Consider the following 72,089-nt stretch of genomic DNA (forward strand, 5'->3'; position numbering starts at 1 on the left):
TATCTGCTAGTTTCCTATTCCCAATGGTGTTCCCAATTTGTTGTTGTTGTTGTTGTAGTTATTTAATTTTGATTTGTATCTCACTTTCTCCCACTAATGCCATTTGTACATATTTGATGCAAAGATATTGAAATTTAATGAAAAAATAGGAAACGGTGCAAAAGTACCCAGTTTGATTTGTATGTAGCAAATATGAAAATGAAACAGGGATTTCTTTCTTCTTCTTGTTTGCCAAAACAGTGGGCTTATCAAATTTGGGCATATCCCCAACAGCCTAAAAAAACTCATACATTGTCATTTGATTGTTTTATGTGTAAAGTATTATGGGGATATAGCTCCAAATATTTTCTAAGAACTTTATCAACCAGAACTGTTTAACCTTGTTGCTTCACAGGGAAGAACTGTTGGTGTCATGTCAATCCATAAATTCATTCATTTATTTTTCGCATTTATATCCCACCCTCCCCGCCAAAATAAAGATAACTAGAGGCTTAATCAACATGTACAATTTTGCCCATGAAGAAGTGAAACTAATTGCTAGAAAAAGCAGGAAGAAAGTTACATAGGAAAATAAAACTGTGATAGTACTGCCCTCTGTTGTCCACACTGTATGCAGAATATTTGAACTGAACTAGGTTTTAAAAAAAATCAGAAAACTTAAAATAGCTTGAAATGTACATTGCTTTCACTTTCCTTATTCATTACCTTTCTGTGCTTTCTTGTAAGTGCTGCTCATTGGACTGGGGTTCTGAATCCAGGTGAGAAAGATCCTGGAGATTTTGGAGGTAGAGCCTGGGAATAGGAGGGTTTGAGGAGGGAGGGAACTTAGTGGGTAACTTGCCATAGAACTCACCCTCCAAAGCTGGCATTTTCACCAAGGGGATTGATCTCTGTAATTCCAAGAGATCTCCAGGCCTTACCCTATTTGTGCTTGCTTCATTTAGCTGTCAAAAAAATTAGATGTAAAGAAGACTGTGACACACAAAGTTTTAAAAAGCAATTAAGGCATGTTAGGCAACTTACTCCTAACTTGAGCACAAAAAAAGTATGACTTAACACATTAGCCTTTTTTAGATTATAAATGCACACAGAATTAACACATATAGACAGGGCAATGATATGTCACACAATAGCCTTGCTTTGATTGCTTTGTAGCCAATCTTCCAAGAGCTTACAAGGCTCTTAAAAGACTGGTTATATCAAGGGTGTGTGGCCTAATATGCAAAGGAGCTCCTGCTAGAATTCCACCCCTGAAAAACTGATATGATACACATATGATCATGGGCCTACAATATAAGCTAACTCTAAAATCTTTTTACAAATACCTTCTCTAGTCATTGAATACAGTTGTGACAGTCCCTGAAGGGGCTTGCTTGAAAAACATAAGCTAATAATTTCTGGGGCAGTGAACCAATCATATTACCCATGATGAAGATTGCAAGACAACCCTATTGGGGGAAGCTGGGTACTTACTGCAGGGGGTGCTGATCCTTACCACTGCCCAATATTGTCACTTTTGGCGTGACCTGGAAAAGCCAGCATCACATTAAGGCAATGCTCTAGAATTCACCCAAAACTCTATGGAGTTTCTTGGAGAGTGCTAGAATGTCACCCTGATGTGATGCTAGTGCTTTTGGGTCATGCCAATAGTGACATAATTATGCAACAATGAACATGGCTGCCACACCACCCCAGTTTTGCTGACCTGCTTCTGCCTGAGAACCAGATGAGCATCGGTGGGCATTGACAAAAATTATCAGGAATTTGTTTAATTCAAATGACTAGGGATCCTGGCGGTTTTTTTGCCATCATCAGGGCATGGAGCAGGCATAACTGGGGTGTGTGGGAGGGAGATATTTGTAAATTTCCTGCATTGTGCAGGTGGTTGGACTAGATGACTCTGGAGGTCTCTTCCAACTCTTATGATTCTGTGATTAGTGGGTACTTGATAAGCCTTTTCATCATCTAGAAGGACGCAGCACATAGCTGGAGGTCTGTGCTTGGCTTGGTGGATCCCAAATTGTTCAGGGCCTACTTTAAAGACTACCTCCTGGTATGGTAAAGCACTCAAGTTTGTTTTGAAGATCCTGTGTATTTCTGGGTGTTTTAAGTACTTTATGAGTTGCCACTGATGAATGTGTTGGTAGCGCCTGTGTCAAGACTAACAGCTACTAACACAAACTTGTCTGCTGGCTTTATTGTATGGTGTAAAGCAGATATTTGTTCTTTTAATATATTTTATACTGCTTTTCCTTAAAATCTCTAAACTGTTTCTAAATACAAAAATTCCATATGCAATAAATGATGGAAATATTGTGCCAATAACAGGAGCACCAGTATAAAAACACCACACATCCAAGTGCAAAAGGAAAACACCAAAGCTGATGTGTTCTTTTTAGTTCCTTTGGACAGTCATCTAGGTAATTCTGGCCTCTATGAAATTGTTGATAATTTCAAATAGCCAGCTGAAGAAGACTTGAAGAGAAAGCCATCTGAGAATTTTATATTATAAACATTTGATATAATAGTCCTATCTAAATCAGATGGAATTAGATAATACATTCTAAGCTGCAAATCTTATAATGCTTTCAAAAGACTGGATTTCTGAACAGGGAAATAAACAGAGCTATGCTGTACCCTGCTGGATAAGAGAAAGATCTTTCAGGTTTCTGGCACAATGGTAATCCTCAAAGTAGTGAAGACTTTGTCTCAAATGAAGCAATATAGTCTTTTAAGTACAGGAAACCCAATTTTCCAGTGGGGTTTGATCATCAAGTTCCAGCAGAGTTACACCAAGGATTTGCCTGATCTGGTAGTTCATCATACCAAACAGCTCCTTAAATATTTCCTGTATTAGAAAATTACCCTCTCCCACAGAACCACAGTGTCAATCCAGATTGTCACATGAGGCTGCTTTCCCAATATGTTTGGGAAGGCCTAGTCAAGAGGAGTGACTGGAAAACACCAGCCTATTTCATACACAATGTAAGTAACAATTTTATTGATAAATGAAAAGAATTCCCATGATATAGGCAGATCTGTCTCAAACAATTTATATGTATTACATCATAAAAGAATGGGAGCAAAACTAGACTTGCTGAACATATAATTTCTCACATATTTAAATACTGTTCTCTGGGCTGTTCTATTTGCTATATTTGAAAACAATAAAATATTAATACAGAAAACAAACCCTTAATATGTTTGAAATCATACTATTCAGTTAGCTGAGAATTAACACTTATGTTAATTTGATATAGCAAAACCAAGAAAATCTTGTGGCATTCAAAAGGGTGATCAGTTTGCTAAAGCATACAATTTTTTTGGACTGTAATCCACCTCACTGGATGCATGCAATGGAATCTGTCCTCAGCAGATTCCACATGCATACAGTCATAGAAGGGGAAAAATCTAACAGTTGAGACGAAAAGACCATGAAATGCAGAAGGTAGCTGTCACACTGAGTACCGTATTTCATACATCTGATGAAGGCAGCTTTAGTCAACATAAACTTACACCACAATCAATCTCTATCCAAAAATAAACTTTTTTGGAATTTTTTACTTGGAATTTTGATTATGTACTGTTTTATCTGTTGTACATCACCCAGAGACTGGTCTTGGCTGGGATGGGTGAATAACAGCAACATTCCACAAGATTTTTAAAGTATATCTTAAGAACAGTATAAGCATATTTTGAAATGTTGTGTGCCATTTTGAATGTGTTATCCCTATCTAGGAAAGAGAAGGGGAAACTTATGGTTATAATTAAAATGACCAGAGATGGAATATCTTTCTAAGAAGGGATATCTTCAAGAGGCTGAAGCTCTTCTAAATTCAGACAAAACCTGGGTAGGTTATAAACTTGTGTCTAAGGAGAGTAAAATTGAAGGAAATGGTTCTGCCTCTTAGGACATGAGAGTAATCCAAGAGACACAACTGTCAGCAGACTGAGCAGCAACAAAATGAAGTACAGTAATACCATTATACTATTTCATTATAGTTGTTTTTGTTCTGGAAACATTTAAAACGAAAGTGGCAGAGGGAAGTAGCTTTGCACCATTATTGAGTCAGCTGGATGTAAATAAAGCCAGGCCAAAAGTGACATGGCATAGCCATAGGACAGCCACCTCCTGACTACATTGGAGATGTATGAAAGGGTTGCATAGCTGAGGATCAGGGCCCTGGTAGGAGGTGTGGGGATGACAAAGGAGGCACCTGCAGCTCTCCTTAGGAAGAAGCCTCAACATATCAGATGACCCAGAGAGGCTTCCTGGATGCCTCCCAAGAAGCCTAAGAGAGGCTATCGGGACATGGTTACCACCTCTTCCACTTGCTGCCTTATATGTCACTCATACATGAGAAGTGCTGATGATGTGAACAGGTGAGGTCTTAGTGATTTTTGGCCCTGGTCAAAAGTCAGGGATGAGGCCCCAGAATCACTGAGTGTAGCAGGGCATCAGAGGGCAATTACCACACAAAGTCACCCCAATTTTTTCTTCCCACGTGCCACAACTCAAGAAGTTCTGCTGGGGGGCAGATTCTACCTCCCTACTGAGATTGCCACTGGGGTGCAGCTAGCACAACTGAAGAGGCAGCACACCTGATAGCAGCAAAAAATGTGCCATCTTAGTCTGCCCCGTCACCATCTGACCACCCCTCCCATCTGCCCTAGAAGTTGCCTCAGTCTGTTGGGGTCGTGCAGTGATGAGCAACTACAGAGGCTGCAGGGGGTGGTGATCTAGGGCAGAGGTCCCCAACCACTGGTCCGTGGACTGGTACCGGTTTATGGCCTGCTAGCAACCGGGCTGTGGAATGAGGCAGAGCAGCCCCAGACTAAAGAGGCAGCACGTACTCACTCCAAGGCTGCCTCCCCTTGCAGGGTCCCGGACCAGAAGAAGGGGCAGTGCTGCTGTGACCTTATCCTACCCCTCATTTATAGACTCTTTAAATGGGAGGGGGAGGCAGAAACAGCCCCAGTCTCCCTCCCCCATTTAAAGACCCCCATGGGGGCCAGGGATGTGGTGTGGGTGGGGGGGAGCCTGGGATGGCAAAATCCCCAGCGCCCCCCCCCCCAAACTCGTCTGTGGAAAAATTGTCTTCCACAAAACCGGTCCCTGGTGCCAAAAAGGTTGGGGGCCATTGATCTAGGGCACCAGCTCAGCCCCACTGGGGCAAGACTGAGGCAATTGCCCTGCTTGTGACTGTGAACACCATCCCCATTAGAACCAATGTTAGCAGAAACTTGTACAGCTGTAGCACCTGTTTTCAGCAACATAACTGTGGTGTTAAAGGAGGTATTACTACACTTTACAGATCATATGCAATCACAGTTTTTGGACAGTCACTAGTACAGTTGGCTCTTAAAAATGGATTAGATAAATTCATGAAAGGCTGCCACCATGTTTCTGAGAGGTAGACAGAAAGGTTGCTTTCCTATAAAAATGGAACTGCCTACTTCAAAAGTAGTCTCTCTAACAAATCCTGAAGACTATCAATGATAAATATCTCCATCATGACTACACATGAAGCTGCTTTATACAGAACCAGACCATTGTTCAATTGGAGCCAGTGTTGACAATTCTGACTGGCAGCATCTCATTTAGCAGGCAAGATCCTTCAAGTAAATTCAGTATGTTTTCCAAGGTGCTCTTGAAGATCCATGCTTACATACTTATAATATATAATTTTTGATGTAGAAAGTATTAATCAAATTGCAGTTTGCTTTTTAGGCAAATTTCATTTTCTCCTATGAACAGGATCATACACTTGTGAGAATACCTGGCCTCCAGATGTAGAAACTAGGAACTTAAATTTCACACCATACAATCTTTTAAGTTTTTTTAAAAAATATGTTTATAATTGAGACCTTTTTTTAGTATTGCTTAGTCTTCTAGTCCTCCATGAGGGCAATACCTGGACTCAGGGTGTCACCTGGCATTCATTTGGCTTATTATGAGGGGTTGTAAGCTTGAAGGAGCCACATAACAGCCTTGATGAAAACAAACAAGAAGCCAGTTAATTTCAGTGGCAATGGCTGGTGTGACGGTAATGAACGGGTTAACAAGAAAACTAAGGATGCATAGAGCCTGCATCGGGTGATGTGAGGGTGGGGGCCACAGTGCTCGGAACTCTCAGAGGTGATTGACAGCTAACGGCTGAGGGCAGTGAGTGTCAGACAGAGTCTGAGGGAGACTGCTGAAGAGAGCAGTTGGTCTGAGAAGGAGCTGAGATAGGAGCTGAGGAGAGTCTTCGAGAGAAGCAAAGCTCACTGTTCACTCTATAAATACAGTCACGGGGCTGTGTGTGACTAGGGAAGAGTCACAGTAAAAGACCTGAGAGGTCACAGACACAGAGACACTTCTCTTAAGAGATAAAGAGGTGGTTGAGTGAAAGATGTGGGTCTAGAAGTCTGAAGGGCTGGGAGAAGAGACACCAGTCGACTTAAGGGACTCGGCACATTATACCCAAGAGGCCAACCTAGAATAGTGTTGGAGAGTGAAAGCTGTATGATCTGTGAAACCTGAGAGACCTAAGTGAACTTGATATTATAAAGCCTGAACTACGAAGAAACTGTTAACTGCTTGAGATACAATATAGCCCATGTATATATTTCCCATTCCCCAGTTGAAGACGGTGTGTGTATGTTAATAAATTTCTGTGGTTTACTTTAAACTTCTCTGGTGCCAGTATATTGGGAAAACTATCAAAGCTGCTGTGGTCCCCTACAAACTGAGTTTATATCCATTTGAAAGCAAAACAAAACCCCCGAAGAGACTAGTAGTGAGAAATCCATATTACACCCACCCCTCGAGTTCCATAGCCGTGAGGTAAAATTCAAGAGGAAGAATTGAGGCTGAAGAGGGGCTGGGGTAGCCATAAGCCGCATACAGAAGTGATCCAGTGAGACCGCGAGGCGTGCTGTTATAGCTGGCTTGGTTGTTTTGTTATTGTTTGTTTTCCTTTTCTGCAGTCCTCTCTCAATACTACAGTAACAAAGTCGGAGAGCTGGGATCTGAGAAAGCATAGGAGTGACAAAGTGGGTTTCTGGTTTGACTGATTAACCTTGTTACATGAAGTAGAATGGTTTTAGATAGGAAAAGCACCTCAACTCTACCTGTCCTCAAAATACCTGAAGTCTCTAATGGACTTCTGGTCCCTCACCAAAACCAGTCATCTCCAACTCTGTCAGTTGACCAGGAACTCAAGTCCTACTTTCTCACTCACTTTTTTAAACATTCCCACCCGCCATTTGAAAGTGATTGGCTGAGGCTCCTGGAGGGCAGAACCGGAAATTGTGTCATAGCCTTTCCCCTTTCAAACCCAACTGTGAGGGCTGAAAAGGCAATATGGAGGGTTGGTGGACTTTTGTGGATAAACCCCCCCCCAAGATCAATAGATGTAGCAAGATCATATAAATAGGTGAAATTACTCTCTGTCCTGTCTCTCATGTGCCAGCAAAGTTCTTGCCCCAGAAGAAATCTTTTCATGCAGGTGAAAAGGGTGTATAGGACTCAACCCAGAATATTGAGTAATTCATACAACCCAGGAGCATCTTCCCAGGGAAAACATCCAAATAAGAGAGACAATACCAGCAAAAATTTAAAGAAACCCTAAAGACCAAACAAAACTTCTATGAATGTCATAAGAAGGTATCTCAAAAGTCCAGAGCAGTCAGAAAAAAACTGTAATGAGGGCATTTTTTTTAAAAAAGATAAGCTCAAGGAAAGAAAACCTGTTTACCTCTTGCAAGCAGTGAATACAAGGACAGCAAGAACAGGTACACTGAAAAAGATCTCAGCAGTTCTACAACTGCTTCGCCTATGCTGTCAAGAAGCTTGATGGTGAATGGCCATGATGGGCCATAACAGTTTATGGCAAAGTCATCATTTTCTTCAGCTGTATAATACACCCATTGCCCCAGAGTGTTTTTGATGTCTTATATGATGCAAGTTTCATAGCCTGTTATCACTGCAAAGGAAGCAATATATATATCTCCCCATTTGGTGGAGCCAAAGGCTTGCTACAAAGACTAACAAAACAATCAGAGCCATCATCTGCCTCAAAGCTGAAGCACTAAAACCCTTGAACATTCAGATGTTTATCTGCTCAGTTTGCAAGCTGATCAGACCTATGAAAATATATAGCTAGGCAAAGGCTTACAACCCTATTTGCCTTTTAAAGATCTGAATTAGCCAAATAGAAATCATAACAAGAGGGGAATATTTCTTCATTGCAGTAAAAGCAGGAAGCCAAAGAAAAATGGGGGGATGGGAGATGAGCTGAACATCACTGCAAGCATAAAAATCTAGCTGAGAGACAGCACAAAAACCCACAATGCTAGAGAATGTCTTTAGGATCCTAAAACGAAAGGGGAAAATGCCATTAAGACACAATGACAACACATCATTAGCAGGTATAATGCCATAGACTCCATTCTCCAAATCACCCTTTTTTCTCTCCAATTTTACTGGACTGCATACCATCTCTGACATACAGAGCTACTCCACCTCCTTCCAATATCTCAAAGAATTTCCCAACCTGGAACTGGCACCCCTAAGGGACAGTGATTCTGGGAGAGCCACTGCTGCCACAGCCAGTGCTGCTGGGGGTGGGGGACAGGTGGGTGGCTGGGAGCATTGCTGCCATTGTTGGGGGGGGGATGAAACAGACGGGAGGTCAGGAGAGTGATGGGGTGCAGAAAGAGTTATGTGAGGGGCAGAAAGAGAGAGAACATGACAGGCATAAAGGAGAGAGAGAGCGTCAGAAAAGGAGTGGCAGGAGGGAGAAATAGTGAGAGAATGCAGAAAGGACAGGTGAGGGGGAATAGGATAGCTTATCCTGCAAGTTTCTTGTGGGTCCTCATTTGTTGCAATGTAATAACATTAAAGATTCATGCTAGTCAATAAGGAAGCAATACTAGAGCTAGGAAACATTTGTCAGAACAAGCCTTGAGGACTGAGTTTCCAGTTCTCACAATCTACACAAATGCAGAATGGACTGTTCCACTTTAGTTTTCAGGAAGGGACATTTCAGAAAATTTGAAATTTGCAGACAGAGTGGAGAGAATGAAGCGTTCCTTTGAGTTCAGAGGTGCAGAATAAAACTGATTGGGAGCTGGGGCAGTGCATGAGCAAAAAAATATCAAGTGGATTAAATTTAATGCATAATTTACTTTTAGAATTAATCCTTTTCTGAGGACTGAAAGGTAGCTATTATCACTCCCATCTTTAAAAAGGGTTCCAGAGGATATCTGGGAAATTACAGGCAAGTCAGTCTGACATCAATACTGGGTAAGTTGGTGGAAATGGAAGAGTGAATTAGTAGGCACACTGATGTACAAAGGCTATTGGGGAAGACTCAACATGGATACTGTAAGGGAAGATCTTGTCTCACTAACCCGTTAGAGTTCTTTGAGGGCGTGAACAAACATGTGTACCAGGATAAACCAGTAGAAGTTGTTTACTTAAACTTCCAGAAAGCTTTTAAATAAATAAATAAAATAAATAAATAAACTTTTATTTATACCCCGCCCTCCCTGCCTAGGCAGGCTCAGGGTGGGCTCAGAACTTTGATAAAGTTCTTCATCAAAGGCTCCCAAGTAAATTCAGCAGTCATGGGATAAGAGGACAAGTCTTGTGAATTAAAAACTGGTTAATTAACAGAAACAGAGAGTGACTATAAATGGGCAGTTTTCACAGTGGAAAGTGGTAAGCATTGGGGTATCACAGAGCTTGGTGTTAGGTACTAGGTCCAGTGCTTTTTAACTTGTTCATTAATGATTTGGAGTTGGGAGTGAGCAGTGAGGTTGCAGATTACATTAAGTTGCTTAGGGTGGTGAGAATCAGGCAGGGCCATGAGGCACTTCAGAGGGATCTGTTGAGTCTGGGTGAGTGAGCGTCAATGTGGCAAATGAGTTTCAACATGGGCAAGTTGACAGCGGCGTCACTAGGGCGGGGCCAAGGGGGCCATTGGCCCTCCCCCAGAGCATTCTCATTGGCCCCAGGCGACCAATCCTCGCCAGGAGAGGGGAACAGAAAGGGAGGGAGTGAAGAGCGAGAGGAGCAGGGAATGGGAATGCGCCGGCGCGCGCCTGCCTGCCTGCCGGAGAAACACAGAAGGGTGAGTTTGTGTGTGTGTGTGTGAGAGAGAGTGCTTCCCCTCCCACCAACGGCAAGCGCCGCCTGGTTTGAGAGGCAGCCAAAGGGAAGGGAGGGGGTGACGCAGCGCACTTGGCCCCCGGGTGCAACCCACCCCAGTGACGCCTCTGCAAGTTGAAATGCAAACTGGAGCAAAAAATCCTAACTATAAAAACATGTTGATGGGGTCTGAAATGGCCATAACTGACCAGAAGAGAGATCTTGGAGTTGTGGTAGATAACTCACTGAAAATGTGAATTCAGTGCGTGACTGCAATAAAAAAGAGAAACACTGTATTGGGGATTATTAGTTAGAAGACTGAAAACAAATCAGTCAGTGTCAAAATTGCCCTGTATAAATCTATGATGCGGTCTCATTTGGGATATTGTGTACAGTTCTGGTCACTACACCTCAAAAAAATATAGCATTGGAAAAAGTGCTGAAAAGGGCAACTAAGATGATTAAGGGGATGAAACACCTTCCCTACGAAGAAAGGTTAAAGAGGTTAGGGCTCTTTAACTTGGAGAAATGATGACAATTACAAAATTATGCATGGGATACAGAAGGTGGGGAAAGAAGTATATTTCTCCCTTTCTCACAATACAAGAATTCATAGGCACTTAATGAAATTAATGAATAGTAAGCTTAGAACAGATAAAAGGAAATACTCCTTCACCCAAAGATGAATTAACACATGGAATTCACTACCATAATAAGCGGTGGCAGCTACAAGCATAGACAGCTTCAAGAGGGGATTGGATAAACATATGGAGCAGAGGTCCATCATGGGTTATTACCCACAAGGTATAGATGAAACAGTTTGTCTGGGGTGTTCTGTATTCTTGGTGCTTGGGGGACAACAGTAGGAGAGCTTCTGGAGTTCTAGCCCTGCTGGTGCACCCCCTGATGGCATCTGGTTTTTGACCACTGTGTGGACACAGAGTGTTGCACTGGATGGGCCGCTGGCGTAATCCAATATGGCTTCTCTTGTGTTCTTAGTGGTTGATCCATCATTACACAGGTTTTTATGCTTGTGTGATATAGAATCAACCACTGGAGGGAGCAAAATGCACGCAGAACAGGAAAAAATTCAGAAGAAGCAGGAATTTACAAACAAGAAAAATGAGAATGTGGAAAAATCATTAACTGTTTTGGTTTCCAGCTTCTAATGGATTTTATTTATCTTTCCAAACAACACTACTTGTATCCCTGGGGCTGAGCTTTAGTTAAAAAAAAAAATCCTAACTTTCATTTCCAGGTGTTCTTTGAGCTTCTGAATAGCTGTACTCTGGTGTTCAAAATGTCAACAGTGCTTCTGAAGTGTTCCCCTCTTTCCTTGCCCTATTTTGGCTGGGGGGAGGGATTTTAACAATGCTATATTGCCAGCATTCAGGTGGCAGCTGCAAGCACAGAATTAATAGTTCAACTTTCTCAAGATTTAGGAAAAACAGTACAGATGTTTTTCATTACCTCAATGTAAACAACATCCTATTCGGCGTGGAGGGCGGGATACAAATCAAATAAATAAATAAATAAATAAAGATTATTAAGCCTCTGTTAAATGCCCCCTTTTTCTATGGGAAATTTCAGTCCTACGTATGAGTGAAAATACCAGAACTTGCTAAAATAGTTGCCAACTCCAGGTTGGCAACTTCTTGGAGATTTGGGGGTGGAGCCTACAGAGAGTGGGATTTGGGTAAGGGAGAGATCTCAGCAGGTATAATGCCTTGGAGTCCACCCTTCAAAATAGCCATTTTCTCTAGGAAAACTGAATTCACTTGTTATGCTAAGCTAGTTAAGACATATAGTTCTCTAATTGGTGTGGCGTTTCAGGTTTTGCTAAGATAATTACCACTGCTGATGGAAAGTGTGGTAAAGTTGCTAGCTCTCTAATGATGATCCCATATGGTTTTTAAGGCAAGAGATGGGTGGTTTACCATTGCCTGGCTCTGTGTAGCAACCCTGGCCACCCTTGGTGGTCTCCCATCCAAGTACTAGCCAGGGCCAACCCTGCTTAGATCCCAACATCTGAGGAGACCAGACTAACCTGGGCCATCCAGGTCAGGGCAACACCTATAGTGCTCAAAAGCACTGTCACTGTTCAGCCCCAAAGAAGAGGTAGGGTGAAACCTCATCATCAATCCAAATTCAGCAGTTTTTAGATGGAGTTTGCCACTAGTTTAGCATCACTGGTGAATGATCTCTATATTTTTCATGGTTACATTTTACACAATTACACCTCCTTTTATGATGCTGATTTAAACCAGTTATCTGTTGCCAGCCCAATTCCTTGTCAGAACAACATAGGGACGCTGAAGTTGTTCATGGTATGGAGATAAATAACATCATCTGGTGACATACCATCCCATTAAGTATCTATTAAATATTAAAGGGACAGGACTCCCCCACTCCCCTACTTCAGGTGGCAACCCTGTACCAGAGTCTTTCCAGCTCCACCAGCAACTGCCTACCAAATACAAAAAAAAAAAAAATCATGTAAACCAGTTGCAAGTGGGAGGCCTGGGGCGAATCTAAGCACATAAACGGCTGGGAGGAATGGGTTAAACAGGCTCATCCCTCCCCTCAGCTTGTAAACAAGCCCTGGAAGGAGAAGTAATCTCAGAAGTGCAGCAATTCATAGCAGTCAGTTGTTCGCAGCCCGATGAAATTATTTGTGTTTTTACAACCCAAGCGTGTTCAAGAGATAACACTTCGTTAAAACCAAAAGGCTCGTTTAAAATTCTCCTCGATGACATAAGGTCAGAGTTGCTGCTGTTACAAAAAGGATAAAAACCTGCTCTGTATAAGGCGATGGCCAACAGGCAGAAAGTCAACAGGAAACGCTTTCCTCGCAGGATGCAATAATGAACGGGGCGGGGAGGAGGAGACTCTTCTGTTGAGTTTGGCTAGTCGACTGGTGACTTCCAGCTTCTGGAGGAGCAAAGCCGCAAACCACAACAAAGGCAGCAAGTTGTCATTTCCTGCCCCTTTCCCTTTCCTTGTGACGTCCTGGGGCCTGGGAAAGAGAGCGTCTCAGCGGAAGTAAACACACGCCGGATAGCGGCGGAACGACGCCCTCTATTGCGCAGTAGACAAGAGCAATTTGCGCCTCCCCCCCTTCACCCCGCATTTCTTACCGCGGGGGAAGACAGCACTTCGGAGGCTACGTCGTGAATTCTAACCACTTTTTTTGTCTATTCACTTCGGGCTCTGACAACTGCTAGCCTCGGGGGCCCCTTTGGTATCGAAGACCCGCCTCTGGCGCGACTGTGCAGGCGAAGGAAAGGGAGGGGTTGCGGGTGTTCGGCAGGCGACAGCAGAATGGAAGGAAAAGTCAGAGAGTAGAGGGCAGGATTGCCAGGAGCACGACAGAGAAACCGACCCTTCTTCCTCCCCCCCCCCCCACGCCCACACACTCGAAAATTCTTCTCTTGCAGCTGATCTATTGTACAGCCTTTCCAGGTGCCTCTTTCTCTGTAGTGAAAAGAGTGCTTAAGGAGTTTAGGAACTGAAATTTATTTGAAAGTTCAAATTAAAGAGCACGATGTACACTAAAGTGGTATCTGGGGAAAATCCATCATTTAATATAATGGTGGCCAACTGGTAGCCCAAACTGCCCTGGGTCCAGATTCCAGAACCCTGAGAAGAAAGCCAGATTACCTGACTCAATTCAAAGTATTGACTGACCTACGAATCCCGTCATGTCTTGGTCCCTGATGTCTGTAGAACTGCCCTATGCTTTGTCACACAGCAGCTGTGCTAATGCGAGTGGGGCCTCCTGCAGGTGCCACCTGCAAATGGGCAAAATCAACAATTGCCCTTATGCATGCACTCTCTGTTATGGCTCCCACTTTACAGAATGGCCTTCTGGCTTTGATCAAAGTGTGATTCTGCTATGTAATTTTTGCATTGTTTATCATGTCATGTTAAACTGGTTTGTTTCAGTTCCATTTTCAGATTTCTGCTTGTTTTCAGATTTCTACATAAGCCTTACTGCTTTGTTTATTGTATTTTCCAACCTGTTGATAGTATTTGTCCTACTTGTGTATTCCACCTTGATTCTGTGAGACAGGCAGACTATACATAACATAAATAATGCTGCTTTTTGCCTCTCTAGTATCACTGTCAGCAGCGGTGGAATTCTAACAGGAGCTGCTTTGCATATTAGGCTACACAGCTCTGATGTAGCCAATCCTCCCAAGAGCTTATAAAAAAGAACCTTGTAAACTCTTAGAGGATTGGCTACATCAGGGGTGTGTGGCCTAATAGGCTCCTGCTAGAATTCCACCCCTGACTGTCAGACTTCCCTCCCATCCCCATAGCACAATGAGAGGATAACCCAGCGCTTTTTGCAACAACATAGAGGTCTCCCATTTCATGTGTGTGCCTGCTTGGTGAGAAGCGGTGCAGCACATCACATGCAGAAAACACCACTTGAAGCTTCTAACCGAAGGATGACAATGGAATGACAGAAGTTGCAGAGAGTGCTCATAAATTCAGATGCAGCACACTGCAATGCTTTACCAAGTATTGCTACTTCTAACTCAATTGGAATCCCTATGCAACAGTGGCAGCCATTCTGGGGCATCCTCATTGTACCATGGGGAGCAGTAAGGGATCTGGGAGGAAAGCCAAAGTCAGGCATCATTTCTCCCTTCTAAGTGCTGAGAGGCTACACCAGAATCCTCTTATTTAGATCAGAAAGGGTTATTGACTGGTGGGTCACTTCCTGGCCAATATACTAGGGAGGATGTTTGAGAGAGCATGAATTGTGGCCTAAGAAGAGTTGGTTTTGTACACTGGCCTTCAGTATCTGAAGGATTCTCAGAGCAGTTTACTATCTCCTTCCCTTTCTCTACTCACAACAGACTCCCTGGGAGAGCTGTGACTGATCCAAGGTCATCCAGCTGGCTGCATGTGGAGGAGCAGGGAATCAAACCCGTTTCTCCATATTAGGATCTGCTGCTCTTAACCACTACACCACGCTGGTGTTGGGAGGGAGGGAGCTAGCTCTTGGATGAGGAAGCTGGATAGCCTTTTTAGCATCCTGCCACACTTGTGAGTCATATTGAGTTAAAGGGGAGTCTTGGGTGAACAGAATTTACAGCAGCACCATTTTTAAAGAGTAGCAGGCCCCACTGACCTTTTTAACTAGCATTTTTCCTTTAAAAAAAGCTGCTTTAAAATAATTTTAAGATCCTGTTGTAAAAACAGTTTCTAGGATTTGGGTGGAGTGATGTGTCTTTTGCATCCACCCTGATTATAGATCTGGAAGAATCTCAGATCCACTTCTCCAAAAACAAGATATCCCAGGAATGGGCACATATATTATCAAGTGTCATCAGTATATCTAATTCTCAGCATGGCTCATCTCTGGGTCCTTAAATATAGAGACGGGAACAAAGAACAAGACAGATTTTTCTAGAAACTTGAGAAAAGTCCCAGGGTTGCAGAAAAATCCAAAATATTGGGGGGAAATACACTGGGGGTTAGCCTCACTCCAAAAATAATAGAAGTATAACAGAGCAGGAGGCAAGTGCACCTTTAAACAAAGTTGGCACTTGGGTTTATTGCAAGCTTTGGTACAATACAGCATCTCATCTGAGAATGGACACCGGTACCAGAGCTTGCAATAAACCCAAGTGCCAGCTTTGCTGCCACATACACCCAGACAACACAGTCACTGGGCCTAACAGCATTAACTACACGATCTCAGGCTCATTCATTTGTGATATTAGGGTTGCCAAGTTCAATTCAAGAAATATCTGGGGACTTTGGGGGTGGAGCCAGGAACAAGGGTGTGACAAGCATAATTGAACTCCAAGAGAGTTCTGGCCATCACATTTAAAGGGACAGCACACCTTTTAAAATGTCTTCCTTCCATAGGAAATAATGAAGGATAGGGGCACCTTCTTTTGGGGCTCATAGAATTGGACCCCGTAGTCCAATCGTTTTGAAACTTGGGGGGTACTTTGGGGAGAGGCACTAGATACTATATTGAAAATTTGGTGCCTCTACCTCAAAAAACAGCTCCTCCAGAGCCCCCAAAACCTCCAGAACAATTCCCCATTATACCCTATGAGAATCGATCACATAGGGAATAATGAAGACGTTTCCCCCTCCCCCCCCCCCCTTCCTGGCCAGTCTGAAGCAGCGGATCAGCCTCTCTACTCACCATTTGCTGCCAGCTTCTTCACAGAAACAGAGAACACCATCCTAAATTGAAGCCTTTCAAGTCAAGCCTCTGGAGGTGCAAAGGCACATGGTCCTTTGCGGGCGGGGCTCCCTCCCCTCTCCCCCCACCAGCCAGCTGATTAGGGCGGGAAGCAGCCTGGGAAAACTGAAGAAAGGCTGCTGCGATTGGAGCTGGGTGGGAAGGGCAGGGCAAGGAGAAGCTGCTGAGATCGGGGCTGGGTGGGAAGGGCCGCCATTCCCCCCGCTTCCAGATTTTTGGCTAGCGGGGGGAGAAGGCTCCAATCGGGGGTCCCCAAGCAAGGCGGGGGATTTGGGAAGCCTATGTGATATACATGTCCTTTTGTGATTCAGCTAGATTTGCAGAAACACCATTTGGCAGGAAATATTACCTTTTATGGCTATCAAGAGCAAATGGCCAAGCCACACTGTTTTATGTGATCAGTTAGTTTGCCCTCTTTATCAACAAACTGCTTGTATTTCAGCTCACAATACCTGATCCCGTCTGATGAAGTGTGCTTAAGAGAGCACATGAACGCTTACGTTCTGAATAAAAATTGGTTGGTCTTAAAGGTGCAACTTGACTCCTGCTTTGTGATACTGCTTCAGACCAACACGGCTGCCCACTTGGATCTAGAAGCAGTATCTGTAGCTTTAAGAAATGGCTGCCCTCAGTAGTTGTTGTTATGCAACCACAACCATATTGCTTGCCTTTGTTTCTGTCAGTAAAAGTAGAAGGGGCAGACAGTGGCGGGGCAGCATGCATGAGTTGCTGAGGCCTCACTGCTTACCAGGGGTCATTTTGTAGAAAAGTAGATGCCAGAGCCCAACCATCCTGTGCCTCTCGGGAAGTCCTGGAGGTTTGCCGGGGGGTGGGGAGGGGGGCGTTTAGAGATCTTCTTCCTGTGTTTCCAGTTAAGGTGTGGGGGGAGAGATCCTCCATGGCTGCAGAATCACAAGGAAAGCCCAGCTGGCTCACACCTCTCTGCAGGTGGACCAGGGTCATATGGGGGTTGGAGGTTCCAGAGCACTGCTCCAGTGAGCTCTGCCCCAAACAGAGGCCAGCCACTTACAACTATTAAACAGCTATCACCCTACAAAAATCTAGTTTGATATAGTGTTTAGAGTTTCACACTTGGATTTGTGAGACCCTACTCTGCCATGGAAGCTCACTGGTTACCTTGGGCCAGTCACACACTCCCTTCCTTCAGGGAGACCTTGGTTGCATGTGTCATAAGGAAGTTATAGTGTCAGGAGACAACACTGTGATGGGGTTTGTGCTGCTACCTTAGTTTTTGTTCTGCCATAATTGTGGTTTTCACTCAGCTGTTGTAAGGCAATATATTGTGAGTCTACTTATCTTATGAACAAATGAAGCTGCCTTATACTAAATCAAACCCTTGGTCCATCAAAGTCAGTATTGTCTTCTCAGACTGGCAGCGGCTCTCCAGGGTCTCAAGCTGAGGTTTTTCGCACCTATTTGCTTGGACCCTTTTTTGGAGATGCCGGGAACTGAACCTGGGACCTTCTGCTTCCCAAGCAGATGCTCTACCACTGAGCCACTGTCCCTCCCCGAAAAGAGGAGTAGGGAATCAAACCCGGTTCTCCCAGGTAAGAGTCCGCACACTTAACCACTACACCAAACTGGCTCTTGACAGCAGGATGTGGCTGCTTCTGTTGACAGGACACAGGATTGAAGGCGCAAAGGGGACAGAAAGTTAAACTATTTGAAAAAGTTCCAACAAGTGTCATGGTTTGTGTTTTAAAATGCATTGCAATTTTTTTGTAGAACAAAAGCAAGAGAGGAAACTTATAGTATTTTTTGAAAGAAAAAAGAGGGGGAACAAGAAAGATGATAGCAAAGGCACAAGGATAAACAAAAGGAGCAGAGAAAAACCAATACAGTGAAACAAGGGAAGACAAAAAACAAAGAGATGAACAATACAAACAAAAAATGGTGATGCCTAGGTGTAGGAAGCAACCACACAAGACACATGTCCTGGGAGAATTGCTCAGCTTGCAAGCTAGCAGTCTTCATTTTTATAGGATTTTGGTCTTAGATTTTGTCATCACAATCACAAGACTCGCACAAGGGACATGCAAAACATTTACCGAAATACTGAAATCTACCATGACAATTATCCAGAAATAACTTGTCTCAAGGTGACAGACGTAAGAACATCTGTTTCCCCACATTTGAGAAAGTCCCTGCTGACCTTTGTCTGGGTAGCTAGACTCGTGATCTTCCCACCCATCTAGTGGTTGCTGGGTCAAAAAGTCATGTAACTGCTCTCTGTAACTGGGGCAGTCTTAAGTCTTTACTGCATGATGGTTAAGTGCTATGTGTTACTGATTCAGGGGTCCCTGGTCATGTTGAATGGTACCACACCTAGGCTTAAATTTATAATCTAGAATGAAACCAGCAGAATTCTGGGGCCCCACACCCCTAAATGTGTGCCTTGACATGCTGCTCTTCAGCATGCACCTACTCACAACGGATCCAGTTGAAGTTTCAGTCTACCAATCGCAAAGGAAGAAAAAGCATGCCATTGAGTCACAGCTATCTTATGGTTGATCCCATCCATGGGGTGTTGCAGTCAAGAGAGGAGCAGAAGTAGGTTGCTGTTGCCTTCTTCCACATTAGCAACTCCAGCCTTCCTTAGTGGTCCCCTGTTCAACTGCTGAGTGTGGCTGACTTTGCTAGCTGCTAAACTGTGATGAGCCCAGGCTAAGGAAAGGGCTCAAGCTGGCTTATGACAGGTACCAACCAGAGATAGCAGTCCTTTTCAAGGAGTCAGCAGGTTCTCTTGAGCATTCAGGGATGAAAGAAGTATTTCATATAATGAAAATCTATATGTTTTAATGTGGGAAGTATTTTATTTTCTTTAAATAAATGCACAAAAACGTTATGTATGTTTAGTGCTTTATATACGAATTATTCCTGCCTGCACACAGCTCCTCCTCTAGCCATCATTGTGTATGCTCGCATGGATGTACACCATAACCCACACATGTACATGCTACAGGAAGCCTTCTCACAGCACTATGCCATCAGCCAGCACAACCTGTACAAGTTTGCTGTATTAAAAATAATAACTCAAGCGCAGCTTTTGTGTTGGGAGGCATCACAGTGCCTACCCTGAATGCTATGGGTAGAGTTCCCCTGACAGCTGTGCTAAACAATCTACATCACCACCCTGGCCTAGGCCAAATTAAATCATGGGAAACCTGAGGCAAAAAACTCAAGAGCTCTTGGCCTACAGCACCAAGCTAAAGTTACAGCTGCAATTAGAGGTTGAGAACAGAGTTATGAAGAGAACTTTGCTCTCTGGTTGCGGAGCATTTGCTTTGCAGCTTCAGAAGCACGTTGCCAACTGTCAACTATGGCAGCAGTAAACCCCAAACATCAAAAATTTCTTATGGCCCTCTCTACTGTATTTCCTGTAATAACTAAGTTAATGGCTGACTGGGGTGCTCACAAATAAGGGGAACATCTTAGTTCAGAGGATCTCACACCTGGAAAGACTGAAGATCACTGAATTAGATGGATCCTGGTCTGAGCAAGGAACAAAGTTCTCAGTCACTCCAGTTAAAATTGGCCCTCATCAAGTACACTTTTAATTGATCAGTCTACCCAATAAAACTTGCAGTTTCAAAAAAAAACAAACCTCAGTATGCATTTCAATGCATTTCATACTCACTGAAAATGTAAAGACAGTGTGCATTTGCAATAAAAAAGGCCAATGCCATGCTGGGAATTATTAGGAAGGGAATTGAAAACAAATCAGCCAGTATCAATGCCCCTGTATAAATCGATGGTGCGGTCTCATTTGGAATACTGTGTACAATTCTTGTCACCACACCTCAAAAAGGATATTATAGCATTGGAAAAAGTCCAGAAAAGGGCAACTAGAATGATTAAAGGGTTAGAACACTTTTCCTATGAAGAAAGGTTAAAACGCTTGGGGCTCTTTTTTGCTTGGAGAAACGTCAACTTCAGGGTGACATGATAGAGGTTTACAAGATAATGCATGGGATGGAGAAAGTAGAGAAAGAAGTACTTTTCTCCCTTTCTCACAATACAAGAACTTGTGGGCATTCGATGAAATTGCTGAGCAGACAGGTTAAAACGGATAAAAGGAAGTACTTCACCCAAAGGGTAATTAACATGTGCCATTCACTGCCACAGGAGGTGGTGGCGGCTACAAGCATAGCCATCTTCAAGAGGGGGTTAGATAAAAATATGGAGTAGAGGTCCATCAGTGGCTATTAGCCACAGTGTGTGTGTATATATATAAATATTTTTTTTGGCCTCTGTGTGACACAGAGTGTTGGACTGGATGGGCCACTGGCCTGATCCAAAATGGCTTCTCTTATGTTAATGTGTACTATATTTAGAGCAGCAGCCTTATAAAGTTGAAGTATTCCAGCACATGGCTTCAAAACCTTGAGTTACAAAAATGTCCTTCAATACACAGACTTTATACTTTGTTTTAGCCAAGCAAGAACAACAGTGGCATTGAAGTTTTCTCTGTAGGGTTCACGATACCGAAAGTACCAGATTCCGAGAGTCAATGCCCCGATGCGAAAGTACTATTAACAGCACCACAGAGTCTGTTTCAAAGAACATAAGATCCTACAGAAGAATAAAAATACAATTAGATAAGCTTGTCATTTAAAATCTCTTTCCCACATTTCTGTTACAGAACTGTTAGGAGAAAAGATTACCTAGACATTAAAAAAAAAAATAGGACAGAACCTGTCAACCTGTAGTGGGCACAGGATAATGGATCCCATTCATTTTAAACAGGCAATCCCAGCCTTGAAATGGGAACCAACACTTTACTGCCCAACATCAATGTGCCTTTCACTATATGGTTCCTTCCAAAGTATATCTCCTATTTAATTCCAAGATGCATCACAATGTCTTAAAAATGTGGGATGTCTTCCCACATCCATCCCAAAGATTTCTGTACTATTAGACATATATATATATAAAGGCAGGCTGATACTACAGTTGAAGCTACAACAACATAAGTACTGACTGATGCTATCAAAGCTAAATTGTTGATTCTAGTTCTGACAAGTGCAAGTCACCCTCTCCTCCTCCCTTTTGCCTTATTGGATTGTGGTTTGGTGTTATCTGCACTACCCTCCTTATCTGTCCTAAGTTCCAGAAACACTACAGCTTATTATGCTAGGGATCAGGAAAATGATGCTTGCATGAAAAGCCTAGGTTAGATTCGTTAAAATTTTACAAAATCTATACTCCACCTTTCTGCCTTCAAAAGGGCCACCAAGGAACCAATTAAAACATACATACATAAAATCACATCTTAAAAACTATTACAACAAATTAAAACATCATTAAAACTAGAGCTGCAGAAGCATTTTAATTAAAACATTGGGCAGGAAGGAGGGATCACTGGGGAAATGCCAAATGAGTCTTCACCTCCTTGTAAAACTTGGAATTAGAAGATAAGTCTCCTTGAGGAGAGTGTTCCAGAGTCTTAGTGCTGCTACTGGGTTTTCATCCACTAACCTCAAAACTAGGACCTCTGAAGCTGATCATAGTGGTCTGATGGGTTCATAAGGGAGTAGGCAATCTTTCAGATATGTTGGTTCCAAAACCAAACCAGCACCTTGATTTGTGCCAGAAATAGACTGGGAACCAGTGTGAATGGGTTAAGACTAGACTGCTGTGGTCCTTAAGACTCACTCCAGTCACTGTCCTGGCTTTAGCGTTCTGCACCAACATTTCCAAACACTTATCAAGGGTGGTCCATATACAACACATTGCAGTAATCTAATTTAGGTGAAAGCAAGGCACGCACCACAGTGGTCAGACCTTTTTTGCCCAGAAAAGGTCATAGCTGACTAACCAGTCAAAGCTGGTAAAAGGCACTCCTGGCCAAAGTTGCCACATGCTTATCCATAAGCAAGCCTGAGTCCAAGAGCATCCCCAGACTATGGATCTGTTCCTTTAAGGGGAGTGCATCCCGCTAAAGGAACTGGTGACACCTCAAATCCCAGGTCAGACCTTCTGCTCACCAGTGGTATTTCTGGGATTAAGTTTCAAGTTATTAATCTGGATCCACCTGAAAGCTCCCCCCAGGCAGGGGGTTGGGTTTCTGCAGCCTTCCTGAGATCAGCCAAATGCATTCAACAGAGCTGAGGGCCAACTGCATATTGATGACAACCCAGCCAAAATCTCCAGATAACCTCACCTAGAGGTTCATGTAGTTTAATGGCCAAGCACTGAGCAGCAGTCCCCAGTACCACTTTCTCAAACCTGCCCTCCAGGTAGGACTGGAACCACTGCAAAGGTGCCTCCCAATCCTATCTGCGAAAAATGTGCTGATGATGTAGGATCGAGACAACTCAACTTACTATGAGGAAGCAAGCCCCAAGCGTGACTGCTTTGATTTTAATATCAAGGTCCTGTGGGAACTGGATTCCGAAGTTAGCACTTGGTGCTCTGAAATCGCCAATCTCCTGTATAGAAATTTTTCCAATTGAAGACTTCCCATCTGTTGACATCACCTAGTTTTGGGGGGGAGAAAGATGTTTGAAATTGGAGGAAAACTAACCATTCTACTCTTGCATCCACAAGGAATTTTTTAAAAAGCACATATCCATGTTGAGACTGCTTATACATTTTTTTTTTAAAAAAAACCTCTGCTGCTCTGTGAGTGAGCAGTCATGATAGATGCAATTTACCATGAACAGTTTTGGACACTTCTCAGTATTCAAACAAACTTAGTAGCTACTTTAGCCACAAACATCAAACAAAGGTAGTTATTCCAGTTTTATAATTTTTATTGATTTTAACTACAAAAAGAAGCCGCAGGAGTAAAGATACATAAAAGGGGGGGGAAGGGCATGTACAGAGTGGGAAAAACAGAAACAAAGAAAAGTACAAATATATCAATTATACTTCTACCTCCAAATAAAATACCCAATTTGTTCTACCTGAAAGTATCAAGTTCTCCATATATTTTACCATCCTTGTCTTTCATTATAATTTTTTTACTAAACAATTACTAGCAATATAAGTCTAAACAATTCTTCTTCAACACAAATAAGTATAAATAATTCAAAGCCATCTTGACACAAGATTGGCTGATTTAGCTTAACCATGTTAAGAGCACAAACTAATTTATTAGTTTGACAATATCCTTATTAAAATAAGCACATAAAATCATATCTTTATCCTTAACAAGTTAAAAAAATACAACATAATAATTTGTCTATCTCAGTATAAGCAATTTCTCCAAAAGAGCATATTAAAAACAAATCTGCCAGATTACAAAATAATTGTGCTGTCTGCCTTTTCAACAATTAATCCAACTCTTATATCAGTATGAGCAATTTCTCCAAACAAACATGCTAAGAATAAATCTGCCATATAAGAATAAATGTGTTGTCTGCCCTCTTTACCATTGATCCAAATTAACTGTATATTTATCTAACATTTTAACAACATTCTTCCATCCTTAGGATCTCCCTTGGCCTTTTAAGGACACATGCCAATTCTTATTAATAATTCCATATTTATTTACCCACAAAGAAAACCAGAACTCAGGAATCCTTCTTTCCAGGAAAATTTTTAAATCTTAATTTTAGCTGCTTAACTTAGCCATATCAAAAATACAAATTCACTTATCAAAGATTTCAGGTTTTCATGGCTGGTAACATCATTAGGATTTGTAGAATCTTTCGGGCTCAAGTGCCGTGTTCTACTGGAGAAAGTTTTCTACTGAGAACGAAACGTCTGGAAGGAAAACTTTCTCCAGTAGAACATGGCACTTGAGCCCGAAAGATTCTACAAACCCTAACAAATTCACTTATTGGTTCAACAATATCATCATTACTGTAGGCATAAACACATGTATCTTTATCTATTAGATGCAAACCAAATTGAAAAATAATTATGTTATCTATCTACCTAAGTATATAGCCCAAAAATCCCACCTAGCCTTTTAAAATCATATATGAGTTCTTACTATAAGTTCCATATCCACCTGCTCTCAAAGTTACAATTTGATTACATTATCTATCTTCATAAAAATTTAAAAACTTTTTGATCCCTTTTGCTTCTCTATCCATATTACTCCAAAAAAAACCCACTTGATATAACCCAGATATCACACTTTGCCTTTTAAAATCGCATGTCAGTTCTTATTGAGAATTCCATATCCAACTATCCACAGAGAGGGAAAAAATTCAAGAGTCCTTCTTCCTGAAAGATTTCCACATCTTAATTTGTTTACTGGGATGCACCTTCTCTCTTCTCAATGCGGCCACCTGTCTGGGAAATGAGGAGAAGAATTCTAGACTAGATATAATAACTGTATATAATATAAGAATTCTGCGCCATTTGTTCCTCTCAGCAGGACTTCACTCAATCTTGATTTCCGATCTTGTTTTGTAACTGTGTCATAAGGATCCATTTTGGTTTTCTTTCATTTCAGAACGGATCATTTTCCCATTCTGATTCTGCAGACGTCGCCAGAATCTCATTAGCACTCAGCTCATGTAGATTTGAAAGTTCACTAGCTTTCAGCATAAAAGCTCCCATTTGCTTTCCAATCAACTGCATTAATGAAGCAAGATCCTGTTTCAGAGAAGTAATATTCCATAATATATCTTTTTTATAAGACATTTTGCTTGGCAGTGCCATTTTTCTCTGTCAGCAAACTCATTCTCTTAATCCAAGTTGAAAAGTAGTTTAAAGATCCTGTTAGATCGTCATTCTAAATCAGCTCCAGCTGAGATTTCAAATGTTATCATTTCAATTACAGTCAGACGGCAGGGACAAATCTTTCTAAAATATATGTCTTTTATGTTCAGACCATATTGCAGCCAAATAATAGTCTCTTTAACGTATGTCCAATTATAATCTGGGTCGATTTAAGTATTTGTATTCAGTCCAATTCAAGTTATTACCAATACTTAAAATTGCTCTTTGACTTTTCAAGGCCTCATTCGCAGGGAAATAGTCGACCTCTATCCCTTCCTTTGAGCTGCCCACTTGTTGTTATGTAAAACAACCCATTAGCCAGTGGTATTGAAAGCTCACTTGCATAGCAGAATTGCCATGCTTGGAGTAGAGAAGCGATACATCAAAAGCTTACTGAAAAGAGCGAAAGAAAGCAGTCGGCTGTTCACCTTTTTCTGTTGAATCAGCTATCATGGCGGCAGAGCCTCGGGAGATGCAAGAGAACAGGAGCAGCTGCCGCTGTACCCCTAACCTCCAGCAAAAGTCCCATGCCGAAGGAAAACCCCTCCAGGGTCTTCCTGTGGGGGCGCCACATCTGAGGCGTCCCTCCAGCTGCCTGATTCAAAGGTGCTGCAGGAGGATGATCTGCGGACACCCTGAAGTCAGGGCGATGTAACCCGGAAAACCCAAAGGTAGTTATTTCAAGCCCAAACAGAAATACAATATTGTCATGATCTATTATTAAAAATTAGCTGTTGCAGAATCTCAAGTAGGAAGGTTTCTGACCTAGAGAATGGAGAGTAGGCATTTTCTTGGTACCACTACAATGCATATTCTGGCACAGATGTAGGGGTCTGGTGTCAGCACGAATACCAGAAGACCAGGTCTGCCTTTTCTACCTGTTTTGCCCAAGTTACCGCCTTCTCTGAAATCTCCATCCCACATGGCTTTTGTCTGGGTTGGGAGGGGGGGTGTCCCAATCAACTGCAAGCCTTTTTCTTAATCCTCCCTTCCTCACCAACAGAAAAGCAGATAATATCTAACCTTATGTTAGCCATTCTGATCTTGGAGGAAAGCTGGGATAAAATGCATTACCTGGTTTTAATGCTAAGCCAAATATCATAAATAAATAAACAACCATTTCACCCACCATAGCTAACTCAATCCTTTACCATTTGTTCCCAAACTCCCAACAGTCTCCATTAAAAATGTCAGACCAACCCAAGGCAACAAAACAGGTGGATCTTCCCCCCACCCCCACCCCCCAACAAAGGCTATGAGCCAATATGATCAACCACAGCAAACAGGTTTGTCAAACTTCCTTACCTCAAAATTAACCTCCTCAGAGCAGCTGCATAGTATACAGGAGGGCCCAACAACTTCAAGTACATCTTGTCATGCTTCATTTTGGATGCTGAATTTAGGCAAGCAGGGGCCTCAAAGCTGTTTACTGTACCCACCGGTGTACCTGGAGGTGCATGAACTTCAGGCTTTTTTTTTTTTTTTAAAAAAAGCAAAACCCAGCATCTTCAGAATACAAAATTATGTTTTCATTTTTGTAACAAACTCACCAAAATTTGCCCAGGCTATAACCATAACATTCATTGTGGCCTGATTTTTCGTCCTTGCAAAGAATCAGATGACTGATGATTTCTGCAAAGCACCAAGAAATAAAGGGGAGAGGGACCTTCGGGAAGCTCAATGGCGGCCATCTCTCTTTAAAGCTCTTAAAGCCCTCCTGCTCCTGTCAGCCTATATTCATCCTAAACACCCATGTGACACTCCTAAATATACTGAAACGTCTTAGTCTGCACCCTGATCTGTTCATGGGGCAACCTAATGACCTTCAATCCTGTTTTACTTGCTGGTGAGTACAGTCTGTGGAGTGGATGTAAGGAAAATGTTGAATAATAAAATGGTGCCAAAAGCACCAACATTCTCTGAGCAAGATCTCTTGAACCTGAAACATGACCTAATGACATCATTTATCCATCTGGCATCATGACTAAGTTGTCTGCCCTATTAGACCCATTAGTGGAGCAATTGAATGATGTGAAACTTAATCTAGCCCAGGTTGATAAGAATGCAGCCACAGCTTGAGAAATAAGGGCAGCCCTGCTGGAGGATTCCCAGGTGCTGTGTCAGGATGTTCTGGAGGCAAGGAAGCATATTGTTATGCTGGAGGTTGTGACACGGCAGGGAAGCTCAGAGGGACAGAAGAGGGCACTGAAGGATTCAAGGCTTTAATCAACTTCATTAGCTCCTGGTTAGTTTCCACTCTCAATCTGGAGCCAGGGCAAAAATTATCAGTGTTTGAAGGCCTATCACATTGCCCCCCTCCAATAATCCACGGCACTCTCTCCCAAGAGACATAATCATAACACTGGCAGATCAGTCTCATTGGCAGGGAATACTAGTCTTGGCGTGAAGGAAGGGTGCTTTACAGCTTGGGGATCTTAGAGTTTTAGTCTTCCCTGATATCCCAGCAGATGCTTTACAAGTCTGATGTACTCTGAAGTCAGTCACTTTGAGACTGAGAGAAAAAAAAACAAAGTATAAATTGTTGGCTTCTGGTAAGTTATCTGTAATGCTATGGGGGAAACAGTTTCTTGCCTGGGATGAGGAAAGTGGGAGGAGTCTTCTCCAAGCCTTACAACTGGCTATTATGCAAGAAACTGAAAGATCATCGCAAAAATCACCGAGCTCACCGGAACAGAATAACAGGCAGCTGGCAAGCGGAGAAGCCTGATTTCAGTGGAAAGCGGGATGGCACATCTTAAAGGAGAGAGAAAGCGCTGATTTGTGTATAGAGTTTTGTTGTTGCTGCTGGGTGTTTAGTTTTTTTTTATATACATGCATTTATACTACTGTTGGGCAGGAGGGAGAGGGGTGGGGGGAAGAGAGGAAATTTCGGAGCCAAGTTTCTCTATTGTTTTGAGTTGCCTTTCACTGAGTTGGCACACTTTATCTGATATTTTTCTAAAAGCAGTGACATGCCTTTACTATTGCATTTTGGCTTTATTGTGTATATGGGTTGGGCCCCCCTCCCTTTCCCCTTTTCCGGGAAGTTAGTTCACTGTGTGCATTCCGTGCATTCTATAAGCTGAGCTCTTTTGAACTCTGTCAAGTATGTATTGCCACCTGATTCTCAGTGTAGGGTGTTTATTATGCAGCTTTTTATTTTGATCATATTGTCCTGGTGTTGTATCTACCTCTTGAACTTTGCCTGTCTGAACCTGTTCCTAGGATAATTGAATAGATGTGTTTTGATAGATTTTGGTCTGGGGGAAGGGGAGATTTAAAGGGTTAAGTATTTTGTGAATATTTAACTTCAATTGCTGTATATCATTTTAAAGTTTAATTAAAAAGACAATTAGAAATAATTCTTTTTTTTAAAAAAGAATTTACAGAGGGGGTGTTCCATAAAGGAGAAGAAACAGACTATAAGAAGTGTAACCCATTATGTAAAAGTGTAGGCAAGGTGATGCTAGGAAATCAGAAGTGGCTTTGAGAAGAGAATTTTGGGAATCAATCTGAAGATAGATAACTTTGTTTTATTTGGTATTCAATCCAAAAACCTTTATTGGCATAGAAGTAAAAAGTACAGCATGGCAAATTTACACAGAGTTTCAGTTATAAAAACTAGTCAAACATCTTATTTGGTATTTTTTTTTCCTTTGTGTGTGTGCGTGCACATGCGCCCCTGCCTGAAAGTCATGGCGACCTCTGAAGACTCCTACTGGGGCATGGAGGACATTCAGAGAAGTGGCTTGATAGACTGCCTCTGATTCTTGGTATTCTCTCTGGAGGTCTCTCTTTCAAATACTTGCCAGAGTCAACCCTGCTTAGCTTCCAAGATCTGACGAGATCAGGCTTGCCTGGGCTATCCAGGTCAGGGAAAGAAAGATCATTTTAAAAAGCCACCTGTGCAGTTCAGGTTGTTCACAGCAACCACATTTACTGAGCTGACATATAAAGTGGAATAATTATTTAATTTTAGAAAAAAATTGGAAAAGCTACAAATTTTCAGTAAAGTGTATTATGTTGTTGTTGTTCAGTCTCACAGTCGAGTCTGACTATTTGCAACCCCATGGACAAAGTCATGCTAGGCCCTCCTGTCTTCCACCATCCTCCAAAGTCTGTTCAAATTCATGTTAGTTACATCAGTAACACTGTCCAGCCATCTCATCTTTTGCCATCCCCTTCTTCTTCTGCCTTCTGTCTTTCCTACCATCACGATTTTCTCCAGGGAGTGCTCCCTTCTCATTTGGTGGCCAAAGTATTTGAGCTTCAGCTTCAGCATCTGCCCTTCCAGGGAACAGTCTGGGTTGGTTTCCCTTAGGACTGACTGATTTGATTTTCTTGCAGTCCAAAGGACTCTCAAGAGTTTTCTCCAGCACCACATCTCAAAAGCATCTATTCTTCTGCGCTCGGCCTTCCTTACATTACATTAGCTCTCACAGTCATACATTAGTACTGGGAATACCATCGCTTTGACTATATGGACTTTTGTTGGCAGGGTGATGTCTCTACTTTTTATTATACTGCCCAGGTTCGCCATAGCTGTCCTCCCAAGGAGCAAACGACTTTTAATTTCATGGCTACAGTCACCATCTGCAGTGATCTTGGATCCCAGAAATGTGAAGTCTGTCACTACTTCCATGTCTCCCCCTTCTATTTGCCAAGGTGTGATGGGGCCAGATGCCATGATCTTAGTTTTTTTTATGTTGAGTTTCAAGCCTACTTTTGTGTTCTCCTCTTTCACCCTCAACAAGAGGTTCTTTAAGTCTCCTCACTTTCTGCCGTTAGAGTAGTGTTATCTGCATATCTGAGGTTGTTGATGTTTTTCCCGGCAATCTTAATTCTGGCTTGTGCTTTATCCAGGCCAGCATTCCTCATGATGTACTCTGCATATAAATTAAATAAGCAGGGTGACAATATACATCCTTGTAGAACTCCTTTTCCTATTCTAAACCAATCAGGTGTTCCATATCCCGTTCTGACAGTTGCTTCTTGACCCTCATGCAGGTTTCTCAGGAGACATGTGAGGTGGTCTGGTATTCTCATCTCTTTAAGGACTTGCCACAGTTTGTTGTGATCCACACAATCAAAGGCTTTAGCATAGTCAATGAAACAGAAATAGATGTTTTTCTGATACTCCCGTGCTTTCTCCATAATCCATCGAATGTTGGCAATTTGATCTCTAGTTCCTCTACCTCTCCAAAACCCAGCTCGAACGTCTGGTAGTTCCCAATCTACATACTGCTGAAGCCTGGTTTGTAGGATCTTTAACATGACCTTGCTGGCATGTGAAATGAGTGCAATGGTGTGATAGTTTGAACATTCCTTGACATTATCCTTCTTTGGGATTGGAATATAAACTGATCTTTTCCAATCCTGTGGCCACTGTTGTGTTTTCCAAATTTCTTGACATAATGTGTGCATCACTTTAACAGCATCATCTTTTAGGACTTTGAATAGCTCAACTGGGATACCATCATCTCCTCTCACTTTGTTGTTAGTAATGCTTTCTAAAGCCCATTTGACTTCACACTCAAGAATGTCTGGCTCAAGGTCATTGATTTCACTGTCATGGTTGTCCAAGACATTGAGATCATTCCTGTATAATTCTTCTGTGTATTCTTGCCACCTCTTCCTGATCTCTTCTGCTTCTGCAGGGTCCCTAATATTTTTGTCCTTTATCATGGCCATCTTTGCACAAAACGTTCCCTTGATTTCTCCAATTTTCTTGAATAGATCTCTTGACCTTCCCATTCTATTATTTTCCTCTATTGTTTTGCATTGTTCCTTCAGGAAGGCCTCCTTATCTCTCCTTGCTGTTCCCTGGAAGTCTGCATTCAGTTGGGTGAATCTTTCCTTTTCACCTTTGCCTTTTGCTTTCCTTTTTTCCTCAGCTATTTGTAAAGCCTCATCAGACAGCCACTTTGCTTTCTTGCATTTCTTTTTCTTTGGGGTGGTGCTGATTGCCGCCTTCTGTACAGTGTCATGAACCTCCGTTCATAGTTCTTCAGGCACTCTGTCTATCAACTCTAGTTCCTTAAACCTATTCTTCATCTCCACTGTATATTCATAAGGGATGTGATCAAGGTCAAACCTGAATAGCTTAATGGCTTCCCCAGTTTTCTTCAGTTTAAGCCTGAATTTTTCAATGAGTAGCTCATGATCTGAGCCACAGTTCCAGGTCTTGTTTTTGCTGACTGTAAGGAGCTTTTCCATCTTTAACATGACCTTGCTGGCATGTGAAATGACTGCAATGGTGCCTTCTTTTGCCTCCAGGTCTTGTTTTTGCTGACTGTAAGGAGCTTTTCCATCTTTGACTGCAGAGTATATAATCAATCTGATTTCTATGCTGCCCATCAGGTGATGTCCATGTGTAGAGTCACCTTTTAGGTTGTTGGAAGAGGGTGTTCATTATGACCAGCTTGTTATCTTGACAAAACTCTATTAGCCCAGCTTCATTTTGTTCTCCAAGGCCAAACTTGTCAGTTGTTCTGGTTACCTGTTGACTTCCTTCTTTGGCATTCCAGTCCCCTATGATGAAGAGGACATCTTTTTTTGATAATTCTAGAAGGTGTTGTAGATCTTCATAGAACTGGTCCACTTCAGCCTCTTCTGCATCACTGGTTGGGGCATAGACTTGGATTACTGTGATATTGAATGGTTTGCCTTGGATATGGACTGAGATCATTCTGTCATTTTTGAGATTGTATCCCATTGCTGCCTTCCTCATTCTCTTGTTAACTATAAAGGCCACACCATTTCTTCTACGGGACTCTGATCTGAATAGCCCAGGCAAGCCTGTTCTCATCTGATCTCAGAAGCTAAGCAGGGTCGACTCTGGTGAGTACTTGGATGGGAGACCTCCTCAGAATACCAAGAATCAGAAGGCAGGGGCAGGCTTTATTCAGCTTCCCCTCCCTAAATATCCTCCAGCGCCCCCCCATTGGGAACAATCACCAGGGGTCACCATGACTTGGTGGCGCACACTAACACATGCACACACTCATATTAAAAATATAGAAAATGCTGGCTTAATTAAAAAAAAAAAGAAAATTAAAACATAAGCAAAGAAACAAAACGTGTTTTACCTCCTCCAAGCAGCAAGAACAACCACAAAAATGGGCATCTCAGAGGCCTTATGAGCTCAATAACAGGCTGGTCCAAGCTGTTAAAGATCTTCATTCTAAATGGTTGCAAGAGCTCACAACAGGCTTGCGTACATGACTGACTCTCCTCAACTGCAAAGTAGACCATTTGTCCCAATGAATTTTTAATGTCACAGTTGGTTCTGCTTTCACAGCCTGTTATAGTTATAAAGGAAGTAACATAAATGCAGGTGGGTTAGTTTATTCAAATTCTTCTTCAAATATTAGTAAAATATATGCACTAACACCTCTACATAGAATTTTTAATTACAATTATAAATAGTAAACAATAAATAAAAGCCCAGCAGGAACTCATTTGCATATTAGGTCATACCCCTGACATCACCCTTGTTTCACAGAGGGCTTTTTTTGCAGAAAAAGCCCAGCAGACCTCATTCAGCTACTGCAGAAATTAGTTTGCTCTGGGGCCATTTTTCCTGAGCTAAGACAAAAATGTGTGAGCCAGAGGCTAAAAAATTGTGAGCTAGCTTGGACTAAGTCAGCTTAGAGGGAACACTGCTCACAGGTTGTCTTGTTGTGGGAAGAGGAAGGGAAAGGCGATTGTAAGCCACTCTGAATGAAGGGCGGGGTAAACATTCAATCTGTCATGGGTGCTGGGGGCCCTGCAGAAGAAGCCGAGCCTGCAGAAGAAACTGTGCCCCTGCCACCTGCACCAGTGCCCCTGCCTCCTGCTGGAGAAGATCCAAGCCCCACTGCCTCGCCCTCTCAGGTGGCTCGTGTGCGTGACCGCCTTCGTCAGGACCTCAGGGATCGGAGGAGGGTGGCACGCTCACGAGCAAGACGCTCCCTGAGCCCTGAGTTTTGAAAGGATTCTGGCCCTTCTAGGAGTGAGGGTGCTTGAGTCTCAGCAGGATCCTGGCTGCCCTCTGAGTCAGCAATTAGCCCAAATGGGCAACAGACAGCAGAGGGGTATATAGCTGTGGGCTTTGAGAGAAGGCTTTGTGGAAGCAACTAGTCACTTACCTGACGTTCTAGCATCCACTTCGGCTTCTGACTTCGGCTTCTGGACCCCTTGACTCTGGCATTGACTTCTGGACCCCCTGACTTCGGCTTCTGAACCTCTGACCTACGATACCTGGACTGTGATTCGGTTTTGGCGCTTTGGACCCTCCTTGCTACCCAGCTACAGACCTTGGACTGCCCCTGGACTTCGCCTGGCCTGGCCCCAACCCGAGACACAATCTCTTATTTTTCATATCCATTCTCTGGCAGACAGCCAATGCTCTAGAGCAGGGGTGTCAAATATGCAGCCCAAGGGTCAGATCAGACCCATGGAGGGCTTTTATCAGGCTCAAAAGTATCTTATTGTCATCTGCTCCCTTCTCTCTCTCTAGCTTCCTTTTGCATCACATTTTGCTTTGCCAGGCTTGGTCAATTGCACAGGAGCTGCAGAGCAAAGCCTCTATTATTTTCTCCATAAGCTGACTAGCACATGAAACAACTCATGTACAACAGTTCACAATGCCCAGCCATTTCATGTTTCCCCCTGGGTCTTAGGCTCAAAGCATTGACCATGACATTTCTGTAAAAAGTTGGTTTGCAACACACACAACACCTGAATAGCATAGTCAAGATTACTACAGTGCATAGTCAAGATTACTACAGTGTTTCCAGATTTTGATACAATTATTCAGAGCAATTATTCAGAGGCCCCATTTACATCAGATCCGACCCTCAAACAAATGAGTTTGACACCCCTTGCTTACACCATTCTTCTTTCCCTCTTTTGATCTGCATAACAACCCTGTAAGATATGCTTGAAAGTATGTTGGCAGTCCAAAACCACAGTAAGAAGCTGGGTCTGACAGACCCTGCTCTGAAGCTCTCTGACTGCCACGTCACAGTGGGTGTCATAGGGAGGTTGCTTCTGAAAAGCAGCAAGTAGCCAGGTCTAGTTAAGTCATGCCAATCAGGTGGCATCAAGTCACCCACAGGATGCTGCCAGGCTTAGAGTAGGAAACCTCCATCTGAAAGCTGAAGATCTCCTGGTATGACAACTGAACTCCAGACAACAGATCTCTCTTCCTCCGGAAAAAATAAGTGCTTTGGAAGGTGGACTCTATGGCATTATATTTAGCTGGAACCTCTCCCCTCCCCAAAGTCTGGCTTCAGTAGAATCCGCCACAAAATCTCCAGGAATTTCCCAACCTGCAGCTCTAGGGTGGCCATAATGTCTGAAGGCCAGCCAGGGACACCTTGGGGGGGGGGGAAAGGTTGGGGTGCGCGTGTGCGAAGCGCGGGCGCCGCCGGAAACAGGAGGTGATGTCATGCCACCGCCGGAAACAGGAAGTGACATCACTTCCTGTGACATCATTTCCCCGCGCCACCTGCCGGAAACAGGAAGTGACATCACTTCCTGTGACATCATTCCCCCCAAATGACATCATTTTTCCCAAATGCCACTGCCGAAAACAGGAAGTGACTTCACAGCACTTCCTGTGACGTCCCCAAAAATCCCCCAAATATCACTGCCGGAAACACCAAGATTATTTATAGAGAGGAAAAGGGGGAAATAAAGTTAAATAAAACTCTTTTTTTACTTTTTTTCAAAGTGAGAAGACTAGAGAGAACGGGTTCCACGCTGAGAAGCCAGTCAGATTCCAGTGAGATTCCAGTGAGACTGTGCTGCATAATGCAGCCTATTTATTTTGTCCTGTTGGCTCTGTTGGCTCTATCTGCACCACCTTCATGACTTTCGGGGTGTGGATCCCCCAGTGGGGTGGTCTCCCGACTCCCTCCGCTGGCTGTTTCTGATAGCCCTGCGCCCCCTCTTTCATTTGATATGTGTCCCGTGCGGGTGCCACCCTCCCGCCGGGAGATGCCGCAAAATGAGCCCCCTTGAGGCTTATGGCGGCAGGGCTCGGGGGAAGCGAGCTAGACTGCTGCTCTTTTGAGGGGTTATAGAGTGTTTCGAGCCCGTCCCTGTGGCATCGGTCCCATCGTTGTGGGGCCCAGGGGGCCGGCGCAGCGGCACGCTGAAGCAGCCTGTCGGTCACTTCCGGGTTCCTGTCCTGCATCTCGATCTGTGTTATTAGTGACCTGTGTTATTAGTGACCTGTGTTATTAGTGACAGGTCGAGATGCAGGACAGGAACCCGGAAGTGACACATATCAAATGAAAGAGCCCTGCCGCCATAAGCCTCAAGGGGGCTCATTTTGCGGCATCTCCCGGGGGGAGGGTGGCACCCGCACGGGACACATATCAAATGAAAGAGGGGGCGCAGGGCTATCAGAAACAGCCGGCGGAGGGAGTCGGGAGACCACCCCACTGGGGGATCCACACCCCGAAAGTGATGAAGGTGGCGCAGATAGAGCCAACAGAGCAAACAGGGAGGGCGGGGAAGGCGGCGAGTGAGGGAGCCAGCGTCCCTGCACGTGCAGGGACGCTCGCTCCCTCACTCGCCGCCTTCCCCGCCCGCGCGCGGGGCCCGCCGGCTCCCCGCTGGCTATACCGGGACTTCTAATGGTCCCGGTATAGCCAGCCCGGGAGCCAGGAATTGGGGGCCAGAACCGGGACTTTCCTGGGAGACCGGGACGGTCTGGCCACCCTAGCTGACAACTCTAGTCAGCACTGGACCAAATGTGTTCTCCCTCAAAGGCCAAAATAGGCTTGGAAAGGACTCCCCCCCTTCTGCCTTTTACTGACAGACTCAAGCTTGATTGAATAGCAACTAGCACTGAGGTGAAAGGAAAGTCAGTCTTAAACACAGTCTTAAACAGAGAACTCTATATTTTCTGTCTCTCATTCTCTCTCTCTGTACCTAGAATATCTATCTCGTATCTGCTCACCCAACAACTTGTAAATTAGACCCATGCCCTTCCTGGCTTATTAAATCTTGCCAGGGGGATCTTAGATATCCCGTGCGGGATATCATAAATAGATCCCTAATGGAAGGGCACTTTCCAACGCCACTCAAAGAGGCTGTGGTCCGACCCCTCCTAAAAAAGCCATCTTTAGATCCGGCCCAATTGACACACTATCGGCCGGTTTCAAATTTGCCCTTTCTGGGTAAACTTATTGAGAGGGCAGTGGCGATGCAGTTACAGACTTTCCTGGAGGACACTTCCGTCCTTGACCCATTTCAGTCCGGCTTTCGCCCAGGACACGGGACGGAGACAGTGCTGGTTGCCCTAGTGGATGACCTTCAATGGCATCTGGATCGGGGTGGCTCGGCGGTGCTGATGTTGTTAGACCTGTCGGCTGCGTTCGACACGGTCGACCATCGGCTACTGACGTGCCGCCTCGCCGACGCGGGGATTCAGGGGTTGGCCTTACAGTGGCTTTCCTCTTTCCTGGAAGGTCGGGGACAAAGGGTCGCAATTGGGGGGGAGCTATCCCGGAGGCGCACACTCGATTGTGGTGTGCCCCAAGGGGCGGTTCTCTCCCTGATGTTATTTAACATCTACATGCGGCCTCTTGCCCAGGTTGCCCGAAGGTATGGGCTGGGGTGTCATCAGTATGCTGATGACACCCAGCTCTATCTACTGATGGACGGCCAGCCTGTCTGCGCCCCGGAAAATCTTGACCAGGCATTACGGGCTGTGGCTGAGTGGCTCAGACTGAGCGGGCTGAAGCTAAATCCTACGAAGACAGAGGTCCTTTGCTTGGGTCGCCGCGGCCTGGGGAGGGGGATCCCCCTGCCGGCTTTTGATGGTGCGCCGCTGATGGCGGCGGACAGGGTCAAGAGCTTGGGGGTGCTATTGGAGCCTTCCTTAAAGATGGAGGCTCAGATAGCAGCCACTGCCAAGTTCGCATTTTTTCATCTTAGGCGGGCAAGGCAGCTGGCCCCCTTTCTGGAGCGCGACGACCTAGCAACAGTGATCCATGCTACGGTCACCTCGAGGTTGGACTACTGCAATGCCCTCTACATGGGGCTGCCCTTGTCTCGGACCAGGAAACTGCAGCTGGTGCAGAATGCCGCGGCCCGGCTGCTATTGGGTCTCCCAAAGTGGGGACACATCCGGCCGGGTCTCCGGACTCTGCACTGGCTTCCAGTGATATACCGAGTCCGGTACAAGGTGCTGGTTATTACCTTTAAAGCCCTATATGGCCTGGGACCTGCCTACCTGAAGGACCGTCTCTCCCCACATGTTCCCCAGAGAGCACTGAGGTCAGGAACACAAAATCTCCTCACTATCCCCAGGCCAAAAGAAGCCCGTTTGAAAGCCACCAGATAAAGGGCTTTCTCCGTTATGGCCCCCGTATGGTGGAATCAGCTGCCGGAAGAGGTGAGGGCCCTGCGGGACTTGGCACAGTTCCGCAGGGCCTGTAAGACGACCCTCTTCCGGCTAGCCTATACTTAGCTAGGACGACAACTCGATGTAACTGGCCAGCCATCTGTTTACAGGAAATTGAAATATTCTGTTTTCAAGGTTTTAACTGTTTAAATATTTAATTGTTTTATACTTGAAATTGTTTAAATTTTATGTTTGATTAATTGTTGGAAGCCGCCCTGAGCCATTCGTGGGAAGGGCGGGATATAAATCTCGAATAAATAAATAAATAAATAAATAAATAAATAAATAAATAAATAAATGTTGTTCTGCTGCCAATGGATAGTGCTTTTGTCTATATCTCTCTGGCTGTTTGGTTTCCCAGAAGAGGAGGGGGAGGACTCCTCAGCCAATTGAGGGAAGTCTTTCTGTGCCTGTTTTCCTCCTCCTCCCCTCCTCAACCAATTGAAGGAGGCTTTCTTTATTTCCTCTGCAAAGTAGTGTCAATTGAGAGGGGGAGAGTGGGTTATCAGTGCTCCCCCAAATTTCACAATTGCTGGAAAAAAAGAGACAGCCTTCAGATTCTTTCTCACTCAAAAGAGAATAAAAGATTTCATAGATTTTTTTTCCATCCCCCCCCCCCAAATTTAGCAACTTTACTTCAAACTTGTTGATGCTATGTATTTTAAAAACAACAGCAAAAATGGCCTTTAGAACTGTTTCACTGATTTTTAAAGAAACAATATTTCAAAGGGTTTTTTTCCAGTGCTTCCCCAATTTCCCAGTCTTATAATAATAATAATAATAATAATAATAATAATACAATTTTATTTATATCCCGCCCTCCCCATCTGAAAAAAGAAATGACGGCATCGGGGTGGAGGTGGGGGGAAGGATTTCCAGAATTTTTACATTTCCTCCCAGGACTTCTCTAGTTGGTGCATAAAAGCACTGAGGCTGCCAGCAGTAAACACAACGGGGTCAATTTGGCAGACCACCAAATGTGCATTTGGCTTTACTTGCAGCACAATCTTCTGTATAGGGACATTGTGTTCCACAGGGCTTTCTGCAAACAAAACTAGACAGGATTGCAGCCCTTAGCTTTGGCCTGAAGTCTCCATGCACCCTATCAAGGGCTGTACAACCATATCATAGGTCCACCCATCAGTCTGCTTGCCTAGGTTGTTACCCCCTGAAAGAAGGCAAAACAGGAAAACAAAGTGCTCCACACTCTGGGTAAAAGTTTTGTAGAACTTGGAACTCATACCTAAATTAAGGTTAACCCAAAGGCTGATGTCTTACTCAGAACTAAGCCCAAGGATCTTGAGAGAACTGCGCAGTACCATTTAGAATGGGGGGGGGGGGAGACAGAGAGAGAGAGAGAGAGAGATCACTGAATAGAAGGAAACAAAAGTAAAACTATGTAGCAAGGGTTTTTGGTACTCTCTGTTCACCATCCCATTAACAGCAATCTGGGGCTAGGAACAGACAGCCATGCACAGGCCTGTAGCGATGGGGCCTGTGGGGGCACTGCTCCCAACTTCCAGGCTGCCATATGGAATGGGCCAGGGAGAGGAGGACATATGGAGCTGCTGGCTACAAAGCACCAGGGTGGGGGAGAGGGAGGTGGAAGGCATCACCCTGCTTGCAGGCAAGGTGTAGTCCCTTCTTGACTCCAAAGTTTTAGGGTTAGCTACGTTAACTTGACCACTGTCAGAGCCTCCAAATTTTGCCCATTCCCCAGAAAACTTCTGAAAAGTGGCAAGCCCTGTAAAGGATGGTAAAGGATGCACCTGCCTTTACAAAACAACAACAAACAACTTTTAAAATCCTGACTATGCCCCTGGCCATGCAACCAATCCCACCAGGTTGACTGGATAGGACCAGTTAAACACAGACCTGATACCACAAGAATGGGTGCAAACGCTCATCTGAATTGTCTGCAGCCTTCCCCCCCCCCACCACCACCTTTTTCAACCAACCACCACCCTGCTTTTCCCAGGGACCAGTTCAGTACCTGGTTCAGGGAACTGCAAAGCTGCTTGGAAGCAAAGCTGGAAGCCTTTAATTCCTTTGATCAGAGGACTCTGGGCGTCCCTGAAAGGATATGCCTGCTGCCTTGAAGTAAACCTCAGTGGGTTGGAGGGTTTTATCCTTAACTTAATCTGTTTACTGGACCCTGAATCCAGGGTTTTCTTTGATGTTTCTTTCATATTAGCCACTAATCTTGCTGTTTGGGAATAAGAGCCTGGAAATATGCTGTTTGGGAATATTCACACTGGAAGGACACTCCCCCGGGTCCTGGAACACATGCACAAACATTTGCCAAGCCCTGCTTTGAGCAAGAGGGGGTGTGACCTAAGCATCATGGATGACTTCCCCCCACCAAAGGAGAACTGCTTCACTCAGCAAGATACATGGACAAATTGGGATTTAAACTGCCCCCCCCATGATGGCCCACTACCCCCTACAACACAGTATGCTACTACACCATAAGCAACCAGGCAGCCACCCCAAGCTCAGAAGTAAGAATATGTTCCACTCACTATAATGCACACAGATCACAAGTGAAGGCAGCAGAAGCCATTTACTTACATCGACCAACAGTGCAATTCCAAGAGTCAGTTCTAGGAATAAGCCCCACTGAAGATCCAAGTAGCCTTCTGAGTAGACTTGCTTAAAATGGCACTGCTAGGTGACATAAGGTAAATATGTGTATCACCCCCCCCCCAAAAGTTTATTTTTTATTTTTGTCTGCCATGGTTTTGAGATTAGACTTATCTTTAGAATGACTGTACTATTGATCCCTTTTCCCATCCAAAATTACTGTTGCCACCCAAGGAACAGGAATTGAATTTGCATCTCTTCTCATTGTTGTCCTTATCAGTAAAGTCCCAGTACTACTTGATGGGGTGATCTTTTGATTATTCTGCCTTATCCATATGGTCATTCCCCTCTGTGTTGCATAATGTGTGCTTTGTTACAGAAGTCCCCATGCTGATCCATGTTAAGTAATTTTAGCTTGATGGTCCTACCCTTTCTACAGGGAGACACTGGTTGCATGTGTCATAAGGAAGTTAGCATGCGCTGTTATCTTTGTTTTTGTTCTGCCCTAATTGTGGTTTTCACTCAGCCGTTGCAAGGCAACATACTGTGAGTCTTCTTACCTTGACAGCAGGATGTGGCTGCTTCTGTTGACAGGACACAGGAATGAAGGCGCAAAGGGGATAGAAAATTAAACTATTTGAAAAAGTTCCAACCAAACGCCTTGATTTGTGTTTAAAAATGCAATGCAATCTTTTGTAGAACAAAGGCAAGAGAGAAAACTTGTATTTTTTTTTTTAAGAAAAGGGGGGGAAACAGGAAAGATGATAGCAAATGAAGTACCTTCAGGCACAAGGAAAAGCGAAAGGCAGCAGAGAAAAACCAGTGAAGTGAAACAAGGGAAGACAAAGAGAACAGAAACAAAAAATGGTGAAACCTAGGTTTAAATTTATAATCCAGAATGAAACCAGCAGAATCTGGGGCCCCACACGCCTAAATATGTGTCTTGACATGCTGCCCTTCAGCACGCATTACTCACAACTGATCCAGTTGAAGTTCCAGTCTACCCATCACAAAGGGAAGAAAAACATGCCGTTGAGTCACAGCTGTCTTATGGTGATCCCATCCATGGGGTGTTCCAGTCAAAGGAGGAGCAGAAGTGAGTTGCTGTTGTCTTCTTCAACATTAGCAACCCTAGTAGTCTTCCTTGGTGGTCTTCCATTCAGCTACTGACCTTGGCTAACTCTGCTTAGCTCCTAAACTCTGATGAGCCCAGGCTAAGCAAAAGACTCAAGCTGGCTAATGTCAGATCCCAGACAGAGACAGCAGTTTCTTTCAAGGCGTCAGCAGGCGCTCTTGAGCATTCAGGAATGGAAAAAGTATTTCATATAATCAAAACCCTACATTTATTAATGTGGAAAGTAATTTATTTTCTTTAAATAAATGCACAAAAACATAATGTATGTTCAGTGTTTTATATACAAAGTATCCCTGTCTGCACACAGCTCCTCCTCTTGCCCTCATTGTGTACACTCGTGTGGATGTACACCATAACCTGCACTTCTACATGCTACAGGAAGCCTTCTCGCAGCACTATGCCATGAGCCAGCACACCCTATATAAGTTTGCTGTATTAAAAATAATAACTCAAGCACAACTGTTATGTTATGAGGCGACACAATGCCTACCCAGAATGCTGTGGGTAGACTTGCCCTGGCAGCTGTGCTGAACCATCTGCATCACCACCCTGGCCTGGGCCTAAATTCAGTCACGGAAAAGGTGAGGTGAAAAACTAACAAGGGCCTACCACACTGAACTAAAGCTACAGCTGCAACTAGAGGTTGAGAACAGGGCTATGGAGACAGCTTTGCTCCGGTTGCAAAGTATTCACTTTAGAGCTTCAGTAACACATTGCCAACTGCCAGCCGTGGTAGCAAAAATTCCCAAACATCAAAAATTTCTTGCAGGCCCTCTGTCACACAGCAGGGGACCAGGAAGGGCCTTCTACTGGCTGCCACCACTCTGGTAAGGGTCTGTATGGGAGGGCCCAGAGCACCCAACTAACACTGTATCTTCCTTTTTAATAAATGTTTTAACCATGACTGAAGAGATGTGAGACCCAGGCAGTTTAACAATAGCAACAAGGAATTTATTAGAAATACTCTAATGATAGGTGTGTAATAAAAGACTTTTAGTGCAACAGTGAATAAAGAAACAGAAAAGATTGGTATAAAGAAAATAAGAGCCCTGACGCGTCTAACTAGATGTTCCCTGCTATTAATATCAAAAATTCACCACCCCCTTTGGGTGAGGGATCTCTTTCTCCAGCTACAGCCTTGTCTCCAGACTGCAGTCCTTCCAAAAAAGAACAACTTCTATTTCTGACCAGGCCTATTTATGCATTCCTCCCAGTTTCCACCCCTTTTTCGCTAGTTTTCCCTCCAAAACTCTGCTGCCCAATCAGAGAGACAGAATGAATCCTGGGAGATGTAGGCCCCTGTATCTACTCCTAGGCAGGCTTCTCCCTGCCCTCTAGGTAGCACCAGGCCTCAGATCATGACACCCTCTCTACCATATTTCCTGTAATAACAAAGTTGATGGCTGAGTGACTATCAGACAGGCAGCAAAACTGGGGTGCTCACAGGTAAGGAGAACATCTCAGCTCAGAGGATCTCAAGCCTGGAAAGTTGATCTCCAACTGAATTAGATGGAGCCTGGTCTAAAGCAAGCAACAAAGTTCTCAGTCGCTCCAGATAAAATTGGCCTTCATCAAATAAGTACACTTCCAGTTGATCAGTCTACCAATAAAACTTGCAGCTCCAAAAAACAAACAAAAACTCAATACACATTTCAATGTGCACTATATTTAAAGCAGCAGCCTTATAAAGTGGAATAATTCCAACACGTGGCTTCGAAACCTTGAGTTACAAAAATATCCTTCAATGCACAGGCTTTATACTTTGCAAGAACAACAGTAGCATTGAAGATTTCTTTGAAGGGTTCACAATACGGATGTCAACCCTGTTACCAAACTCCAGTCCTCTGTTGCCGATCTGCCCCATGTTCAAAGAACATGAAATCCTACAGAAGAAAACAAAATACAATTAAATAAGCTTGTCAATGAAAATCTCTTTCTCACATTCCAGTTACAGAACTCTTTTAGGAGAAAAGGTACCTAGATGTTAAAAAAAATGAACAGAACCTTTCACCTTGTAGTGGGTACAAGATAATGGATTTCATTCATTTTAAACAGACAATCCAAGCCTTGAAAGGAGAACCAACACTTTACTGCTCAGCATCAATGTGCCTTTCGCTATGTGGTTCCTTCCAAAGAATATATCCTTGTATTTAATGCCAAGATGCATCACAACGTCTAAAAAAAGTGGGATGATTGCCCCCATTCATCCCATAGATTATTAGACCAATGGTTTTTTTTGCCATAGCTGACTGCTGGGCAGACTGATACTACAGTTGAAGTTACAACAATGTAAGTACTGACTGATGCTATCAAAGCTAAATTGTTGACTATAGTTCTGAGAAGTGCAAGTCACCCTCTCCTCCTACTTTTGACTTATTGGACAGTGGCTTGGTGTATCTGCACTACCCTTCTTATCTGTCCTAAGTTCCAGAAAGGACTCTACACTACAGCTTATTCTGCTAGGGATCAGGAAAATGATGCTTGCATGAAAAGCCTAGGTTAAATTTGTTAAATTTTGTTTTATAAAATCTATCCTCCACCTTTCTGCCTTCAGAAGGGCCACCAAGGTGTGGAACAAATTAAAGCATACATAATAAAAACACCTTGAAACTATTACAATCAATAAAAACACATAATTAAAACCAGAGCTACAAAAACATTTTTAAAAATTAAAACATTGGGCAGGAAGGAAGGATCACTGGGGGATTGCCAAATGAAACAAAAAAGTCTTCACCTCCTTGTAAAACTTGGAAATAGAAGATGATGAGTCTCATTGAGGAGAGTGTTCCAGAGTCTTAGTGCTGATACTGGATTTCCATCCACTAACCTCAAAGTTAGTGGGCACCCAAAAGTAGGACCTCTGAAGCTGATCACAGTGGTCTGGTGGGTTCATAAGGGAATTGGCAATCTTTCAGTTATGTTGGTCCCAAAATGAAACAACCACCCTGAATTGTGCTGGAAATACTGAGAACCAATGTGAATGGGTTAAGACTGAACTGCTGTGGTCTTTAAGACTCACTCCAGTCACTGCCCTGGCTTCAGCGTTCTGCATCAACATTTCCAAATACTTCTCAAGGGTGGTTCATATACAGCACATTGTAGTAATCTAATCTAGGTGTAAACAAGGCACGCACCACAGTGGCTCATAGCTAACCAGTCAAAGCTGGTAAAAGACACTCCCTGGCAAAGTTGCCAGCTGCTTATCCACAAGCAGGCCTAAGGCACCCCCAGATTATGGACCTGTTCCTTTAAGGAGAGTGTGTGCATCCCATCCAGTGCTGGTGACACCTCAAATCCCAGTTCAAACCTTCTACTCACCAGTAGTATTTCTGGGATTAAGTTTCAAATTATTAGTCTGGATCCACCCAAAAGCTGCCCCCAGGCAGGGTGCAGGGTTTCTGCAGCCTCCCTGAGATCAGCCAAATGCGTTCAACAGAGCTGAAAGTCATCTGCATATTGATGACAACCCAGCCCAAATCTCCAGATAACCTCCCCTAGCAGTTTAATGGCCAAGGACTGAGCAGCAATCCCCAGTACCACTTTCTCAAACCTGCCCTCCAGGTAGGACCAGAACCATTGCAAAGGTGCCTTCCAATCCTACCCACAAAAAATGTGCTGAGCAGTTGCAGATGATGTAGGATTGAGATAATTCAACTTACTATGAGGAAGCAAGCCCCAAGCATGACTGCCTTGATTTTAATATCAAGATCCAGTGGGAACTGAATTCCAAAGTTGTCAGCATCTGTAAAGGCCTCCCTCACAAAGCCACTCCACTGCTTAGAAATTCTTCCAACTGTAGATTTCTCATCTTTTGTCTTCACCTAATTTTTGGGGAGGAAAGTTTTGAAATTGGAAAAGAAACCAACCATTTTACTCTTGCAGCTACCAGGTCAACAGTTACAGTCTGGAAAGGAATTTTTTAAAAAGTACATATCCATGCTGAGACTGGATATACATTTTTAAAAAACCTCTGATGTTCTGTGAGTGAGCTAGTTATGATGGATGCCATTTACCATGAATGGTTTTGGACACTTCTCAGTATTCAAACAAGACTTAGTAGCTACTTTGGCTACAAACACTGAACAAAGGTAGTTATTCCAAGTCCAAACAGAAAGGTAATTTTGTCATGATTTATTAACAAGTATTAGCTGTTGCAGAATCTCAGGTAGGAAGGTTTCTGATTTAGGGAATGGAGAGTAGGCGTTTTCTTGGTACCACTACAATGCATATTCTGGGACAGATTTAGGGGTCTGGTGTCAGCACGAGTATCAGAAGACCAGGTCTGCCTTTTCCATCTGCTCTTGCCCAAGTCACCTCCTCTTCTGCAATCTCCACGCCACATAGCTTTTGTCTAGGGGGGTTCCCCATCATCTGCAAGCCTTCTTGCTAGTCTTCCCCTCCTCATCAACAGAAAAGCAGATAGTATCTAACCTTATGTTAGCCATTCTGATCTTGGAGGAAGGCTGGGATAAAATGCATTACCTAGTTTTAATGTTAAGCTAAATATCATAAATAAACAAACAACCGTTTCACCCACCATGACTAACTCAGTCCTTTACCATTTCTCCCCAAACAGTCTGAATTTAAAATTTTAGACTTCAACCCAAAGCAGCAAAACAGGTAGGTCTTTGCCTCCCCCTTGACAAAGTCCATGAGCCAATATGAACAACCACAGAAAACAGGTTTGTAGGACTACCTTACCTCAAAATTAATATCCCCAAAGCAGCTGCATACGATGCAGGGCCCAACAACTTTAAGTATGTCTTCTCGTGCTTCATTCTGGATGCTGAATTTAGGCAAGCAGGGGTCCCAAAGCTGTTTAATGTACCCAACTGGTGTACCTGGAGGTGCATGAACTTCAAGCTTTAAAAAAAAAAACCCACAGCATCTTCAGAATACAAAATTATGCTTTAATTTTTGTAACAAACTCACAAATTTATGCAAAGCACCAACAAATACAGAGGAGGCATACAATAAAGGAAAAGAAACAGGCTCTAAGAAGTATAAGTCATTATGCAAAAGTGTAGGCAATGTGATACTAGGATATTAGAAGTGGTTTTGAGAAGGGGATTTTGGGAATCAATCTGAAGAAAAATTTCTTTTAAAAATAGTATTTTCCCATTGTGTGTGTGCACATGTACCCCTGCCCAAAAGTCATGTCAACCTCAGAAGACTTATACTGGGGCATGGAGATGTTCAGAGAAGTGCCTTGATTGACTGCCTCTGCCTCTTGGAATTCTCTTGGAAGCTAAGTGCTGCTTAGCTTCCAAGATCTTATGAGATCAGGCTTGCCAGGTCAGGGCAAGAAAGGTGATTTTAAAAAGCCACCTGTGTCATTCAGGTTTCTCACAGCAGCCAAATTTGCTGGGCTAATATATGAAGCAGAATCATTTTTTAAAATACAGGGAAGCTACAAATTCTCAGCAAAGGGATCTGTCTGTCTGTCTATCTATCATCACCAGTAATAAATAGAACCCCTACCGTGGTGGCAAATCTAAGGATTTGCATTGGTTGGATGTGGGCGACACAGGATTGGCTTGCACTCTGTCTCTGGCATGCCACTGGCTGATTCTGCTCTCCCCCATCCACTGCTGGCCCCATCAGGCAAGAACCTCACAGACTGACTTCTGAGGGAGGCAGTTCTCTGCTGACAGGTTCTCCTAGGGCTTAGTGATCACTACTGCCTCTCCTCAGGGGCCGTTGTAGGAAGTCCAGGACAGTCTGTCCTCCCCGCCCCACACACAAATAAACAATGCTGCCACGAAGCAAACAATGAAACAAACAGTAAACTGTGAGAGGTATGTTCATGAAACAAATAGTGGCAGTTACTTCTTTTCAACTGACACAAAAGGAATGTTCATTCACAGCAGGGAGGGGCCAGTTCAACAGCAGCAAATAAGCAGGCTGACACTATACAATGTGTCAAGCCCCCTTCCCACCTGCAAATACTCTTCACTCTTTCTATTCAAATTAGGCTACAGTGAGCTCATATGCTAGAATGGATCCTATTCTGTCCTATGGGTCCATAGGACAGAATGGCCTCCATTCTATGCTATCAGCCCATAGGACAGAATGAACTCCATTCTGTCCTATGAGCTCATAGGACAGAATGGACTCCATTCTGATAGCATAGAATGGAGGCCATTCTGTCCTATGGACCTATAAGATACAATGAAGTCATGGCCCTATGAGATGGAATTCCCTTTCTCTTTCCTGCCACCTGCAAGCAGGAGGGAGCAAAAGCGATGCCTGAAATAGCTGCTCCCTGCCTCTTATAACCACCAGCAGAGCAGATCCACCTTTAAGCTGCTTGTTTTGAGGTGGGGAGCCACTGGAAGGCTCCCTTTCACTCTCCTGCCTGCCTGCAAGTGGGAGGGGTGAAACGGAGGCTTCTAATGGCTGCCTACCTTCCTGTCATTTTTCTGTCTCCTGTCTTCCTTCCTTCCTTTCATTTTCCTTTCTCCCCAACTTTTCCATAACTCTCCCTTCCTCCCTCTCATTCTTTCTCTATCTCTTTGTCTTTCTGTCTTTGTCTTTCATTCTGTCTATCTTCCTTCTTCTCATTTTTCTTTCACTCCTTTCTCCCCCATTTACCTCTCCCTTCTGTTCTTTCTCATTTTTTCTTTGTATCTGTGTCTTTCTGTCTTTTTAAATTTCATTCTTCCTTTCATTTTTCTTTCTCACACTCCTTTATCCCCATATTTTCCCTACCATACTCTCATTCTTTCTCTGAAACTTTTTCTTTCATTCTGTCTATCTTCCTTCCCTTCTTGCAACCTACACATTCATGACCCCCCAATATTTTCTAAGGCCTGTTGTATTTCTTCCTACAATGGTCTTTACTGCTAGTACATAAATAAAATGCAAAAATTAATCTTTTCATGGTCAATTTACAAAATGACATTTAATTTACATAAGAAGGGATTCCAAATGCCCATTATAATTTGGATTAAAAATACTGGCTTCCCCAGGCAAGCCCGATTTCATCAGATCTTGGAAGCTAAGCAGGGTCAACTCTGGCAAGTTCTTGGATGGGAGACTTCCTTGGAATACCAGGAGTTAGGAGGTGGAGGCAGGGTTTATTTAGCCACCTCCCTGAATATCCTCCAGGCCCCCAGCAGGGGTCAGTTACCAGAGGTCACCATGACTTGCGGATGCACACTCACACTTGCACACACATACATGCATATTAAAAAAAATGAAAAAATTGCTGGCTTAATAAAAGAAGAAAAAATAAAACATAAGCAAGGAACAAAAGGTGTTTTACCTCCTGCAAGCAGCAAGGACAACAGCAACAGGAGCATCTCAGAGGTCTTATAAGCTGTATAACAGGCTGGCCCAAGTTGTCAAAGATTCTAATTGTAAATGGTCGCGAGGGCCCACAACAATTTCGCGTACAGAAGTCAGTTTCCTCAGCTGCAAAGTAGACCCTTTGTCCCAAAGAATTTTTAATTTCATACTTGTTGTTTGTTTCAAAGCCTGTTATGGCTATAAAGGAAGTAACAAATTCACATTGATTAGTTTATTCAAATTCTTCTTCAAATATTAGTAAAATATATGTACCAACACCTCTACATAGAATTTTTAATTTCAATTATTAGTAAACAATAAATAAAAGTTTTAAAAAGTTCATCTCTAGGTTCATCCTCTAACACACACAACCTTACTTAAGCATACATCAATTGCCATAACCTACACATAAGCACTAAATGCATTTATTTATTTTAAAAATTTCACATTCCACCCTAACAATGAAAACATTCTCAGGGCACATCATAGCAGTTCAAAACTGTAATCAGCAAGAGATAAGACACAAGACTGATTAAAGATTAAACCTTGAGCACCAATAATAATAATTTAAAAAAAAACAAGAAAAAGTTAAGATTTGTAGACCAGCCACCAGGAAGGGAGGGAGGGGAGAAATCAACAAAGCAGTTAAATTGTTATTGAAATAAACCTCCAAGACTCTCACAGTTAAGAACTGAGTCTCTAAGAAAATAAGTTTCAACTATATTCTGTTGCCTGTTTCAAAATACTATAATTGGTATTACCAACATAATTTACTTCAGTTTCTCATCCCCTGCCCTTTTCTTAACCCAACTGTGCCTGTTCAATAAAATCATTATTCCTGTTTGAACTTCAAAAAAACCCCAAACCAAAACAAAAGTAGTTAAACTATCTATCAAAATAGTCAGAGCATAAAAATCCATCAGACGGAATTAAATATATATTAAAGCATGTGGCTGAAGATAGGACTGTAGTAGAATGATCATCTCTATTTTCAGTGGCCTAACAGCAATATCATAACAAGAGGTTAAGTCCTGTATCTATAAACTATAATATAAAAAAAGCTCTTTCGCCTTGAAAAAAACAAGCAACCTTGATTGATTGGGACTGGGTGAGACTTGTGAAACCCATCAATCAACTGCTCCTGCATCACACTGGTTGATTTGGCTCTCCCCCACCCACTGCTGGCCCCAGGACAGATGAGGATTGGCTGTCTGGGGAAACTGCTAGGCAGTGTCTCTTGCTAGACAACTAACCTTGCTTCTCTCAGTAAAAAGCAACCAAGCTTGGTTCTCTCAGTAAAAGCCAATGGGGAAGGCTCTTTTGAGTCCTATTTTGGCCTTTGAGGGAGAACTCATTGGTTAACTCCACTGCTCTCTCCTGCCCAATTGGCTTGGCTAGACAGCCAAGCTGCTTCTGTCAGTCAAAGGCAACCAATCTTGGTTCTCACAATTCATGGCTCTCCCTACCCTCCCATTGGCTAAGCCAGCTGTCGCTCTGCTTTGCAGAGTAGAAAAAGAAAGCCTTCCCTTGACTGGCTGAGGGACGGAGGAGGGAAAGAGTCACAGCGAAAGCCTTTTCATGATTGGCTGAGGGAGGGAGGAGAAGGGAAGGCTTTCTCTTGACTGGCTGAGGACTCCTTCCTATCCTCCTATGGAAGGGAAACAGCGGGAGACAGGGAGGAAAATGGCATCCTGTAGCATCAGGCCATTTAGAGAAAGATAGGGAGAGAAAGAGACACAGAGAGAGACTGAAGTCCAGTGCTTAAGACCAACATCATTATCAGAGAGGTAGTGTTGGCTGAAAGGTATCACTAAAGGCCTCTGATGGAGAACTCATTTGGGTCAGTACTGATGATACCATGGTTGGTGGGAAATTCCTGCAGATTTTGTGGTGGCGTTTGAGGAGGGCGTAGAAGTTAGGGCTTCAGAGTGGGGTCTGCCAGACCCAGGTTCTTGCTGTGGAAGTTCACTGGGTGATTTTGGACTACTCACAGACTTTCACCATAACCTGCCTCACAAGGTTGTTCTTCAGATCAAAGGGGGAAGAGGAGAATGTGGCCACTGAAAATAGAGATGATCATTCTATTACAGTCCTCTCTTCAGCCACATGCTTTAATATATATTTAATTCCGTCTGATGGAATTTTCCTATGTAGAGGCTGCAGGGAGGGGGGAGATGATGGAAAGCTGAAGTCAAAGGGGCAGATAAAGGGAAGGAGATTTGAGGGGTGGAGCCTGGAGAGGGTGGGGTTTGAGGAGGTCCATTTCACCCTGAGAAACCATTGTTGCCAATCTCCAGGTGCAGGCTAGATATCACTCAGAATTACAACTGCTCTGCAGATGGCAGAGATCAGCTCCCCTTGAGGGGGCAGGGAGTGAATGCCTTCTTTGGGTAGATGGGAAGACAGCTGGGGGCGGGGGGTACTTGCCCAGAGCCTCTTTCTAGAGCCAGATGTAATTTTCTCTACAACGGACTTTATTCCTAGGAGTCTAATAAAACAGAGTGTTCCGTTAGTTTAGGATATTGTATATAAAGAGAAGTGAAAAGAAGCAAACAAGGTGAACATCAGCATTAGAGAAAGAATCTTAGTGATAGAAGTACCACAGTTTAAGATACCCAAAACTAAGAGGTAACATGAAAATGGCAGTCATGCATCAAGAGCTCTCTGACATCACAATGACAGAAGACCATGAAAATGTGGAACAGTATGCTGCCACAATACTAGTTAAGTTCATCATACATTACAAAGGAAGAGGGAGATATCCAGCAGCCACAGGCTGCAGAAGTAAATGTTCACCATGGCTTGGTTTGGCATCAAGGAATGCTCTTAAGTTTCAAAGCAATTATATTTTTTTCAAAAATCACAGTAATTCAAAGTACCAATCAACAGGAACCTTTTTTTTAACAATAGCATTATCAAAGGGCATTAAAGAGTTGGAGAGCAGATCTTTCTATCAAAGCTAGGAGTTGCACAAATGAAATCAGAGAAACGTTGAGAATGGAAGTAGACTAGGGCAGAAGGAGATGCATAGGTTTCAGCATGCAAGAACACATAATGAAGTTAGTAGATACTGAAATGTGAAAATGAAACTCTGAATGGGACAGATGGGTACCCGGGTGGTAAGGCAGTTTGTTTCGCAAAGCACCTCCAGACATGAGTGATGGGTTCAGTACTTCAGATCCTCATGGTTCAGATAGGGAAGATGTATTACAAATTGCCCGTCACACTGTCTGGCTCATATAAACCACACAACTGTGTAATGCATAGGGCTAGCTCTTTCAGAGAGGTCACTCTGGCATCCAGAAAAAAAAGGGGGGGGGGAATACCTGCTTTCTGAATACCTTGTGTATTTCATTGCATTTCAGACTGAATACCTTTTGCATTTACAGTATACAACTAGGACCTAGAGAAATAGTGGTGAGGCAGGGTAGGGCATACTTCGGGGCCAAGGTTTTCACATTCTGGGGTCAAAGTCTACAATTCATCAACTCTTAAATAAGCAAACTCTGGCACGAATAAGAGGCAATACAATATTGAAAACTATTTTGAAAACCAGGTCAGTTTAAGTAATGGCAAATTCTGAAGGAAAATATTTCTTCCTAAGATATTACCTGATATATTTTAAAAAAACAAACTCTGTGACATCTGCTACCTTAATACTGAATATAACTATGTGCTCTGATTAGGTGTAGCTAATGTTAATGTAAACAATTTATTATACTCCAAACTGTATTTCAGAGATTACAAATGAGCAATGCTTTTTAAAAAATATCCCCACTCATCCAGCATTCCAAAGGAAATGAAATCTGAGGAGCAAATATTTGCAATATCTCTGCATCTACCAATAACCTTAAGTTGCATAATAAAATACACACCTTCCAGAAGTTCAATCTGCTGATGAATTAATATCTGATCAATCTGTCATAGCGGTTTAAAAGAAAAGTACACATTAAAACTTAAAAATGTGATTGAAAACATCATATTCCCAGTTATTTTATGTTCTGTGTCCAGGATCACATGACACAGAGTGCTCTATAAGTAAATTATTCAACCAAATCCTAAAACATATTTAGTTAGAAGCAGTTTCAATGAATCAATGGAGATGACTTTTTGGTAACTTTACTGAACAATCATAGCCAGAGAAACCAGATCAAATGACAGGGCAGCTATGATAGGGCACAGAATGACTTTCACTTTTCAGATGGGGTTGCCAGGCCCTGGTTGGATTCCTCTGGGAGCACTGGGCAGTGGGGACTGCAGTAATCAGTACCACATGATGCTCTAGGAATAGTTGTATGTAAATACTTAAATCTAGGGAACTCCTGGAGCATTGTACACTGCTGTGTGATCACTTTCGGTTATGAGCCTGGAAAAGAAGTTATACCATGCTGGTGCTCCATCCCCAGCACAGTGATCAAATGTATGGCCATCACAGCAGGCAACTAGGCAAACCTACTCAAAGATATCCAGAGACATCCTGCTACTCCTAGTTTTTGAGGCCACTGGCCATAATATAAATCAGGTGTGGCCAACGGTAGATCTCCAGATGTTTTTTGCCTACAACTCCCATCAGCCCCAGCCATTGGCCATGCTGGCTGGGGCTAATGGGAGTTGTAGGCAAAAAACATCCGGAGAGCTACCGTTGGCTACCCCTGATATAAATTAAAAATGATAACATGGAACACATAAAAATAAAGTATGAAACTAATCAAACACCAAAAAAATTAACAAAGGCCTAAAGCCGAAGTCTCCTCTCAATTTATTTATTTATTTATTTTTATTTATTTTATGACTTCTATCCCGCCCTTCCCAACAAGTGGCTCAGGGCGGCTTACAACACAGGATCAATATGACGCTCAGGCCCAAGGGGCCTCCTGGCTCACCCAATTAGCTCAGACTCTCACATGTAAGTGAAATAAGAAGGATTCTGTGCCAGATCAAATAGGAACAGAAAGAGCTCAGAGTTCTCCATTATGGAGCCAACAGCAGCTACCAGCACCATCAGGAAATGAAGCTATCCCAAGGGATCGTTTTCTTTTTCTTTTTGGCAAAAAAAAATATCTTAGAATATGTTCCTACTAATTACCATACTTGCATGAGGAATCATAACAGCAGCAGCAACTCTTAGAAATGCTCAGAGGTTAATTTCAGAGTTGAAGAGCTATCTTTATAGTTATTACACAGCGCTTGCATTCTTTACATATCTACTCATTCACTCCAGCTATCTGCAGTAGCCCAGATTCCAGTACCATTGCCATCTGAAGCCAAATGGATGGCAACACAAGAAAGTGCCTTTTTGGCTGTGGCGCCAAAACTTTAGAATCCCACCCCCCAGGAGAACCATCCATCTCCTGCTATTGTCTTCCACCAGGTGAAAACTCTTTTGTTTTGTTTGGCATATCCCTAATACCTGTTACTGGTCCTCCACTGTGTTTGTGCTTTGCATGTTTATTGTTTTATTGTATTGTTTAAATATGTGTGTGGGGTTAGTGGATGACAGGGCAGATGGACAATATATGCTGTGACAGTTATGGTGATGAAAAGTATGGGAAAGGTGTTCTCCTCCAGACAGAGAGGGTTGTGTACAACCTAAAGGGAAAATATGCTAGCCCTTTGATTGGAGCGGGCTTGTTCTGGTGGGCTTGAGCCCCAGGATCTAGCACTCAGAGTGGATAAGGGCCTAACAGCCCATGTGGGAGGGGTCTGCAAAAGAGAAGCTGTTCCTTTGTTTGGGTCTTTTAAGGTGTTTGGTGCTATGCTTGTTGGGGATGCCTGTCTGCTTGTGTGTGCATTATGAGGAAGAATAACAGAGGGGAATGATACCAGAGGATGCTTGCAGATACGCCTGGGAATGGGCACCATGTAACCAGCAAAGACAAAATACTTCAAGGATTGTATGTAGCTATGTAACTTTTCTTTCTTCTGATTAGCCATATGTAAAAACTATCTTGTAGTTACCCTGAGTTTGCACTGTGTAGTAATAACATTGTTTTAACTAAACTGCACACTTTCATACTCGACACTTTACCATTTGGCACACTAATTAAATACACCCCTGTAGCATCGACCTTGGGTGACACTAGGAGAGAAGGGCAGATTTTACTTAACGTGGTGGCACGCTATCAGAGAGGGGCGATTTGTGATATTCTCTCCCATCTTCTTGTCTATCTGTCTATTGTATCACTATATTGTGTGTGTGTGCGTGCACGCACCATGGTACTGGCACTTTCTGGCTCTCCCATTGGGTGTGGTGTGCACTCCATTAACCACTGACCAGCCAAACATCACTCAAGTGCACTTGTGTGGCATTGGCTGACTCCGCTTTCCCACACCCATTGCCAGCACAAGGACAAACAAGAATTGGGCTGCTGGGGAAGCTGCTAGGCAGTGGCATTTGCTAGGCAACCAACCTTGGTTCTCTCAGTAAAAAGCAGCCACACTTGGTTCTGCCAGTAAAAGGCATGGGGAGATGGCCATTTCCAGGCCTATTTTGGCCTTTGATGGAGAAGTCATAAGGCCCAGTCCTGACAAGGGTTGCCAGTTCCAGGTTGGTGGGAAATTCCTAGAAATTTTGTGGTGGAGAGCAGGGTTTGGCGAGGGGAGAGGCCTCAGCTGAATATAATGCCACAGAATCCACTCTCCAAAGCAGTTATTTTCTCCAGGGGAAGAGAAAGCAGTTGTCTGAAGTTCATTTGTGATACCAGGAGATCTTCAGGCCCCACTTGGAGGTTGGCTACCCTAGGCTTGGCTGCTTGCTACTGTTCAGCAGCAGCCAACCAGTCATTTCCTCCTGGGGAACCACTGTTGCCAATCTCCGGGTGAGGCCTGGAGAGCACTCAGGATTACAACTGTTCCCCGGATGGCAGAGATCAGCTCCCCTGGAGAAAACATCTGCTTTGCAGACAGGACTCTGTGTCATTATAACCTGTTGAGGTCACTTCCCTCCTGCTTTGGTCTCTGTGTCATTATACCCCGTTGAGGTCACTTCCCTCCTGCTTTGGTCCACATTCTGATTTCCGATTAGTCACAAACTTTCAGCCTAACCATCCTCACAGGCTTGTTGTGCAGATCAAAAGGGGGAGAGGAGAATGGTGTAAACTGCTTTGGTCCATGATGTGGAGAAAGACTGTACTTTTCCTAGGTAGAGGCTGCAGGGAGAGGGGAGGAGATGGAAAGCTGAGATCACTTCCAATACAGAAACAACCACCTTGGGTGGGTGGGAAGACAGCAAGGAGGAGAGCACACCCCACCCCCCGGAACCTAGGCTTTATTCCTAGTACACTTATATTTTAACTACTATTTTAATATGGTGTTGTTTCAGAATTGAAATGTTTTCACATTTTGATGTCTACTGCCCTGGGAATATAATTTTGATGGAAAAGTGGCACATAAATGTTTTTAAATAAATGCATCACTGGATCTTCCTCTCTCTATATAGTATATATGTCTTATTTATGACCAGGGCTATTTTTGTAGGAGGAACTCCTTTGCATATTAGGCCACACGCCCCTGGCCTAATATGCAAAGGAGTAGGCAATCCTCCAAGAGTTTACAGGGCTCTTTTTACAGTGCCCACTGTAAGCTCTTGGAGGACTGGCTACATCAGTGGTGTGTAGCCAAATATGCAAAGGAGTTCCTGCTACAAAAAAAAGCCCTGTTTATGACAAAAGAAAGGGGAAAAAAACAAACAATGTTTGAATATAAAAAGGGAAAATACCTGGCTTAAATATTCCAATCCAGGAGGACAGTTTGGAATCAGAGCGGGTGCTGGCATCCAAATTGCACCATTAGGTGCATTGGGCTGACCTTGGAAAGGCGGAGCTCCATAGGCAGCTTGAGAAACAAAATAGATACTACATTGTGGAATTCATATTGCCAAAAAAAAAAAAATCACTTTCCAGGTTATTTTGATATATTACCATCACCTTCTAACCACACAAATGGGGTAAGAAATGCTTATGTAAAAATACATAAATGCTGGAAAACAAATTGGTGCCTTGGATTCTAAATCTGCGCTCACCAGTGTAAACAAAATGCGTACATCAGAAACAATACATCAATGCACATTTCCCCTCAAATAATCTTATAACAGTGCAAACAATGCAAATAAGAAAATCATTTCATAGCACAATTTTGACATAACTTCTCCTTAACTTTGTGCAGTATTTGCTAAAGCATTTTTCATTCTAGTGAAGAGCCCAAAGAGGCAAATTGATCTGAGGTAAATTTCAGCTGGATTTACAAACCAGTAAAACTACAAGACTGGATAACCCTTGCTCAAATGATGATGATGATACTGGATTTATGTCCCACCCTCCACTCTGAGTCTGAGTGGCTCACGATCTCCTTTATCTTCCTCCCCCACAACAAATGTCCTGTGAGGTAGGTGGGGCTGAGAGAACTCTCCCAGAAGTTGTCCTTTCAAGGACAACTCTGTGAGAGCTATGACTGACCCAAGGCCATTCCAGCAGCTGCAAGTGGAAGAGTGGGGAATCAAACCCGGTTATCCCAGATAAGAATCTGCACACTTAACCACTACACCAAACTGATTCTTTGCCTCTGTCAATTTATTTAAGTGGCACTAAGGTTACGATCCTTCCTACGCACAATTCCTCCAGTCAAAACGTACTGAAATCAATGATCTTAGGCTACCGTAACTCTTCATAGGATTGCATCAAAGTTTGCTTAAATGGAGACAGTGTCTTGGTTTCCCAGAGCTAACAGCTCTGCCCTCAGTAGCCCAGGCTGGCCTGATCTCATCGCATCTCAGAAATTAAGCAGAGTCAGTCCTGGTCAGTAATTTGATGGGAGATGACCCATCAAAGGTAGCTATGCAGAGGCAGGCAATGGCAATTCACACACACATCCTTTAGGATATCTCTGAGTTATAATTGACGTCTTACCATGAAAACCTGGTCCAGAGGCATATTGAGGATAGCCATGTGATGGGTGTGGTCCAGGATATCCATGTGGAGACACAGCTGCAGGATTCTTAGCTTGAAGAAGAGACAGACATTGTAAACATGCCTACAATTATGATGTGCAGGATAGCCTAAGAACTCTAAGAATGAAATCAGAAGAACAATCAAACCAAGGATTAAACAAACAACTGAAGAAAAACAGTCTCCCACAAAAAAAGGTGTTTTTGCCATATATCAAAGGAATCACTGATCAGATGGGAAAACTTATGAAGCAACATAACCTACAGTGTTCAGACCCACCAGAAAAATACATCAGATGCTACGATTGGCAAAAGACAGAAGAGACCCTCTCACTTCTGCAGGAGTATACCACATACCCTGCAGTTGTGGACAAGTTTACATCAGGACCACACAACGTAGCATCCAGACAAGAATAAAAGAACATGAAAGACATTGCAGACTTGGCCAACCTGAAAAATCAGCAGTGGCTGAACATAGCCTAACTCAAACAGGACACAGTACCTTATTCCAGGACACTGTAATGCTGGACAACACATCCAGTTACCATGTTAGATTACACAGAGAAGCCACTTAAATCCAGAAACATAAACACAATTTCAACGAAAGGAAGAAAGTTTAAAAATGAATAGGGCATGGCTTCCAGTCCTGAAAAACACAAAATGCCCTACAGCTTACAACAGCACTACAGATAAGATTAGAATTTCTATAGCCAATCCATATACAAAAGAACCCCCTCAAGTAAGCTCTTCCATTAGCATGTCACAGCCCAGGAAGCTCCCACAAGATGATGACTCAGCCCCACCACATCTGCCTGAGTAGATATAAATTACCAGCCTACTAACTTCTTCTCAGTTTGACCAGAGAAAACTCCAGTTTTCTGGGTTACACCTCTGAGGATGCCAGTCACAGTTGCTGGTGAAACGTCAGATCTCACAATATCAAGACCACGACCACACAGTCCAGAAAATCCACAACAACCTAAGGTTACATTTGCTTCTTAAAACTCTTCTCTACTGCGGTTTCCAATTTTTCCACAACCATTTTAGTCTTCAAGTCACTGATGATTTTGGGCCACCAACCTCAACTTGTTGACTTGAACATGATCCCAGATTTCAAAGGTACTCTAAATCAGTTACATTTCCATTAAATTCTTCACTAAAAAACAACTGAATTCTAAGGCTACATTCAGCCATTACAAGAAACTCTACTTAAAATCTTGGAACGTTTAGGATGTCCCCCAAGGTTCCTCAGCATGATCATACAGCTACACGAAGACCAGCGAGGCCAAGTCAGACACTGCAACGACCTCTCGGAGCCCTTCCCAATAGGCACAGGTGTAAAGCAAGGCTGTGTTCTCGCGCCAACTCTCTTTACGATCTTCTTTAGCATGATGCTTCAAAGAGCCGCAGTAGATCTAGATGATGATGATGGTGTCTACATCCGCTATCGTACCGATGGCAGCCTGTTCAACCTGAGGCGACTAAAGGCCCACTCCAAGACAATGGAAAAACTCATCCGAGAGCTACTGTTTGCTGATGATGCTGCACTCATCTCCCACTCGGTATCAGCTCTGCAGCATATGACGTCCTGCTTTGCAGAGGCTGCCAAGCTATTCGGCCTAGAAGTTAGTCTGAAGAAGACAGAAGCTCTCCACCAGCCTGCACCCCAGGAAGATTATCACCCTCCCTGCATCACTGTGGGTGAATCAGTACTGAAGACAGTCCAGCAGTTCAGCTACCTGGGGTGCATCATCTCCTCAGATGCTAAGATCGACAAGGAGATTGACAACAGGCTGGCAAAGGCAAACCGTGCATTTGGCCGACTGCACAAAAGAGTGTGGAGCAACAAGCATCTGAAAAAAGGCACAAAGATCAATGTTTACAAAGCGGTTGTGATGACAACCCTCATCTACGGCTCCGAATCGTGGGTTTTATACCGTCATCACCTGCGACTCCTTGAGCGCTTTCATCAGCGCTGCCTTCGCACCATCCTCAACATCCACTGGAGTGACTTTGTGACCAACACTGAAGTTCTCAAGCGGGCGGAGGTTACCAGCATCGAGGCACTGCTGTTGAAGACGCAGCTGTGCTGGGCAGGGCATATTTCTAGGATGGAAAACCACCGCCTTCCCAAGATTGCCCTGTATGGCGAACTCTCCACCGGCCATCGAAATAGAGGGGCACCAAAGAAGAGGTACAAGGACTCCTTGAAGAAATCCCTTGGCACCTGTCGCATCAACCATCACCAGTGGTCTGACCTAGCCTCAGATCGCAAAGCATGGAGGCACACACACCATCCACCAGGCTGTCTCTTCTTTTGAGAACGCACGCATAGCTGGTCTTGAGGACAAAAGGAGATTGAGGAAGAATCGCACTGCTATAGCACCAACCCTAAATCAGACTTTTCCCTGCAGCCACTGTGGCCGGACCTGCCTGTCCCGCATTGGTCTTGTCAGCCACCAGCGAGCCTGCAGCAGACGTGGACTATTGCACCCTTCTTAAATCTTCGTTCGCGAAGCCAAGCCGAGAGAGAGACTTAAACCATGGTGTACATGAACATGGGTTGCCGCTATGCTTGCCTCCCTTTCTTCTTGCATATAACATGATGGGAAATTAATGGATTGGAATGAACCCTGCTTTCCTTAATGCAAGAGGCTGCTAAAAATTTATTTTCTTCCATACTATACCTGTTATACAAGTCCTTTACACATCCTACACATATTGAAATTAACACACACACAGCAGGTATGACCCCCCCCATGGGTAATTTGCTAGCTTGTGAGTCTACATATCTAGAACATGCATGCATATATGACCCCATGATAGGAACATTTAATAAAGAAGTGCTCCCATTCATGGAGATGTAGCCTATATATGTACGCTTCCTACATGAATAGATTTCATGTACATGAGCTGGTGACCTGGCATAGGGGGAGAGCATACTGATTTCAGTATGAGTGGAGAGTGCTTCTGCTGTTAAGAATCCAGCTTGTGAAATTAAAAACTTTGATCCCATCAAATTCCTGCACTTATCTGTCAAATGAAACTGCTTTATCAGGGGCTATCAAGATCATTAGTGAAACTTTGGACTGCAGAGACACCATTAACCTTCTACCTGTTGTTTTTAACTGGAGATGCTAGAGGGCCTTGTGCATGAAAAGGATGCACTATGTCTCAGCCACAACTCTACCCAATAGGAGTTTGGGGACCAGAGTTGGTTTCAAACCAGGCATCCTTAATCATGCTGTGCACAAGAAGAAAAGAAAATAAGGAGATGTGGATATGAGCAAGGGGGAAGCCATGCGCATACATATCTTGGTCTCACTAGAGCTTCTTGTGATGCTTGAACACAACTTTAAAATTTGGTCATACAAAGATATATATTTACCATATATTCCAATGACCCCAGTAGAACTAGAAATTCTCAGACAGGAAATACATAAAAATACATTAACAAACTAGATCAAGGTAAGTATTAACAAAATAGGTTACTCACATTCCATTTTCATAGATCTGCATACAGTTGTTTCTGGGGGGAAGAAGAGTAATTTTTATATGACAACACTTCTTTCAACTCTGTTTTTTGTCCAGTTTAGCATCTGAAGCATATTTCCAAAAAAACAAAACCCCGAGTTTTATATCTGTGCACCCTTGATAGTCCATGCAGTTATTTTCTCCCGGATAGCAAGAGATTGAACATTTGTGTTATAAAGTGGACTTAGACTATCACAGAGGACCGTGGTAGATGTTCTGTATGGGGACTCCCCTGGATTATTGTGGTCCAGCCATGTGATCTGATTGCTGGCATCGCATAACCTGATGTCATATGGCCCGAGGTGGCTGGGCTGGTGCAGGCACAGTTCCTGTGGCTGTTGGCTTGCTGCTCAGGAAAAGCAGGAAAAGGAGAGAGGCTATAAGGCAGGGGTGTTGCCAGAAAATATTTGTTGGTGGGGATGGGAAAATCCAGGGTAGGCAGGTGGCCTCCTCCCCCAACTGTTCTGGGCCAGGTGATGACGGGAGGGGGGGGCTGCAGCAGTCACAGCACTGGAGCAGTGGCTGGGGGCCCCTCCACAGCTGTGGCACAGTTAGTGGGGATGTGGGGCCCAGTACTTCCCCAAGTGGGCTTGATGAGGCTTCACTGAATACCCAGCCCAGCTTCCCTATAAGGATATATCTCTCTGCCCACAGCATCTCTCTCTCTCAATCCTCTCCTCTGCTCCCAGCCTTCTTTCCTCTCCCTGCCCCCCCCCCCGGGAATTACCCATGCCCTACCAACAGAAAAAATTCTGGCTACACCCCTGCCTCATAGCCTCTCTCCTTTTCCTGCTTCCTTTTCTTCTTCCTATCAACCAGCCAACCTACCTTTACCCAATGTCTTCAGAGTTCCCTTTGTCCCTATTAGACAGCCCCTCCCCAAGAAAATCGTGGCTGGACTGTGTGGCAGCCAGTTGTGAATTGTGTTGTGGCTGGGCCAGACTGAATTGCATGGTGACTGCTGCCACCAGGTTAAGTGTGGTGAGGGAATTTCCGTTCGTTATCACTGGGCCTGTAGCTGGTGAGTCCTCTTCTACCATGGACATGACAGCTGATAGGAGACATGTATCAAGTATTGTATACCCATTCTATATTGCTGAAGTCAGACCTTAGAATTGTTATTCTTATGCTAGAGAATTTAGATGGTAGAAATGTTACTAACCCAAAGTTAAAATGTGAGCACATCAAAGTAGCAACCCCCACCTTTCTTCTTTCGCTTTTACTAACAGATGCAGGAATGTCCTCTTTGAAGATAAGACCTCCTGGGACTTGTTCCCAGGCTTAGCAAGGCCTGAACCCAGGATGCGATAGCCGCAATAGAGATAAGGAACCCAGAGTGTGAATTTCACATGTGAATGTAGAATTGTTTATAGAACCTCTGATGTGCCATTTTAAAGCTTGTATTCTAGTGCTACAAAGTATCAGTCCCAATCTTCAGCTCCAATGAGCCACATGGATTATCAATAAACCTAACTTTGTTTCAAAATCCAAGGACTGGTTATTTTGAAATCTCATGCTTGATAACATTACATTTTCTGGGCTGTTTTGGCCTCTCAGTCTACTCCTGCTTTTTCATGGCTTCCAGGACCATTCTCTTCTTAAAGCTACAGATGTTGTTTCTGTAATTTGGTGAGTCTTAATCCCCCAATGTATTTTTTTTTTAATTTCAGAATTTTCTGCAACCCTGGCCATACTTTCAGGTTTGGAAATCTCCCCAGTCTGCCCCTAGGTTATTCTGAGGCTCTATCAGTCTCATACTCGGTGGTGCATGTCAACAATAATTTAAAAAAAAAGGTAAAGGTGCAAGCACCAGTCGTTTCCGACTCTGGGGTGACGTTGCTTTCACAACGTTTTCATGACAGACTTTTTACAGGGTGGTTTGCCATTGCCTTCCCCAGTCATCTACACTTTCCCCTCAGCAAGCTGGGTACTCATTTTACCAACCTCAAAAGGATGGAAGGCTGAGTCAACCTGAGCCAGCTACCAGAACCCAGCTTCCGCTGGGATCGAACTCAGGTCGTGAGCAGACTTTAGGACTGCAGTACTGCAGCCTTACCACTCTGCGCCACGGGACTCAACAATAGACATATGTAAAGAATTGCAACACTGGATCTGTACTGCTCCAAAAATTCATCACATTTATCTTGCTCTTTTTGCATAAGCCAAGGCTGGCTGTTTCACTGTTCTGGATTGCATCCTTCCACTGTTCTGATTCATCCTTCCAGCTCAAACTTCTCCCACCAGTTCCTTTTTGTGCACAGCATCAAGTGTTAAGGTGAAGGGATGCGGTTGTGAGTGCAATTGAGTAAATGTAGAAAAGTATAAAGTGTTGGAGTACAGGAAATGCAAAGGAAAAGACACTGGAAGTCAACACGGAAATGCAACGCAACACAAGAAAAAAAGCTGACAGAGATAGAACCTTACAGTAAATTAAGTTAAATAGTGAATATGGCCTTTATCTATTACTATTCTAAACCAGATGTTATTCATCACTGTCCCAATTTCAAATAAAGTGACACAGGGATGGGGTTTCACACAATGAATTCTCCTCCATTAGTGAGCCATCTCTGAAGCAACCTGGCCATTTCAAACAGCTCCACTTTTTTCCTGCCCAGGCTATTCTGCATGCAAGACACTTACTATACTCTGGGATAGGATCCAAAAGGAAGCATTCAATAACTGAATTACATTTACAGAAACCATGGCTAGAATAATCTTTTGTATTTTTTCTATACAAAGTTTATGCTTTAGCTTTGCAGTCTGCCCATGAAACCAGCAATATTGTGCCAATATTTTAAATGAGAGAGTATTTCACAGGAGGGTGGGGTTTTTTTTGTGTGTTCCCCAAATTTCCCAGCATTTCCATCTGAAAAAGGGGGGGGGGGGGCGTTTAGAATCTCATCGCTCTCCTTGCCAAGCCATTACCCCCTTCTTAGTGACCTAAGACAGGACTGGAAAGCAAAGCGCCCCACAATCTGGGCAAAGGTTTTGTAGAACTGAAAACTCAAACCTCAATTAAGAGTAACCCAAAGAGTGACTTAGGCCAAAGGTTTCCTGAGATCTGCGCAGTACCTTTAGAATGGGGGGAAGGGGGAAGACGACGGACCATTGCCTCGAAGGAAACGAAAGTGAAACCACGTAACGAGGGTCCTCTGGTGTTCACAATCCCGTTAAATAGTGATCTGGGGCTGGGGGAGGCTGCCACGCACCCGGTCCTGCCTGGTTGACTGGATAGGACCTGCTAAACGTAGACTCGACGCCACAAGGATAGGCGCAAAACGCTCGTCTGAATTGCCAGCAGCCTTCTCTTTCCCGCACCGTTACCTTCAACCAACCACCTTCCCAGAGGATTAGTTCAGTACCTGGGTGGGTCTGCTCCTTGCCGCTTCTTGGTCGTTCGTGTCCGAGCAGTAGCCTAGGGGCCCGCTTTTGGCGCCTTCGGACTCACCCTGTGCTGGAAGGGTGGGGCGGTGGGTGGGAAAAACAGCACCACGGCGACGGCAGGGCGGGGGAAGCGTCAGTAAGACGATAGGAAGAGCAAGCTGCCTAACAGGGAAGGAAATGCAACCCAAACACTCTGGGCATCCAATGACGGTGAACTTTGGCGTGGTTCCCTTTATAACGTCCTCATATTTGCTCACTTTGCACGACGGCGTGCCGCGGGGTTTAGCGGCTAAAATTAGAGGTCCGGGGGACTGCAGAGCTGCTTGGAAGAGAGCCGCTTGGCGCTTGGAAGCCTAGTTTAACTCCTTCGATCAGAAGGCTGCGGGCGCCCCTGAAAGGGTACGCCTGTTGTCTTGCAGTAAACCCCCCTGAGTCTGGATTCCAAGTCAGCCTATAGACTGAGGATTAGACGGCTTGAGGGGAAGGAAAGGGGCAAGTGGCACTGAGCTCTGAGTCAGGCGCCTCGTTGTTCTTGCTTGAGCTAGCTCCCTCCTTCCGCTCTGGCGAAAACAAAGGTGGCCTCAGGCGGGGGCGTATTCATTGGAGAGAGGAAACAAACCATGAGTGGTTTTATGAGAACTTTTGATTTCTGATGTGATAGCGATCAAGCCAAATCAAAGCCAGTCTCCCCCCACCCCATCTGATGGCTCTGCATAGTACTTGTTTCCTCTCTCTGCTGAATTTGCGCCTGATCTTTAAATATGTTTAACCTGAAGGGCGGAAAGTTTATGAATTTTTATTGCACCCTGTGGCATTGTTCTTTTTGTGGCTGGGGTTTTTTAATGGTTTGTGAATGCTCGTTTTCTGGTTTCCATGATTTTAGGTGGTGCATACATTTTTTACATAAACAGAAATGCATGAGCCTAGAAAAAAAAGAGGAAGAAATCTTTCCTCCTGTTGCCTTTTCTTTCTTACCTCCATTGTCAATGTACCTTACATGGTTCTATATTACAGTGGCAAGGCAGCCTTGGTTGCCCTTCCAGTGCTGGGCTTATATGCGATATTTCTGCTGGGGTCCCTAATATCCAGTGTGCAGAGGGCCACTATTGCCTTACTGATGGAGGCAAATCAGCAGGTAGCATCACAATGGAGGAGGTGACAAGGTACAGCTAGCACGTATTGGTATCTGGTTCCAGCACCTGGTTCCAACAGGCTGCAGACACCTTCTGCACTGCTATGGAGCCAGGGCAGCTCTTGTACCACTGCTGCCTGGAGCTGGGGGAGCACATGGGAACAGTTACCACAAGTACCATTATTTCCTGCTTCCAAGAGCTGGAAAACAGTAATGAGCATGGGCTTACTTCCTTGATGTCTGTATGCCTTTGCAATCTGCCTATGAAACTAGTAAACCTTGCAGTCTTCCTGAATAGATGCCTTTGCATATGCAGAAAGCCAACCATGCATCCATTAGCTGTTATCTGTTGTGCAGGTGCAAAGAGAGCAAAGTGTAAGTGGTTCCAAGCTTGGCAAGTATCTTGATTTAATGACTCCGTCATAAAGCCAAAGGGGGTACCTGCCTTTTCTCCAGCGGCTGAAAAGATTTAAATTTTGGGGGTAGAAAAGGTTCTGCAACTCATTTGTTACTTGTTACTGAGGCACAACCTTACTCTGTATTGCAGGTGACTGTTCTGCAGATGCAAAGTTGCTTGGGACAACACTTGAGGAATTTGGGCAGCAAAAAATCCAGGCAGACTGGTCAAGAATGCTCCCGTCATGTTTAGCAAGGGAGTTTAGTCAAGGTAGGTTCATTTTTACATCTTGTTCATGTCAGCTCTTATCATCCCTGGCACTCAAGCTTGCTGTCTTCATGCTGCCAGCAATGATAATATCTCACAGCTGGTGAGGTCTGCCATTAGATGCAGACCACAAAAAACAAGAAGGAAAGCCCAAACCACATAGAACTCCCCAGAGAAGAAACTGGAACAACCCAGATCAGCTAAATGAATCTAAATTATATAGGCATCAACATGCATCATTACAACTGTGCAAAGAAACTGCAGCCCATCACAAAGGACTTGAGAAGCTGTGATAGTTCAGTTCAACACCCCCTTGTAGAAATTCATATCCTTTAGCTGCTGAGTACTCAACAGGACATTGGTTCATTCAAGAAGTGTTTTATTCTGTAAACTTCCTTAGATGAGTTCCCTGGAGAGATGTCATAATTAAAATAAAGAGGTAATGCAACAATCACCAGCTTCATCTTCATGCCATACGTTACTACTCAGGATAGAAAATTATTGAAACAGTGAAATATATGGACTTTGCAGGAGAGAATATGAATGGAAACAGGTCGTACTACAACATGTTTCATTCACTTTTCCTAAATAGACTGTAAATTATTTCATAAAGGTGATGTACAAAGTAAAAGTTGTAGCAGTGAAGAAGGTGAACAAGAGCAGGACAGGTCAGCAGGAATAAGTGCTTTTGAGAATGTACATAATGTGTCACCATTTCATAAGAGCAGCCGGTACAATAGGCTTCCAAGTCAGCTTTTAAGCCCCCACAAGCACTTGAACACATGCAGCTTCCTTATACTGAGTCAGACCATTGTCTGAGAATTTTCCATGCTGCCTGGCAAAGGCTCTCCAGCCAGAGGTCTTTGATTTCACCTGCTACCTACTGCTTGTTTAATTTTAACCCATTCAGTGGTGATTTTGGGAGCTCTACAAATACCAGAATCCAAACTATGTTAGTCAGTCAGTCTGTGTATGGCATTGTGCTCACGTGGGAATTCAGTCTGGGCTCAAGAATAAGTATGACCTAGCGCATGGTCTGTCTGTCTCTCTCTCTCTCGTGTCAGCCTTGTGTTCAGGTGCCTACTCCCCTACTGGAACATCTATACCTGATATTTTGTTGCACATTTAAAGATTGGAGTTCTGTGTGCACGTTTTAGTCTGTATGGTTACTTAATGAGAGAGAAGGAAGGAGATTTTAATGACTTCTCCAAATAAGAAACTATTTTCTAGCTCATTATTTGCTGTTAGCAGGACCAGTTCTGTGGCCGAACCACCGAGAAGACTGCTCAGGGCAGTCTGAGATAGAGGGTTCCAGTGCTCTGAAAGCTTGGCCTGCTCTCAGGCATCTGCAATGTAGGAGGTCACCATCACCAGCATTTTCACCTTGATGCATGCCATGTCCAAGCCATGACCCCATGGCTCAGAAGTGATTGGTATAGCTTGCTTTGGGCAGCAAAATAGCTTGAGCCTGTCCTAGCTGTTGGCTAATTGGTTAAATGCCATTGTATCTAGAAGCAGTGACCACTTTGGAAGTAGAAAGTGCTCCATCTTTGCCTGTCTGCCTTAAATGGGATTAGTGTATACCTCTGGCTTCTTATATCTACTGCCCAACTTTCCATTATGAAAATTAGGAAAGTGATGTGCATTTGATGGCACTGGTTAACTCTGAAGGAGAAGTACAGGCTAATGACTGACAGAACTTTGTAGCATATCGTGTACATAAGAAAGAGATTGTAAACAAGAATATTGGTAATGATGTAGTAGCTTTATTATATTTGTTTTCTCTCAAAAGACATTTCCCCCTTTTTGTTGTCTTTCATCCAATAATTTTTATTTATTTTATTTGCATTCATGGCTTTTTTGAGTAAGAATGCACAGGAACGCAGTTCCGGCTGGCTTTGCATCGGGGTGTGGCCTAATATCCAAATGAGCTCTTGCTGGGTTTTTCTACAAACAAGCTTTGTGTGAAGTAATGATGATGTCAGGGAGTGTGGCCTAATATGCAAATGAGTTCCTGCTAGGCTTTTTCTTCAAGAAAAACCCTTTGTACATTGTTTCTATCAACAAGATTTGAAAAGGAGCACTGAGAAGGAATGTAGCTATGGGCATGGCAGTTTAAGGAGAGCTGTTCAAAGTACATAAACTACATAGGCATTGTGTCCTCATCAAAGCATACCATATATGGCTGCTTGGCTTCAACTGGTATATATAACCAGTTTGGAATTGTTTAAATCAGTCAATGCAGAACTCAGAATGGTGATAAATTTATTTATTTTGGCTGCTTTTCTTCCCAAAAGGCATCCAAAGTAGCTTACGGAAATGTTCAAAACAAGCCAATGTAAACAAAGTTCTTTAAATTGACAAAACAAAGAAAACAAAAATGAATGGGTCCTCATTCTGGCCTGGCTATTTTACCATTGACTAAGAGTTGAGGGCTGAGTTTGGTCTGTTTTCTTTGGTCATACACAGTGGTAAGTACCTGCAAGGAGAGAAGAAAACAAAGCTTGCCCAGTTGGTTCTCAGCTACTACTAGCAAGTTGGCAGACCCTTCCCAGCTTCCTTCCTTCTGTGGTAATACACATCATCAGGTAAAATGAGGCTTTTGTCCTGCTGACAACACATGTTGCCAAATGAGTAAGTTATGGGAGTACGTTAAATGTGTTAGAACTAAGGCAGACTCCATTCCCATCAGGAACCCATGCCTATTCATCAACAGGAACCCTGAATGACAGCAGATGGACTCCAGGTGGTGAACCTTCACTCAGGCTAGACCATGGAGCAGCACTGAGCACACTGGCCAACACCTGGAGCCCACCTGCAGTCATTCAAGGTTCCTGCAGCAAAACAGATCTTTTTATAAACCTGAAAAGGACCCTAGGTTTGCAGAAAAATATGAAATCTAAAAACAAAATACATTAGGCAGCTTAACAAATCCAAAAATGATGAAAGGAGTGCCTGTAGCTTTAAACAAGGGGTTTCCTCAGTAGCTGTAGCTAGGCAGCCATAGTATTTTAGGCTTCAGTTTCTGTGAGTAAAAAGGTAGGGAGAGAGGGCACAGCCCTTTCCAGCCCTATTCTGAGCTTTGAGGGAGAATTTAGTGGGGTCAGGCTAGGGGTTGCCAACTTCAGGTTGGGAAATTCCTGGAATTTTTTTGAGTAGCCTGAGGAGGGCAGGATTTGGGAAAGGGAGAGGCCTAAGCTGAATATAATGTCTGAGTCAACCTTCCAAAGCTGGCATTTTCTCCAGGTGTACAGATCTCTGTATGGAGTTCAGTTGTAATTCTGGAATATTTCCTGCTCCCATTTGGAGGTTAATAAAGCATTATACAAAATACAATTCAATGACAATTTGAGTTCATTTACAATAGCCAATGTTCCGGGATTCTGTCTTTTTAAAACTTCTACAACCCAAGTTTATATGAAGGGAGATAACCAAGATCAATTCTTCTTGCTCCCAAAGTTCACATGGGTATCTAAGCTTCAATCGCTTCTTTAGATGAAATCTTTAGGTGAAGGTTATGTGTTAATCCATGAGTGAATTGTGTCTCTCTGCGGCTCCAAGAAGAATATTTGTATTATTATGAGGGATCAAGCTGACAAAGGCGTATGAAACTGTCTTTAAATTCTGGAATAATGAGTTCTTATTCTCTCCAGTTATTTTCTATGGATTTTCTTATCTGCTCACTAGTGCTCTGCATCGCTCTATGGTGAATGGATTTCACCTAAAGAAACAATTGGAGCTTAGATACCCATATGAATATTGGGAGCAAGAGAAAGTGATCTTGAATATTTCCAGGGTTTGGGGGACCAATTTACCAGTATCCTTGAAAATCCCAGATACCTTTGAGAGACCCAAATATATCCTAAAAACACTGAATACATCCCCAAAAATACTTTATTGGTATATTTCTGATATATTTGAAAAAAATATCAGTGTTTTTAGGATAAGTTTTTAGGATGGACCACTTCCAGCCCATGAGCCATATGTTTGATACCCCTGATCTAACAGGTGGGATATTCTAAAATAATAGCATTTCCAGTGATGGGCAGTGCCGTCAATTTAAAGCTGACGTATGGCAATTGTGTAGGGTTTTCAAAACTATGAGATGAACAGAGTTGGTTTGCCATTGTCTGCCTCTGCATAACAACCCTGGAATTCTGTGGTGGTTCTCAGTCCAAACACTGACCAGGGCTGGCACCCCTTAGCTTCCCAGAATCTAACAAGAAAGAGCTAGCCTGGGACTATCCAGGTCAGAGCATGCAAAGCAGAAACCCTAGGTCTTTCTCAGTATCCTGAAGGATTGCTGGATCCCTCACCCTCCACATGTGACAAAGAACTGCAACTTTAAGCACTATATGACAGGCAGAAAATCCAAGGTTCAGTTTAGTGTGATGGTTAAGAGCAGCAGGCTCTAGTCTGGATAAACAGGTTTGATTCCCCACTCCTTCACATGAAGCCAGCTTGGTGATCTTAGGTCAGTCACAGTTCTCAGAGCTCTCTCAGCCCCACCTACCTCACAAGGGTATCTGTTGTGGGGAGAGGAAGGAAAGGAGATTGTAAGCTGATCTGAGACTCTGTGTGAATGATGGGGCATAAATCCTCCTCTTCCTCCTTCCTGCCTCTCCGCACCAGGAAATCTTGTAGAATTACAGCTCACAGGAAATCTAGTCACTCCAAATCTAAGTAAATGAGAGTGAGGAGTCCCAGTATTCGTCCTCACAACATATTTAATATTCTCCAAAAACAGCTTTTGTGGGTTCATATTTGGGCCTGGTCTTTGGCATCTGGGGATGGGGAGAAGGGCTTTGCTTTCCCCATGCCATCCATTTCCCCAAAATTGATGCCCTGCTGAGCTGCATTAAGTGTCACTAGGAAGAGTTAACAAAACAAGTTGCCCTACACATTTATCAAACAAGTCAAGTTTGTCAGGTTTCAAGTTGCAAAAAAGACTCTTCCTTTAAAAAAAAAATGATCGGTGTCTTTATTGCTTCCTCATACATATTTTTTATATGTGTACCGAAATAAAGGCCTTTGAAAGTTGTGATTCTGGAAATGCTTTACATTCAGGCAGAAAGGTGTGGTTTCTTTCTGCAATTGTGTGTGTCTTTTGCAAGACAGCAGCTATTGCTTCAGTTTAACTGTTCAGTTCTGAGTGGACATACATTGGATTACAAACTGACTGAGAAGGCAATGCTATCCTGTACAAGTCCAAATTATGAAAACATACCAGAATAACGTGTAGCCATTCTTTAGGGGGTTTCTGATACCATATTTAAATGTGTACATTTTGACCCGCCTTTGGCAACACAAACAAGTCAGAGGCTTTAACCCGTACAACCCCTGGATATCAGAACATCCTCCCCAGTTCTCCAAAATGACAAAGAACAGAAAAAATAGTAACTGATGACTGAAAAACTCTACTGCAAACCGAGTCAATTGGAATCAAATTTGATAGCATAGTGATTAGATTTCTCCCTAGTGACTCTTAGGACAAAGTGCCATCAAAGTTGTCAGGCAACATTTCTGTTCACCCATTTATTTGGGCTACCAATCCAAAGTAATGTCTTTAGCATTAAAAGTGCAATTCTAAGCAGACTTGTATGCTTCATATTCCATTGACAGCAATATTTGTTTAGGATTGCACTGAGATCCTTAAAGGAAGTCAGAGATCTAAAACACAAACACAACTAAGCAAACATGCTCATACATACCTCATTGAGTAAATAAACCTCTAGAAGGAAGCAGGTCAGAGTGCTTTCTTCTTTGATTTGCATCATCAAGGTTAACGTAGGGCCTTATTTGAAAAAAGGGTATGGCTACAATTGAGCAATAACATTTAGGTCAGTTATCTTTTTCCTGCCAGACAGCATGTACCTTTAACACAGGCAGGTGTTTGACAAATGTAGACGTTACTTGTGAAAGTGAGTATGCTATGCGGTATTTTCAGGCT

The 72,089-nt window shown here is 43.4% G+C and overlaps 1 protein-coding gene and 1 pseudogene across 1 annotated transcript; both read right to left on the bottom strand.

Moving 5' to 3' along the window:
* Positions 1 to 22,691: 22,691 nt before the first annotated feature.
* LOC132573442 (phospholipid scramblase 1-like) lies at positions 22,692 to 41,736 on the bottom strand (annotated as a pseudogene).
* A 1,104-nt stretch (positions 41,737 to 42,840) lies between these two features.
* On the bottom strand, positions 42,841 to 56,319 carry PLSCR1 (phospholipid scramblase 1). The gene is made up of 6 exons (XM_060242312.1): positions 56,202 to 56,319; positions 52,360 to 52,402; positions 48,462 to 48,682; positions 45,896 to 46,057; positions 44,854 to 45,015; positions 42,841 to 43,077 (listed from the first exon to the last, which is right to left on the bottom strand). The coding sequence occupies exons 1-6, from the start codon at positions 56,256 to 56,258 to the stop codon at positions 43,021 to 43,023; spliced, it is 702 nt and encodes a 233-aa protein (XP_060098295.1). The 5' UTR covers positions 56,259 to 56,319; the 3' UTR covers positions 42,841 to 43,020.
* Between the last annotated feature and the right edge of the window lie 15,770 nt (positions 56,320 to 72,089).

The sequence above is a fragment of the Heteronotia binoei genome, chromosome 6 (genome assembly GCF_032191835.1).
Source record: "Heteronotia binoei isolate CCM8104 ecotype False Entrance Well chromosome 6, APGP_CSIRO_Hbin_v1, whole genome shotgun sequence".
Lineage (NCBI taxonomy): Eukaryota > Metazoa > Chordata > Lepidosauria > Squamata > Gekkonidae > Heteronotia > Heteronotia binoei.

What these genes read in the sequence shown, in the direction of transcription:
- PLSCR1 (XM_060242312.1), bottom strand. Translation starts at nt 56,258, where the DNA reads ATGCCAGCACCCGCTCTGATTCCAAACTGTCCTCCTGGATTGGAATAT. An exon ending in GATTGGAATATTTAAGCCAG is followed by an intron (nt 52,403 to 56,201) that starts GTATTTTCCCTT and finishes CCGCTATGACAG; the next exon opens with ATTGATCAGATATTAATTCA. An exon ending in GCAGATTGAACTTCTGGAAG is followed by an intron (nt 48,683 to 52,359) that starts GTGTGTATTTTA and finishes CTTCCTTTATAG; the next exon opens with CCATAACAGGCTTTGAAACA.